The sequence below is a fragment of the Gastrolobium bilobum genome, unplaced genomic scaffold (genome assembly GCF_033153095.1).
Source record: "Gastrolobium bilobum isolate Gb01-03AN ecotype WA unplaced genomic scaffold, APGP_CSIRO_Gbil_v1 utg333, whole genome shotgun sequence".
In the NCBI taxonomy this organism is placed as follows: domain Eukaryota; kingdom Viridiplantae; phylum Streptophyta; class Magnoliopsida; order Fabales; family Fabaceae; genus Gastrolobium; species Gastrolobium bilobum.
Window position 1 is genome coordinate 319,384 of NW_026898265.1, and position 72,089 is coordinate 391,472.

General features: G+C 35.2%; 4 protein-coding genes across 11 annotated transcripts; 2 read left to right on the forward strand and 2 right to left on the reverse strand.

Moving 5' to 3' along the window:
* The first annotated feature begins 13,101 nt into the window (after nt 1–13,101).
* LOC133314351 (ubiquitin-like modifier-activating enzyme 5) lies at nt 13,102–25,734 on the forward strand. The gene is made up of 14 exons (XM_061515827.1): nt 13,102–13,243; nt 13,488–13,556; nt 13,660–13,773; nt 14,648–14,776; nt 14,989–15,057; nt 15,184–15,336; nt 15,423–15,459; nt 23,427–23,509; nt 23,761–23,835; nt 24,108–24,182; nt 24,398–24,484; nt 24,580–24,695; nt 24,914–24,960; nt 25,369–25,734. The coding sequence occupies exons 1-14, from the start codon at nt 13,154–13,156 to the stop codon at nt 25,506–25,508; spliced, it is 1,284 nt and encodes a 427-aa protein (XP_061371811.1). The 5' UTR covers nt 13,102–13,153; the 3' UTR covers nt 25,509–25,734.
* Nucleotides 25,735–30,726: 4,992 nt separating this feature from the next.
* Nucleotides 30,727–40,305, forward strand: LOC133314349 (TITAN-like protein). 8 transcript variants are annotated; one of them, XM_061515825.1, is made up of 12 exons: nt 30,727–30,982; nt 31,560–31,673; nt 32,326–32,492; nt 33,229–33,373; nt 35,942–36,010; nt 36,566–36,898; nt 37,005–37,131; nt 37,246–37,570; nt 38,184–38,254; nt 38,587–38,632; nt 38,895–39,316; nt 39,533–40,140. In XM_061515825.1, exons 6-12 carry the CDS (start codon nt 36,591–36,593, stop codon nt 39,566–39,568), a joined length of 1,335 nt encoding a protein of 444 aa, XP_061371809.1. In that variant the 5' UTR covers nt 30,727–30,982; nt 31,560–31,673; nt 32,326–32,492; nt 33,229–33,373; nt 35,942–36,010; nt 36,566–36,590; the 3' UTR covers nt 39,569–40,140. The 8 variants fall into 8 exon arrangements, 5 of the variants coding, with proteins under 5 accessions (XP_061371809.1, XP_061371806.1, XP_061371807.1 ...); XR_009751944.1 differs by lacking the exons at nt 33,229–33,373; nt 35,942–36,010 and adding an exon at nt 40,209–40,305 and having other exon boundaries at nt 39,533–39,670; XR_009751942.1 differs by lacking the exons at nt 33,229–33,373; nt 35,942–36,010 and having other exon boundaries at nt 39,533–39,670; nt 39,910–40,140.
* Nucleotides 40,306–41,521: 1,216 nt separating this feature from the next.
* On the reverse strand, nt 41,522–43,652 carry LOC133314357 (acetolactate synthase 2, chloroplastic-like). The gene has a single exon (XM_061515834.1). The coding sequence runs from the start codon at nt 43,650–43,652 to the stop codon at nt 41,700–41,702; it is 1,953 nt and encodes a 650-aa protein (XP_061371818.1). The 3' UTR covers nt 41,522–41,699.
* A 12,033-nt stretch (nt 43,653–55,685) lies between these two features.
* Nucleotides 55,686–57,614, reverse strand: LOC133314339 (acetolactate synthase 2, chloroplastic-like). Its single transcript, XM_061515808.1, has one exon. It carries the CDS (start codon nt 57,612–57,614, stop codon nt 55,686–55,688), a length of 1,929 nt encoding a protein of 642 aa, XP_061371792.1.
* Between the last annotated feature and the right edge of the window lie 14,475 nt (nt 57,615–72,089).

The window sequence follows — 72,089 nt, forward strand, 5'->3', positions numbered from 1 at the left end:
TTTGATAAGGGAATATCTATTTCCATTGGGAAAAAATGTGATTCACCTGAAGATATAAGGTCCTTTATTTCTGTCAACAAAAGGTAGAGAGAAAAAATAAAATAAATGTGAATTAAAGTGTGTTTTACATGAAATACTTGAATGTAAAGGATAGAAAGAAGCAGGAAGAATTGATAAAATTTCTTATATGCATATTAAATATTGTTTTAATTATTAGAGTAAACTGACACAAATATTGCATTTCGTACTATTTGATACAACAATCGATTGGGGAGACACCACTAGGTGAGGAAAATTGGGAGTTATACAAGTGTACTCACGAATTCACCTAAGAACCCCAAAATTGGGTAAATGATAAGGCAGTGCGAATAGTTGTGAATACAGTTTAAATCTTTAAAACACATATACTTTTGTATTTCATTATTATTTTTACTTACACTAATGTATGACATATTTGATGTATGGAAACTCTGTAGGACACCTACACAAGGCTGAGGGAAGAAAGGAACACTCAGGTCACATCAGGGGAGGAGGGTAGCGGTCCATCTTCAGACATTGACCTATTTGTGGAGGCGATCAGAGGGCTAGACAAGAAAGGACAGATTTATGGATAAGGATCTGAAGCAAGCGCTTACAGGAAATCATGGCTCTCTAGCATGACACCATACGAAGTTTTGCAGCAGGACAATCATAGGATGCGCGAGCTAGTTACACAACAATCTAACGAGAATATATCTATTAAGGATCAACTTGCACAATCCGAGAGCCGGCTTGCACGCTCCAAGACCACGATAGAAGCAATGTAGAGGCAAATGCAAGAGATGCGTGATTTCATGCACAGGATCCCATCAATCATTTATAGTCCTAGCTGCTTGGATACTCAATATTAAGTGGACAATGATGAGACACTACCACCAACCTAAGACCCTAATAATGAATATGAACATCTTGGTGATAATGGGGAGGATTGATGTCTCTTTTTCACACATAGTCCTTTTAACATTGTTCTTGATTTATATTTGTGATATTGACTTGTATACATTTAGTACGTTGAATGATGTATGGTGTTTTGGGTAATTGATGTTAGTTTGGATATGTATTATCTGTATGAAATTATCACATGTTCATACTTTTCATTATATATAATGTTTTTGGTCATTAATGATAGTTTAGATGTATATTAGATCCATGAAATTACCACATGTTTATCAGGCACACTAGTTTGTATTTGCTGAATTAATATTATTTTTTCGACGAAATTTTAGTTGAATTCCGTTGCAAACTGAGACACAATTTTTCAGCGGAGTTCTATATATATTCTGTTGCAAAATGTGAAGAATTTTCAACTAAATTATTTTTTGTCGAAATTTGTAACAGGATTACTTTCCGTTGAAATTTTCAATGGAATTCTTGGTAAATTCCGTTGCAAACTGTGACGAATCTTTTTGAAGGAAATAATTTCCATTGAAATTTCCAATGGAATTCTAATTCAATTCAGTTGTTAACTGAAACATAATTTTTTGATGGAAAAGTAAGGCTTTCGACGAAAAATATTCCACTGAAATTTTTAAGAAAAAAAAAAGTCTCATTGCAAATTTTGATAGAAAAAATATATTCCATTGGGTTTCAACAAAGAATTTTTCGACTGAAAAATTTCATCGAAAAATGTATTTTCGATGGAATTTCCATTATTTGGAACAAAATTTTTTTTATTGAAAATAAGGTTATTTCTAGTAGAAATGGTACCTGTTTGTCAATCAAATGGAAATGATTTGGAAAAAAGGCACTTATATATGAAAAATAAATAAATTTTTGTGAATCCTACTATATACTTAAATGTAATTTTATTTATTAACAAAAAAATGTAATTTTATTTAATTGTACATATTATTTTATTTTATAAAATCAAACAAAGAAAAAGAAAATTATTTTATTTTTATTAAATAATTACAAATAAGAATAGATATTACTCATTTTCTAGTCTATTCCTTTTTTATTAAATTTCTTCTTTTTTCCTTTGTGATATTAAAGAGATACTTTTTCAGACATCTTTTCTCACAAGAAATAAATGACCGCTCAAGTTTTTTTTATATCCTCCATTTCTTCTATCCCATCAACATATCCCATTGCTTTTATGACATTACTGTGCAAAACTTTTATGTACGAATAACATTTCCGATAAAACAAGGGTGACAAATGAAAAATTACGAAAGACTAAGTAACTTGTGTTTGCGTAAATATCACATCTGATTTAATAAATAACCATCCGCAGTACCATAAACAAAAACTTGAACCATTATATGATATTGGAGTATTTCACTCATCCAATTTTGAATTGGCCATAGGGATGTTTCCAATGTATCGTTTCTATGATATGGTCAAACTAAAATGTCGTTACAATTACAATGAAAATTCATTTTTAATTATATTAATTTCAACTGATTCATAATAAGAGCACAGAAAAATAAGTTTTAGACCATTTATTCAAGTACATAATTAAAATAAAACCACTGACCGCAAGATCAGAAAAGAAATGGCCAATTATTTCAGCAGATGATGCAAGCCCACTAAAAAATGTGGTTGTGGGTTGAATAAAAGGGACATAAACTCCTGGGATATTATAAGTAGAGTTGAACTTCAACACTAAAATTGAAAAAAATAAAATAATTGAGGATTGGGTAGCGTATAAAGGATCAACTCTTTTCTTCTCCGTGAAAATTGCTCGGTGGACCGTATTTGTGGCAGAGATACATATTGATTTGTGTTGTGGGCTCTTGAGTCTTGAGTCGTGTTCACCTCTACCAATTAGGATTCAGCTTTTCCAGCATATAATAGAGCAAATTAACCATCACTGATGTGGACTGCAATATAAGGGGATAAGACTGAAAGTTGTCGAGTACATATCTGTTTTTTATAAGAAGAAATTTAGATGGGAAAAAAGAATGTATGATACCAACAACCAACCAAACTAAATGGCTGATACTTGTTCTTGAGATTAGGTAGATTATATAATCTAAGAAATCATAAAATATGATCATATCAAATTAGAACATAAAAAAGGTTTAAATTTATTTGTTGAAGACATGATTTTTTTATTTTTTCAAAGATTATCTTATTCCTTGTTTGCTTTGATGTTCTTACAAGGTTTGAAAGATCAAGATTTTTTTCTCCATTTCACATCACTCGCTGATCAGAATCGTCGATGGAGCAAATTGTAGAGCTACTACTTTTTAATGTACCGTGAATACAGAGGGAATCTAGCTAAACTTATTAACCCTAGTATCATTCTAATCATGTATCTATAGGTTATGTGACTTATGTCTATACTCTTACTCATACGAATCAGTACAAATATCTAAACCCAAAATAAAAAATCACTTTAATTACATCAACTTTATATTGCACTCCATATACATCATTACTTGGTCCGCTTTTATTAAAATAAAAAAAATTATAATTGATTCAACCCCACAATAATTAAAAAAATTCTAACATATACTAGACATCCTATAACGGCCATGGCTTCCATGGGTAACTTTGCTCAATGTGTGCCACCCACTCCCTACCCTCTGTCATTGGTTTACCCTTCATTTGTGCTATGCCTACACTAGCCTTTGTCAACTTGTATCCAATTGTATGAATATTGCATTTATATGGGCACCATACTATGAAAGTTGGAAACATTTTTGACATCGATACTCTCTTGACACTGTGATATTTGTAATTAAAAAAATTATCTTTTGCCGGTTCGGACATGCGCCAAATATACTTTGGAGGTTTGGCCACTCAATCGATTTTAAAAGCTTATTTATTATTGTTTATCAACAAAAAAAAGCTTATTTATTATTAAACAAATAATTTATAGATGCCTCTTGGTATTTTTTGTGTGCGTGTGATGTGGCGTTCGAGTGTGCTTGTGTATGTGGCTGCCCGTGCACGTATGCATGCGTATGGGCGTATTTTTTTTTTTTTTTTTAAATACTTTTTTCCATACTATATTTTAGATTTTTAGTATTGTTGTGTCATGTTGAGTATTCGAATTTCGTCGGCACCATGGTAACTCTTTAAAGGAAATACATCATCTATGTGATATGAAATGATATGAGATGATCATAATCGTTTATAAATGTCATATAGAGAATTCATTTTCTCATTTGAGTGTACATGTCTGTCAGAGAAATGTAAAATGATTGATATAGCTTATTCAATAATTTTTTTTAAGTTGAATTATCATAATCTTTATAGTATTAAATTATCAGAGCCGTAATTAAGTAATCATAAATTTGATTATTATCTCTTTTAATCAATCAATAAAAAATAATTAAAATAAAATTTTCTAGCACATATAAATTGAACTTGATATATCATTTATTATTTAAGTCCAATAAATTTTCGTATAAGAGAATATGTTAAAAAAGTACAAAATAATGAATATAACATTATCTAGTAATTAAATTTTTGAGTTGCATTAATTTTTTATAATATTTAACTTGTTTTTAACTTTTTAACATTTGGTACTATTTTTTTTTTACAACCAATATTAACTACTCTGACAATAGAAAAGAACAATAGCTGGGAAAGCGGAGCGCTTTTTTGGTGTAGCTGTAGCACCATAACATCTGTCCAAAAAGAATAAAATAAAAAGGATTTAGATGGAAATAATTAAAAAAGATATGGATCAAAATGGAAGAAGATTTTATTCTTTTAAAAAAAAGATATAACCAAATGAGTACATCCGCTGCACAACATAAATTTTCGGAAAAGCAGGAATCTTTGATAAGGAAAAAAGGCTTACAAAATAAGCGTGAATAAGATTGTGTTCTGTTTTTTTGTTTTGAGTAAAGACCTAAATTGGTTCATGACAAAAAATGCGGTGGCCAAATTAGTCTCTAAGAAAAATAAACTCAAAAAAAGTCTCCAATAATGTCAAACAGGTCCCACGTTAGTCCTTCTGTCAAATGAAAATTGACGGAGTGAGTGACGGTGCTGATGTGTCACGTTAAGTGACATGCGGTTGCCCACGTGGAGTGCTTGGACGACGTCGTTTGGGTAAGCTCAGCCACGTTGGACACAAAGTTCTCTTTCATACAAGAAACGTCGTCGTTTAGGGTTTAGGGTTCAACTAAAACCAGAAAGCATGGCATCGAATCGAAGGTTGAACGCATGAATTTGGGGAAAATTGATTGACGGTTTAGGAAAAATGATTGACGGTTTAGGAAAAATGATTGACGGTTTAGGGAAGGTGGGTGTATACTGTTCGATTTAGGGTTGAACTTTGTGTTTATGCCATGATTATGTCTTCTGGAAGGGGGAGCTTAGGTAGTTCGTTTGGGTCCAGTCAGTGGCGGACCCAGGAAAAAAATTTTATGTCCGCACAATCAGTGGCGGGGGTTCAGGGGAAGCGCCCCCGAATTTTTTTTTTTATATAAAAGTTTAAATCAATGCTTGAACCCGCTCATAATCTAGTTGCTTCCACAACAAGCTGCAGACAATAGTTTGACCAATTATTTTCCCCCTAAATCTTATCAATCCTTCAAAACAAATATGAGAATATACTCCAGTACATCCATACATCATCATTCTATTTTGGGATATGTTATTTTACCTAACATTTTTCTGCCTACCTTTGCCTACCACTCTCCAATACCGTTAGATCAAAATCTCAAGAAGAGAGAAAAAGATAAATGTTAGTTAAGATTCTGATCTAACGGTGTTGGAGGGTGGTAGGTAGAGGTAGGCAAAAAAATGGTAAGTAGAATAACCTATCCCTTCTATTTTATAGTGGTGAATAAAAAAGTTAACACTACTTGTACAGAAGTAAAACAAAATCACAGTGAAGGTCTCGTCTCTAGATATTAACTTATTTGAGAATGTCAGACCTACAATCAATCATCTCTTTTTATAAAAATAAAAAAGGAAACAAAGGATGAAGAGAACGTGGAAATGAGTACGTGACAAGGGAGGAAGAATAAGTTTTCTTTCTAATCAATGTGCGTTGTTGCGTTGTTTTAATCATCTCCGTACGTTGTTACGTTGCTAACTAATATAAGAATAAATGTCCTTTTTGGTCCCTAAAAAAAATTTGGTCCTCACTTTAGTCCATTATAAAAAAAAAAAATTAGTCACCTGATCCCTATGGACCCACTTTGGTCTTTTTGTGGGACTAGTGTAGGTCTTTTTTGAATTTGTGATGGACCATGATTTTAATTAAATTGATCTACTTTAAATTTTTTAAGGACCTCAAGACTAATTTTTTTTGTAAAGGACTAAATTGAGAATCATGTTTTTTGTTAGGGACTTAAAAAATTATTTACTCCTAATATATATATTGAATCAAGAGACAAATAACAATTTACAAAAAAAAAAAAAAAAAAATATTAAAATCAAAAAGTTTATGACCGCACTTGCGGGCATTTGCCCGCAAGTGGGTCCGCCAATGGGTCCAGTAGTGGAAGAAGGAGAGCTGCTCCATTGTGTAAATGTGGGCTTAGCTGATCCATTATCATTGTCTTTGTAATATGTTTATATCTTTGTAGTAGGGTGGAGTGAAATGCACATTTTTAATCTGTAATATGTATGCTTCTCTGTAATGGAAAGACCACTGTTGGGATGTAATGAGATGTTGATTGTTCTTAAAATGGTTAATGTCCTTGAACTTGATTGTTCATAAAGCACAATTTGCTAAGTATTAAGTTATCTTGAAATGCCAAATAAAATGTTAAAAGACTGTATGAGCTTCTGTGGATTGAGGGAATGCCAGTAACAACAAGGATTGAGATAATTAAACAGAAGGGGGGGGGGGAATGAGCTTCTGTGGTAACAGCTTTTGGTGCCCCTTTGGTCTTACTGTCATGTGTCTTACTGTCATGTGTTACAGGGACTAATTTGGTTCTCGATGAATTTGTTAGGGACCTATTTGTCCAACTGAAAAAAATTACAGGGACTAAAATGGTCCTCGACCCAAATTGTGGGGGACTTATAAGGCATAAAAGGGAACCCAGAATTCAGGTATGTTTACACATGACCCCAAAATGACACAGCATACAAATATTGTAACAAGACAAGCAATGAATTAAAAAATAGTATTGTTTGACAGTATAGAAAACAATCATGACAGTGAATACAGATAGTAACCAAACTGACATAATCTTCCAATCATTTCACATCAATGACAACAATTCCAAACTAGTAATGACATAAGAGATTTAGTAATCCATAAAGCATATTCCATTGATATCATGACTGTGTACTTACAATTGGCACTGACATAATAAACCATTAAGTAGGAACACTATGTATTCCCAAAAAACAAAGTGTTCATACTTAATATGGCCATAACCAGAGGCATACAAAAAAAAGCCATTGGTGAATAATTTAAACAAGGTCAAAACCAAAGTAAACCAAAAAACTTGCCTAATTACAATTCCAAGCTAATGGCCTAATAACAAAAAAAATGCCTACTAAGACATTCGAACTGGCCTAATGTCAGTTATTACAATTCATGTTCAGTTATGTGGGGCTGGCTTAGGTGGCCTGAATCCTGGTGTAGTCATGAAGCTCATGAATCTGGCTTCATACAAATCTTGGACCAAGTTTCCAGTCCATGTTGGTGTCCAAGAATTGTTTGCAACCTTCAACTGGTACAGCCTCTTCTGCTGTGCCGGTGGTATCTTACCCCTTAAGGTTTGTAGAATCCTTTTGTGTGTTGTCATCCTTCGCATTATGTAGCACCTCAATTCCTCACACAATGTCATTATAGGTTTGTCCCTATAATTGACAATCTTTGCATTCCACACCTCAGCCATATTATTCGTGATGTTGTCACATTTAGGCCAGTGACTGTAATAGGCTTTAACCCATGCTGAAGGGTGTATATTGTCAAGATACTTCCAAGCTGGTTCGTTTAGAGTCTTCAGCCTTTGCATGACCTTCTCAAATTGGGGAACAGTGGTGCATCTAGCACATTCTCATACAATTCCTCTTGTCTCTTTATCCTTCCACTGCTTGATGAAGTTCTTCCACACATGTTGTACACAGAACCTGTGGTGTGAACTTGGCATAATTTCTTTCAAGGCTGGGACAAGTCCCTGTATGTGAATGACAGTGAATAAAAATTAAAATACAATCTCAAATCAGCATGAATAATATTAGCATGTATAAGGGAAATTTACAGTGCTGGATTTTTAGGTGACCATATTAAAAGAACTGTTGTAGGGACCAATTTGTACCCCCGATAAAATTGTTAGGGACCAAAATGGTCCCTTCTGTTAAAGAACAAGGACTAAAATGGTCCTCGATGATATTTGTGGGGGACTAGTTAAGGTTATTAAACATCATTCGACAAGGCAAACATAATACTGCATGGTCCCCTAAATCTTCCTGTAATAATGTCAGAAACCACTTCCAATTGTCCTTCGTCTCACTATCAACCACGACATATGCAATCACATAGAATTGTTTATTTGCATCTTCACCCACAGCACTCAATAATTGACCTCCATAATAGCCCTTCAAAAAGCATCCATCCAACCTAATTAAGGGCCTGCATCCAGCTTTGAATCCCTTCTTACAAGCATCAAGGCAGATGTACATTCTGTCAAATATTGGCAATGATTGTGGAATAGGTTGGGGGGTGACTTGCAATTTGCAACTGGAGCCAGGGTTGCTCCTCAATAGTTCTACCAAATATTCCCTTAATCTTCCATATTTCTCCTTTTCACAACCTTCAATGGTCCCCTTTGCTTTTTTCAAAGCCTTACTTACTTTCTTCAGATCCAAATGCACATTGTATTCCTCCTTCATGTGCTCAAATGCCTCTGTCCTTGTCATCTTGGGCTGTGTTACTATTCTCTGCTCCAATTTCTTGGCCACCCAATCTCTTGTAGCCCTTTTATTCTTGAAGACTCTGCAGCATGTATGAGTCTCTTTAAAAGTCTTAACTTGGAATGTGCTTTGCTTACTGTTCCAGGCACAATACACCATCCATTCACAGTCTTCTACACTGCATTTGGCCCTTACTCTCATCTTGTCATTCTTAACCCATACGAAGTTCCTCCCAAGACTGATATTGTAATCTTTTACTGCACCCTTAAATTGGTCCAGATTTATAAACTCCATACCAAGTTCTAAATAGACATGCCCAAAAGAAGCTTGCTCATTGAACTTTGGCATAACAGGTCTAACATTCTCATCATCATCACTTGAAGGAGGAGTCCTCAACTCCTCGGACAGATAGGTATATCCTTCTTCCTCAAATGACATCATGGCTTCCTCTTTATCAACTTCTTCAGATTCAGAGTCTTGTATTGGGGCATCCTTCTTGACTGCCTTCCTCCTTGGGGTTTGTTTTGTAGGCCTTTCTTTCTCTACAATTGGCACTGACATATCATCATCATCATCTTCTGAATCATCCTCAACACCAGGTGGGGGAAGCTTGTAAACCTCATCCTCTGCACTTTCATATGAATCTGAGTGTGAGGTAGCATGGTCATCATCTGCATTGTCTTCTTCAGACCCATAACCAACATCATCTGCACTGTCTTCATCATGGTCCGAATTGATCCCATCATCACCTTCTGCATTCAGGTCATCAGCAGCCTGTGCATGGTCTTCATCCAAATTCATCTCATCATCACCTTGTGCACTAAGGTCATCAGCAGCCTGTGCATGGTCTTCATTTTCTTTGACCCCAACATCACCTTGTGCACAACCTTCATGTGAACCGACCTCATCATCAACCTCTTCATGGTCCTCATTATGTGCTAAATTAATGATATTATCCTCTTCACTGTCATGTGTAGGTGAAGCAAACTGGGGAATTGAGATGCAGCCCTCAAAGTAGACATGTATCTCATTGTCATTCCCTAAAGCAGCCTCACACATAGCACACACATATGAATCTGTACTAAGAGGTCTCAGCCCCAGATCCAAATCGGGTACCCCAGGCTGTAGCCACATCATCCTCTTGTATTTTTCATATCCATATTGCTTAAACAGGGTGTCAAGGTCACGGATATTGCAGTAGTCAATGTCCATCTCCGGCAATGAGTCCACCCTTCCATATATATAGGTCATCACTCCATCTTCATCTCTGATAAACATACCACCATGGTGATAGACAATAACTATGTATTCGGACATCTGTCAAAACCAAAAAACCAATCCTATTATTAAATCATGAAGCCACATGCTTTGAAAGTGTTAAACAATACAAAGCAATAAAAAAAGAAACCTTTTTTTATGGATGCAGACATGTATTCCAACGATTAACATAGGGTTTTTAAATGTTTTTAAATGGGTCAACCATGGCAGGGACCACACCACCTGGTTGTTACTTTCTTTTAAAACAAAACCCTAAATGGAAACATGGACCACAATGTTCCACTTCGTGCATTAAACAAAGGGGAACAACATGGGGACCACAAACATTAAACAAAGGATGACAAACAACAATATAAAAATGTTTCAACTTATAAATACTCATACCTTTTTCAACGGAATGCTGAGCCTCACAAAGTATCCAAATATGGCCCTTCTTTCTTCCACTGGTTCCCTTTGATTATGGAAAAAGTTGGCAATATTCTAAACGCAAGCACCAGGGTTTAATGGACGGTCTTCTTCCTTCCTTCTCAACGATGAAGTGTCGATGTTAGAAGAGGGGGAAAAGGTAAAGTGTCCAACGGTTAGGTGAGGGGCAAAATTGGGTTTTAGAAAAAAGGGTTGTCCAAGTGGTTGAGTTTGTACCAAACGACGTCGTCCACGCACTCCACGTGGGCAACCGCATGTCACTTAACGTGACACATCAGCACCGTCACTTACTCCGTCAATTTTCATTTGACAGAAAGACTAATGTGGGACCTGTTTGACATCGTTAGGGACTTTTTTTTGAGTTTATTTTTCTTAGGGACTAATTTGGCCACCGCATTTTTTGTCAGGGACCAATTTGGGTCTTTACTCTTTTGTTTTTTTAAACTGATTTGTAAAATAGTTAATAAAATATGTGTTTTTTATGTTTTGAAAATTAAAAATTAAAACATAAAATAAAAAATAACTGAAATAATTATAATTTTTAAAACTATTTTTATAAAATAAGTCTTATTAAACATATTTTTTTATTTTTTATTCTAAAAATCAAAAAACTATTTTTAAAAACAGAAATTAAACAGACCTAAAGCTCGTAGCTAGTCCATGATCAGGTCTCGTTGCAGACTCAGCTCCTAATGGAGTGTGGCGCGACTCACGCAATGGGCCTTATAATTTCATGTTGAGTGAGTCTGGACCTTGTTATTACCATTTATCTTTGAACTTTTTTCCTGTCCAACAGTTAATTGCCGAATCCATATATAGCCTCTCTCTTTCTATAAAACATGTCAGCAATAGCATCAACATAGTGGTCCATAGGACAGGCTTAGGCTGATACTGGTAAAAGTAGCATAGTCCTTTATTTCTTTTCGAACATAAATTTGCGCCTAATTGTTCGGACAAATACAATTATTTTGTTTTGTTGTTGTTGTTGTTGGATAATACAATTATTTTGTTTATTTCATAGAAAAAGAAAACAAGTAAAAATGTAGTGGTCATTATTTACAGCCAACTGCATCATATATTAGTTATCAACTTTACAAAGATTAGAATAAGTTATTTCACTAATATTTAATTTAATATAATTTCAGCTAACGTATAATACTTGTTAAAAGTTTTTTTTTTTTTTTTTTTTTTTGTTATATGATACCTAAACACAATTAACTTTTATTTATATAGATTAATAAAATAAATATAGTAAACTCAAACAATATTTGAAATTAATTTATATTTGTATTTAATTCTATTTTTCAATTAGAATATACACAATTAAGTTGCCGGGTTAACAAACGATACCATAAAAAAATTTCGGATCAATTTTTGTCAACCCAAACACGATACAAATTTGAAAACAAGTCAACACAATCACGAATTTTTCATGTTGTGTTGAAAATTGTCAGTCCTATTTGAACTCAAAATCTAATTTGGTAGCTTGATTAATGATTATGGGAATAGTGATCATAGTGCCACGTTTTTTAAATTATTTTACTTAAGTGCAAGGCGTTCAAAACAATTTTTCAGAGTGTCACGCAGCCAAATGTGCTACAGCCTATAACACGTTTGGTGGGTGATTGACATACACACTATACCTGTTATGTCTTATAGCACGTTTAAGTCTACTTAAATAAAAGGGGACATGTGTCAGTCAGCCACCAAACGTGCTAGGGGGCATAACACGTATGGTCTGACGCGTAGGCAAACCAAACATTCTATGGGTTGTAGCACCTTTGGCCGCGACATTCTAAATTTCTTTTAACACATGGCAATTAGGGTAATAATTTCTGAAAACGTGACAATACGGTCACTCTCCCATGATTATGTTAGAGTTAGACAACTCATACAAATTTAGACATTATATATATTTAAATCATATTTTTTTAAGCATAAAAAAAAGTAATGAATGCTTTACAATATGTACTTTAAAATAAATTATATTAACATAAATATATTATCATGGTACGTAAGATGTGTTAATTTATGCAAAGCAAATTATTATTTACCATTAATTATAAAAAAATTATAAAATTTTAAATATTATATAAAACATTAGCTAAATCAAAATATAACCCATTGTTTTTATTTTAAAACACGAATCTGTTTCACTTAGTTCTGGGACAAAACAATAATCGAACAAGCCATGTTTTAAATATTATGAGAGTAATATTCTCATGTCACATGATTCTACATAAGGTGATCTCAATTATCCATAACTTAATCAATAGTTACGATTTTCTTGCTTTTCATCTTAATATTTATTTTCCTCACCATTAATTTGTCTGTAAAGGAGTGAAATCATATCAAATAATGCCATTGACACATAAATCATTCATACCCTTAAAAGGGGAAAGTGAAACTCGTCAACTCGTTTGGGTTAAGTGAAACAAGTCGGCCCGATCTTATTAACAACCCAATTGAGCCTGGTCCATCCCTAATTGACCCGACCCGGAATTAAGCGTGACTAGAGTGAAGGAAACTGTGCTACTACCTTCATTTCCAGTTTCAGTTTCAGTTTCAATTTCAATTTCAATTTCAATTTAGCATTTTAATTTCATTCCCAAAGAAAAACAGAGACATGGAGGTTGAGCTCAAACAGTTACTTGCCGATCTTCAATCTCTCAACCAATCGCTTCTCGATCCATCTCTCCATGCTTCGCTCCATAAGGTATTCAATGCTGCATTTCTCATTTTGCAATGGATCACTAATTTATTAATCTCTTGACGAAATTTCCTGTTAACCGATGCTGTTATGGTGCATTTTCTGAATGAATGAGGTGCGAATCAATATTAGTCTTCGCGAAACCAAAAAATTAAAATTAAATTAAATTGAGCTTATAATAGTGTCATTAATTTATAATGTATTGTGGTTAGAATTAGTTTGACTTGATTTTATATCTTTTGTTTTGAAGATTCAATCGCGCGTTGAGCATCTTGCTGATGTTGCTAAGGCTGAACCTGTTCGTCGCTCCAAAGTTAAGGTAGTTGCTTATGAGTGGGGCCTTCCTTTGTTGGTCTTTCTTTGATGCCATTTCTATTGTTTTTGAGTTTTATCGATTCCTCTTCTTATCACTGTGTTGCCAGGATATGAGTGCTGAGGTTGTAGATAGCAATCCGTACAGTAGGCTGATGGCGCTTCAGAGAATGGGTATTGTGGAGAACTATGAACGAATAAGGGATTTCTCCATTGCCATAGTTGTATGTATTAATCTCCTTTTGCACTGTTACTTGCTGCTGTAGAATGAAATTTGTGATGTGAAATGCATGTATACTGTTCACTCACTGGTGTACACATATTTATCTAGTCCTTTAATACTTGTTTCTTTTAATCTTGGAATGGATTATTAAATTTCAAAGGCAGAAGAACATTGAATTTCAAGAGAAGGAAAGATTACTTTCCGAATTCATCTCGGGGAACAACTTAAAAGTACCATCAATAGTTTTTATATTTGTGGTGGTATTTTTTATGAAATGAATTTAGGGTTATATGCCATTGAAGTTGTGGATCCATAATTTGTTATCCTTTAGTATGATATCTTCTTTCCAACTTGACATAATAGATGGGGGAGACCTTATTGGCATGTACGAGAACCAAATCCCAATTCGCTACCAGATAGTGCCCCATATAAGAGTATCTTGAGTCAAACCTGTGTTACTATGATTGGTGGATATTCCATAATCCATATGTTATTCATGCTTAGAGAATTTAGGTTTGATGTTCATTTACTTTCCACAATTGACGAAAGAGATAGAATCACTATCTAGCTCTGCATGGATTTATACTCATTAACCCACTTCATGCCCACTCTAACCCGGATTTATTATTATGAGTTAGGAAATATTAAGATAATTTGTTTGTGCAAAGAGTTTCTATGGCCTTGGCATCGTTGTTTATAAAAGGTATAAGATACTGTATTTGTCTAAAATGGACTGTTCTTTTTAAAGATAAGGCAAACAGGTGGTTCTGACTATTTTAAAATATTTGGAAAGTTTCTCTATCTTATTCTTTAGAGTTTTTCTACTTCATTTCGGTTATAAATTCTTATTTTATGTAATTTTTACTCAACCAAAGGGAATAGGTGGTGTTGGAAGTGTTGCTGCTGAGATGCTAACTAGATGTGGTATAGGTCGACTTTTGTTGTATGATTATGACAAAGTGGAGCTTGCAAACATGAATAGGTTATTCTTTCGTCCAGATCAGGTGAGTAATCTTCGATTTTTTGTATTCCTCTCATTAGTGATTTTTAAATCTATCTGTAGTTGTAGATAAAATAGAAATTTAAAAATTTGACGATGGCAGCTACCTCACAGGCTTGTGTGCAGACCAAATTATATATTTTACATATAAAAGCTTCCAGAAGTTCACGTAACCCATAGTCCCATACCATGAATTTATGTGTTTTGGCTTTCCAGGTTGGTATGACAAAGACAGATGCAGCTGTACAAACTCTTTCAGATATAAACCCTGATGTTGTGCTTGAGGTAAGTATTTTATAGTGTTCATATCCTCTGTGGCTCATTGTTATAAGATGAATTTAGTTATTTTATTTTTCTATTATAAAAAGAACTCCTTCCCTGCTGATATATTTCCTTTTCCTTTTCATTCAGAGCTATACACTGAATATCACCACAGTTGAAGGTTTTGAAACCTTTATGTCATCTTTGAAAAATAAGTCATTTTGCCCCAGTAAACAAGGTAGTGGTGTGGATCTTGTCCTAAGCTGTGTAGATAATTATGAAGCAAGAATGGCTGTTAACCAGGTATTTATAATTTAACATATTTAAAATCTCAAATTCAGTGTTGCTCAGGAATTTTCATGTGTAACCGACTTCTATACACACTGCAGGCTTGTAATGAACTGAGCCAGACATGGCTGGAGTCAGGTAAAAATTATTCTCTTGAAGGTGATAAAACCCTGGGATTTTTTTCATCTTTGACAAAAAGACAAAATGCTCAGAATTGGCTTCACCATCTTTATCAATGTGTGCAGAATAGTAATATGAAAATAATCTGTGAATCTATGTTAATCTGAGAACTAGAAATAGACATGCTTCTGTTTGACATTCCACAATGTAATAAAGTTGTCATTGATGGATTTTTCTTCAGCTATGAAAGTATCTAAACCTTGATAAGTGGATGCATACATTGTACATTTGGCTGGGTGTGTGTGCGTGTGTGTGCATGATGCATTGGCCAATTCAACATCAATATCAATATCAATATAAATATCAACAACACCTTTATCCCAAACTAATTGGAGTCGGTGGTAGATTAACCCAAATGAAAGATACTGTTAGAATATTAGATATGATATGATTAGATATGATTAGATATGATTGGATTCTGTCTTATCCGTAAATAGTCTGACTGTATTCTGACTGTATTAGGATTAGGTTTGGGCCTTACACTTAAGCCCATTAGGGTCTCTATATATTGTAACTCCCTGACACAGATCAATACACAACGTATTCTTTTACATTTAACTTGGTATCAGAGCTATTTCGTTCTGGGAACCCTCGCTTCCGCTTAGAAATCTTGTTCTTCACTTTAAAACCTAAGCCCACTGCTTAGGATTCATCTTTTCTTTGCCGTGCGTCCTTCCAGCAAGACATCAAGGACTGTAAGTCCTCTCCAGGCATCTTCTGCACGTGTCCACATCCCCAAACAGTCACCGGAGCCACCATCAGCCACCGTCAGCCACTGTTCAGGCTGCCGGAGTACTTTTCCGGCGAGTTTTCAGTCTGGAACGAACGCGAACAGAACCCTCTCCTCCCGGCGACCTGCTCTGTGGAAGTCCGGCCACCATCGGAGTTGTCACGCGCTCTCACGCGCCTCCAGTCTTCTCTGCGCGTGGGCTTCACGCGCCACTTTCTGCCGGCGCGTGAGCACTATTCCGGCGGCTTTTTCTGGCCGGTCTTGGACAGAGAAGCTCGTCTTTTCCTCCTCTTTCTGGATCTGTGGTTGGTTCTTTGTAGGTCTGACTTTTTGTGCGCACCTCTTCTTGATTGGTGATCAGGTTCGTTTGTCTTTATTCGGTTTGTATCTTTGTGATTTAATACTATGGCAGCAAACCCTCCAATTCATTCGGAGGTCAAGTCTCCATCTCTTCCTGTGAGAAATTCTCCCAATATCATCTCTACCAATATTGGGTCCATTACCTCTTCAAAATTGAAGGGATCTGTTAATTACAAGAACTGGGCCACCTATGTTCGAGTTTGGTTCTTTGGACAAGGATATGGGAACCATCTCACAACTAAGTCTACTGATGTCCCTAAGGAGGACAAGTCTGATTGGGAAAAGATTGACAACCAGCTTCTGAGTATCCTCTGGCAATCCATTGATCCGATCGTCTTGGATATCTTTTATTCCTTTCAAACTTGCACTGAAGTATGGGAGGAAGCAAAAAACCTCTACACTAATGATGTTCAGCAACTCTATTTCATCATCTCCCAGTTTATGGAATTGAGCAAATCATCCGACATTCAGATGGAGACATATATTGGCAAGAGTCGCTCTTTGATGCAGGCATATTTGGATATGCTGCCTTACCCTACTGATGCTACTGCATATCGGAAACAGGTGGAACGTCTCTTTATGGTTGCCACACTTTCTGGCCTTCCCGAAGAATATGATAATGTCCGTGATACTATCTTGACTAGTGGGGAGCCTGATCTATCCATGACGTATCAGCGTCTTCTGAATTTGAATAAGAAATCTGCTCCTGCATCGTCTTCTGCTGTTGATTCTACTGCTCTAGTTTCCCGTACTGATTTTCGCGGGAATATTGGAGGTGGACGTGGTCGTGGTAGAGGCCCAGGAGGCCGTGGTAGAGGCCCAGGAGGTCCAGTCGGACGTGGTTAGCGACCTCGTTGTCATTACTGTCAGCAACTTGGTCATTATGAGGAACACTGCTACACAAAGTGTCCTCACATGCGACCTTCTTTTGCTGCTAATATAGCTCAATCGGATACTGCTTCAAATGGTACAGTCTCTCTCTCCTCTGAAGAATATGTAGCATTCCAGGCCCTTCTCAGGAAGTCCTCTCCTCAATCTCAGGCCTCCGCTTCAGAAACTGGTAATCCTGTTGCTTGTGTTTCTCATTCTGCATCACTTGGTCCTTGGATATTTGACTCAGGTGCTACTGATCACCTCTGTGGTAATAAGGAACTCTTTTCTTCCCTTACATATTCTGAAAATTTACCCTCTTTTATTCTTGCTGATGGAACTAAGGCCCCCGTTCATGGGATTGGACAAATCTGTCCAACCTCCTCATTGACCTTGACATTTGTCTATTACATTCCTCACATCCCTTATAACTTAATATCTGTTAGTAAATTGATCAATTCTCTTAATTGTATTGTCACATTCTCAAACCAATCTGTTTCTGTGCAGGACCCGGGTACGGGGAAAATGATTGGAGTGGGCCGTGAGTCACGGGGTCTGTTCTACCTTGATGTGCCGAGTCCTTCAGTTGCTTGTTCTCTCACAGAATCTCCACAACTCATACAGTCGTCTTGGGCATCCTAGTCTTGCGAAATTGCAGAAGATGGTTCCTCTTTTATCCGGTCTTCAAACTTTAGATTGTCAGTCATGTCAGCAAGGAAAGCACATCCGCTCCTCCTTTGCTAATCGTGTCAATAAGCGAGCTGATGCTCCTTTTTCAATTATTCATTCAGATGTTTGGGGTCCTAGTCGAAGTGTGTCTGTTTTAGGGTTTCGGTATTTTGTTACCTTTATTGATGATTTCTCCCGTTGTACTTGGATTTATTTAATGAAAAACCGTTCTGAGTTGTTTTCTATTTATCAAAGGTTTTCTGCTGAAATTCATACTCAATTTGGTGCTTCTATTCGTATTTTACGTAGTGATAATGCTAAGGAATATGTTTCTGTTGACTTTTCTCATTTCCTAGCCACACAGGGTACTTTACACCAAACCACTTGTCCTCACACTCCACAACAAAATGGAGTAGCTGAACGTAAGAATAGACATCTCATTGAGATTGCCAGGACTCTTCTTATTCACATGCATGTTCCTCTTCACTTCTGGGCTGATGCAGTCCTTGCTTCTTGCTTTCTCATCAACCGCATGCCTTCATCTGTGCTTAATAATGATATTCCTCATAACTTATTGTTTCCGGATGTTGCTCTCTTTCCTCTATCCCCACATGTTTTTGGTTGTACCTGTTTTGTTCATGATCTCACTCCTGGTAAGGATAAGTTAACATCCAAAGCCTTTAAATGCATTTTTCTGGGTTATTCTCGTCTTCAAAAGGGTTATCGCTGTTACTCTCCTGATCTCAAGCGTTACTTAGTTTCCGCTGATGTCACCTTTCTTGATCAACAACCCTTTAATTCTATCCCATCTCCATTGTCACAGGTTGATCATGTTCTTCCTGTTCCTTTTCTTGACTTGTCTTTGCCAGATGCAGGTGCTTCTACTCCAGATAAGCAATCACCTATTGCTCCAGTACCTGAGAACCGTCCACTTCTCACTTATCAGCGTCGTAACACAGTACCTCCAGTCGACTCGACCCCTGCTGACTCATTGCCCCCTGCAGTTGATTCTTCCCCTCCGGATCCTTCACCAGAGGCTCTTCCCATTGCTCAAAGAAAAGGTACACGTACTACTCGTAACCCTTATCCTCTTTATACCTTCTTGAGCTATGATCGTCTTTCTCCTCCTCATTTCACCTTTGTTTCTAGTCTTTCTTCTGTTTCTATTCCTAAGACCACAGGTGAAGCACTTTGCCATCCAGGATGGCGCCAAGCGATGCTTGATGAGATGACCGCACTTCATACCAATGGCACTTGGGACCTTGTTTCTGCTCCTCCAGAGAAGTCTATAGTTGGTTGTCGCTGGGTGTTTACTGTGAAAGTTGGACCTGATGGCCATGTTGATCGTCTCAAGGCACGCCTAGTTGCCAAGGGTTTTACTCAAATATTTGGTCTTGATTATAGCGATACATTCTCTCCAGTCGCTAAGATGGCGTCCGTCCGCCTATTTCTTGCCCTTGCTGCTGTTCGTCACTGGCCACTCCTTCAACTTGACATCAAAAATGCCTTTCTTCATGGTGATTTACAAGAAGAAGTTTACATGGAGCAACCACCTGGTTTTGTTGCTCAGGGGGAGTCTGGGAAGGTATGTCGTCTTCGAAAATCCTTATATGGTCTCAAGCAGTCTCCTCGAGCATGGTTCAGTCGCTTTAGTTCTGCTGTACAGGCGTTTGGCCTAATTCGCAGTAAAGTTGACCATTCTGTATTCTATAGGATTACATCTCCTAACAAGTGCATCTATTTGTTAGTCTATGTTGATGACATCATCATCACCGGAAGTGATCAAGACGGAATCCGTCAGTTAAAACAACATTTATTCAGTGCATTTCAAACAAAGGACCTTGGGAAGCTGCGTTACTTCTTGGGAATTGAGGTGGCGCAATCTAGACAGGGCATTTCTATCTGTCAAAGGAAGTATGCCTTGGATATCCTAGAAGAGACTGGTATGTTGGGGTGTAAACCAGTTGATACACCCATGGATCCTAATGTTAAGTTATTGCCCAGACAAGGGGAGCCGTTATCTGATCCTGGACGTTATCGAAGGCTGATTGGGAAGCTCAATTATCTTACTGTGACTAGGCCAGATATTTCTTTCGCTGTCAGTACGGCTAGTCAGTTCCTTGATTCCCCTTGTGATTCACATTGGGATGCTGCTGTGAGGATCCTCCGATACATCAAAGGAGCACCAGGAAAAGGTTTGTTGTATTCGGATCAGGGAAATACAGAAATTTGTGGTTACTCAGATGCCGATTGGGCAGGATCACCCTCGGACAGACGCTCTACTTCTGGTTATTGTGTCTTCTTCGGAGGAAACTTAATCTCATGGAAAAGCAAGAAACAACCTGTTGTTTCCCGATCTAGTGCAGAAGCTGAGTATCGTGCAATGGCAAATACTACCTGTGAGTTGATCTGGTTAAAGCAGTTGATTCAGGAGCTTCATCTTTGTGAACAGAAACAACCCATGACACTCATCTGTGATAATCAAGCTGCGCTACATATATCCTCTAATCCTGTTTTTCATGAGAGGACCAAACATATAGAGATTGATTGTCACTTCATTCGGGAAAAGATTCAGTCAGGAGAAATCAAGACAGCTTTTGTCAACTCGTCTAATCAACTAGCAGATGTTTTCACTAAAGCTCTTAGAGGTCCTCGGGTTGAATACATTTGTAACAAGCTTGGTGCTCATAATATATACGCACCAGCTTGAGGGGGAGTGTTAAAATATTAGATATGATATGATTAGATATGATTAGATATGATTGGATTCTGTCTTATCCGTAAATAGTCTGAATGTATTCTGACTGTATTAGGATTAGGTTTGGGCCTTACACTTAAGCCCATTAGGGTCTCTATATATTGTAACTCCCTGACACAGATCAATACACAACGTATTCTTTTACATTTAACTGATACGAAGAGATTGAAAAAAGATAAAATGAAATTTAAGTGTATATATATATAAAGAGGCAAACAATTAAAAGGAAAAGTATATTAAGGTAAACTAAAGATAGAGATATATAGAGGGAAAAAAAAGAGAATAAGAAAGTAAGACAAAAAATAAAATAATTTATATATATATATATATATATATATATATATATATATATATATATAAACATAAAAGTAAAAATAAGTAAATAAATAAATAAGTAAGAAGGGGAAAAAAATGGGGAAGGGAAAAAGAGATAAAGGAAAAGAAGGGGAAAATAAGGAGGAGGAGATGAAGAGGAAAAGGACTAAAAAGGATAATCTAGAACATAGGAATAACAACGGGTTCTAACCCTCCACTATTCTTATAACTTTTTTTCATTCCGTCCTAAGACACACTGTCCGCCAATCTATATCTCACTCTATCAAGTCTTCTTTAACTACCTTCCCCCAAGTAAGTTTTGGTCTACTCTACCTCTCTTTGTGTCGAGCTCTTGGTAACAAACTTTTGTTCTTACGGGCGCATTCAGAGGCCTTCTCATTACGTGTCCAAACCACCTCAATCTATGTTCTCTAATCTTTTCAGCCACCGGTACTACCCCTACCTCTCATCGAATATCTTCATTTGTTATCTTATTCATTCCCGTATAACCACATATCCATCTTAACATCCTCATTTCTGCTACTCCCATTTTATGCTCATGTTGCCTATATGTTGACCAACATTCAGCTCCATATAACATTGCAGGCCATACTGTTGTTTTATAAAATTTTCCTTTTAGCTTAAAGAGAATTTTGCGGTCACACAAAACTCAGATGCACTACGCCATTTCATCCACCCTGCTCTGATTCTATGATTTACATCCTCATAAATCTCTCCATTTTTTTGTAAACTGGATCCCAGGTATCTAAAAACATCTTTCTTGAGTACCTTTTGACCAAGTAGATGCACGAGATCTTGATCTACATTTCTTACCAGAGAAAACTCACACTTCATATACTCATTTTTGCTCCGGCTTAACGTGAATCATTTAGATTCCAACGTGCTTATACACAATTCAAGTTTTCTATTAGAACTATCTTTTGTCTCATCAATAAGTACAAGATCATATGCAAAAAGCATACACCATGGAACTTCCTATTGAATATCTTTTGTTAGTTCATCCATAACTAAGGCAAAGAGATAAGGACTTAGAGTCGAACCTTGGTGTACACCTACCGTGATAGGAAAATAACTTAATGTTTCATCATAATTTCACACATGTAGTAGCCCGACCATACATATCCTTGATTGCATCTACATACTTCGATGGTACTTTTTTCTTCTCGAGAACCCACAATAAAACATTTCTTGAGCTATCGTATGTTTTCTCAAGATCTACGGACACCATATGTATGTCCTTCTTCTTTTCTCAATATCTTTCCATTAATTGTTGCTTCAAGAAAATTGCTTCCATGGTACATTATCCTGGCATAAATCCAAATTGATTTACAGAAACCTTGGTCTCTCTCCTCGAGCGATGTTCAATAGCTCTCTCTCACAACTTCATAGTATGGCTCATTAGCTTAATGTCTCTATAGTTAGAACAATTCTGAATATCTCCCTTGTTTTTGTAAATAGGCACAAACATACTTTTCCTCCATGCATCAGACATCTTATTTGTCTGAAGAATTTTATTGAAAGAATTGGTCAACCATTATATTGCCACATCCCTCAGGCCTCTCCAATTTCAATAGGGACACCATCGGGTCTTAAGGCTTTATTAATCTTCATCCTCTTTAAAGCCTCCTTAACTTCATGAGTATTGATTCTGTGCACAAATCTTCTATTCAAATTATCATAAGCATCCTCCAAGTCCACCTCGCTTTTATCACCATCCCCATTAAAAAGCTTGTTAAAGTAGTTCATCCATATTTCATTTACATCTTTCTCTCTTACTAAAAGTTTTTGATTTTCATCCTTGATGCATCTAACTTGGGTGAGGTCTTTACGTTTCTTATCCCTCATTTTTGCAAGTTTATATATACCTTTTTCACCATCCTTGCTCCCAAGATTTTTATACAAATCTGTGAAAACCTTGCCTCTAGTTTCTCGCATTGCTTTCTTTGCATTTTTCTCGCCAATCTAAACTTTTGCTAGTTCTCATCATTGGGACTTTTATGCAAAGATCTAAAGCATTCCTTCTTCTGTTTAATTGCCTCTTGCAACTCTCCATTCCACCACCATGTTTCCTTTGTATAAGATCAATTTCATTTACTTTCTCCCAGCACCCTTCTTCCAACATTTTGGATACATAATATTAAAATTCATTATGGTAATTTTGCATTGTGTGGAAACTCATACATAATATAAAAATTTGATCAGGTGTTTCTGAGGATGCTGTTTCTGGTCATATTCAGTTACTTATTCCTGGTGAAACTGCCTGTTTTGCATGTGCACCTCCTCTGGTAAGTATGTTCTTTATTTGAAATTGGGTATTATTCACAATTGGCCATAAAGTGCTTTAAAGGATTGAGTTTAATTAACCTAGTGATATGTGAAGTTCTAGAAGCTCATCCATGTGTGGACTATGTTATCGTTTTTTAAATAGCAGACTATGCAACTAAATTTGTTGATAAATACATACTACCAATCCAGCTTATGGAAAATGGGAAACTTTTATTCAGTATGTAAGGATACAATTGTGCGTTCCTCTTAGGTTGTAGCATCTGGGATAGATGAACGCACACTTAAGCGTGAAGGGGTTTGTGCTGCATCTTTACCAACCACCATGGTAAAATTCTATATCTCTTATATTGACTGCTTTTCTTTTTTATAGTTAAAATTTAAATAAATGGTTCAGAAACTTCTCATCTTATTATACTTGAATGTGGTGGTTTATAGTATTATACACATAAAAAAAAAGTTCTGTTTAAGTGAATATTTGCATGACATATCCTACTATTTTTATTATCTTATTTGTTATCATTTTATTGTTTAGTATGTGTAGCACACTTTATTTTTTGTTATTTATTTGGCATTAGAAAATCTTATTTCACTTTTCAGGGGGTTGTTGCTGGGCTTCTAGTCCAAAATACACTAAAATTCTTGTTAGGTTTTGGTCAAGTCTCTCCGTATTTGGTAAGTACTGCACTGTTGCCCCAATCTCTATTCTCTATTTCTTTGAGTTGTTGCAAACTTTCCCTTTTTTTAAAAAATAAAAATAAATAAATAGAGAAATCTATTCTTCAAAGAGGGATCTGGTCGGGCCATTATGAAGAACATTTTGTCATTCTTAAGAATACAATATAGCCTTATGCTGATATCCTATTTTTATTTTTATTTTTCGTATGTAGGGATATAACTCTCTTAAGGATTTTTTCCCAACTATGCAAATGAAGCCAAACCCTCAATGTTCAAATATAGCTTGCTTAAAAAGACAGGTAAGGAATTTTCAGTCAAGGCTTGTTGGAGAATTTGATTTTGTTAATAGTCATATATCATTCTGCCTGACTATTGAAGCATAAATGTTATGCAGGAAGAGTATATTCTTGCAAAGCCGGCAAGAGATGCTGCAGCAAAAACAAAAATGGAAGCTGAAGCACTATCAATTGATGAAGGCCCACTTCACGATGATAATGAATGGAATATAAGGTGCTTAATGATTTTTCATAGGATTCATGTTCTTTTTATTTACATGTTTATAGATAGGAGAAGATGAGAGATGCTTTATCAGTCAGAATTGATTTTTATTGTGGATGTACTGAATGTAATCATTAATGCGATGACCATGTGATATCAAAGATTTCTGATTCCTTCTTGGAATTTTATCCTTCACATTTAGTGATGATGTCCTTGTATTGAATTTTCAGTGTTGTTGATGATTGTGAGTTGGATGGTCGTGATACCAGAAGTTCAGGTATTTACTTGGTATATTCTAAAGTTCTTGTTGATAAGCTCAATGCGATTGTCCTTTCCTACAAGTGAACTGAAGTGCTGGATGTCTTTGCGGATTCATGATACTGATTATAAAGCTGCTGATGTTGGTTTCCTTGTTTGTTTTGAGCCATGTGGGAAATTCTGTTTCCAGCTTCATCACGAAAATGTTTTCATGCAAATGCGCCTTTTGTCTTGCACCTTTATTGCATGAGCAAAAAGTACTGTCAACTATGCATCTGTTTTTTTTTTTTTTTTTTTTTAAATGACAATATTGGTTGGAAAAGCATTTACTTTTCTTGCTGAAGGGTTATAGATTTGTTTCAATTCTATTGTTCGTTTGCAATTAGTATTTAAATTAGTAACCTGCTCCCCCCAAAATCTATTACAGATGTCCTGCCTGAAGGTCTTACTCATGAGCTTCCCAGTGCGGATGAATTTCAGAACCTAGCTACTCCTGAAGCTCCAATCAGTGACAATGATGACCTTGACAATCTCCGAAGGCAACTTGAAGCCATTAATTCTGCGTAGTGTAGGCTATAGTTTTTTCTAGTTTAAACCCTTTTTGGGTTTTAATTGTTCAGGCAAGCTGGTTTGACTTAAAAATTGAGATTAATCTCTTTCGCTTGACAATTTTGCTAATTTTGTTTAGTTTGTTGCTTTGAATTATATATCATGTATCATTCAGAATGCTGTTCATATACATCCCATCGGGAGAACTTTTGTAGCACGAGAGTTGCTCAATGTGTTAAAATTATTTGGGCATAAATACACTTTACAAATGTTTAAAATTATTCACTTGAAGCTTGTTGAATAGCATTTCTGCTTCTTCGATTTTCGTGAGTTGAGGATTGCAGTCAAAGCATCTACGGTGTGAGACATCCTTAACAATAATAATAAACAATCAAACTTCCTATTGTTTGTTCAAATTTTATTTTGTATCAATGAAACGTGCAATAGGATACCGATTTAGTTGATATCTATTTTGTCTTATAAGGTAGTGCCAATACGATCAAGGAAGTAATACAGTTTTGGAAAGTGGTAGAAGGGTTTGGTTGTGTATGATGCATGTGAAAGTTTGGGAGGTTGGAAATACACTAATTATTTTTCCCCGTTTTAAAGAAAAAAATTACACTTTGTTTCCTTCCTAAATTATATATTAATATGTTCCTATTTAACCAGTTGATTGATACTTACTCGAGTAAGTGAGTTTCGGAGTAAAAGATTAGAGTAAGTATCGAGCAAGGAGCTGCATTTTAAAATCCCTCGCCTCTCTTCCTCTTTGTCCCATAATCCTAAAACTAACTCCCAACCTCAGAAAAAAAAACCCCAAAATGATTGTCAATGGTGCTCTCCATCATGAATCTTTGATTTCCATATAGTTTTGTGGCTAATTTTGTTTTTTTTTTCTTCGAATTTCCGAAATCTGAAACCCTAACTCGAAATCTAAATTAGTATATTTTTTCTTTTTTGTTTGATTTTTTTTTTACTCAATTTGGTTTGTTTTTGCAACTTTCTTTTGTTATTGGTCACTGAATATTAATTTTATTATATTGTTGATAGACGTCCAAGTAAGTCACCCGCTTCAGAGAGATGTACCAAGAACCGCCATGATGTGCCTTCATCGTCTAGGTCGATTGATCCTGACCCTATAGATATGCCATACAGGTATTTGTCCCAGAATGATAAGACCAAGACAAATCGATTCGTACTAAAGTATATTCCTCAAAGTATAATGGAAACGAAATCTTTGGATTCGACATTTTTCATGACAGAGGACTTCAATATTGTTGTTGTTCTTGACCACATACACTTGAGAGTGTTTGTGGTGATATCTTGCTCGTACTTAAAGGTGAGGGTCTTAGGCCAAAATATCCGTTACTTTGATGGAGGCCTCACATCCATCGTCTGCGACATTGAGATTATGATGACTTCTGAGATGTGGACCGAGTTGCTAGGTTATGATTTTGATGTTGTTAAGAATGTTGTGCCTTATGATGGGGAGCACCATACTTCCACTGAGGGTTACAGGCAGAGGCGAAGGGAGGGGAGGCTAGGGGTTAGCGACCCCCCCCCTCGAATTTGATGAAATTTTTAACAATACATAGAATGAGTTTTTAAAACGTTCTGGTGGTGGTTATGGAGGTGAATATTCGAGAAGTGGGTATGGGAATGATGAAGATCGTTCTGGTGGAGGGTATGGTAAGGATGGACGTGATGGTCGCTCTGGAGGTGGATATGGCTATGGAGACTAGAACATTGAAGGCTTCTTCTAAAAGCACTGATTTTAGTAAATATATATTATGATAAGGGCTATGTATGTATAGTCCGTAGATACTAATAATTATGCGTAACCGTGCAGTTTTTTGTTTTGGTTGAAGACTCTGGTGGTGGCTGTGTGTGTATATGCTGTCACATTTGAGTTTTAAGCTTTTTGTATTTTGTATAATAGTTTTCTACTATCCTTTCTTTGTTTGTTGCTTCGTACTTAGCAACATTAATTCTACCATGGCAATATGCCTGTGTATTTCACCTTGTAATAAAATAAACCACAGGGTTATTGTATATCTTGTTAAGGTTGTTTTACTCTCTCTTTTTTGTCAATTATGTGGTGTGTGAGGGTGGTCATTGTGTGTGTTTTCTTTTGTCCTAGCCCTGCTACTTAACAAGAATATATAGTACTAAAAATTATATTTCTTATTTTTTTTAAAACATAATTTCAATCATTTTTTTGGATACAAGTGGAAAGTGAACACATAATCTAACCTACCAAAATCCCTCACTAGATCAATTCTAATGGCTACTATAGATTTGGTGTTTTATTCAATAAACTTTTCATTTCTTGGATGAAAAATTGAGTGGACAAAATCTAGATTTGGTGGTATTAAATTTCTGAATGTTTATTACATGTTGCTATAAAAAAAAAATTCGCCCCCCCTAATTAACAATCCTAGCTCTGCCTTTGGATATAGGCGTGCTGACATTGTGCCTAAGGTAAAGAGGCATGATGTGAAGCTTGCACAATTGATATGAATCTAAAGAGAAGTGGGTGGATTGGATCAACTAGGAATGTAATTTATGCCCAAAATTCAGTCTCCAACATGTCCTATCATTAAATGATCATATATCACGCTACACATCTCGAAATTGAGCGATTCTAAAACAAGGTGAAAGATTGCATTCTAAAATGCAAAATAGGCTCAAGAATCACCGAAAAAGGCTAGGTATATCGTGTGATATAGTCTAAGATAGTTGAGAAAAAAATTGAAGATTTAGGGGTTAAGGTTTGACTCTGATGAACTTTATGAATGAAATTAAGTAAGAAACCAGAATCGGAAGGCGCCACAATTCAAGGATTGATAAGCCTATGAACGCTATAAGGATAAGTACTGTTATGGAATATTATCCATATCCTAACTACCTACCCAAGAATCCATTAAAGGATAATGATCCAATTATCCTAACAATATAAAACAGTAAGGCTGCTTAGGATAAAGCCCTTATCCAAACAGAAAGGAAGTTGAATCCTACTACAACTGGGAGATCTATACAAGCCCAAGAGGTAATCCTTATAAATAAGAGGTTGAAGACCCCAGGTATACACTTTTGACCTATTTACTATTATTGCCAACACTGTGCACACACCCACGTCTTGGCTATAAGTCCATTGCTTGTGCGCAGTGATTGGAGTGTTGGCAATAAGCCAATCTAGATACCTATCTCTAGGGTATTTCTGAGCGAATACCATACGGTATAGCAATATGGTCTTTTAGGACCTAACATTGGTGCTGTCTGTGGGAACGATAAATTTCGATTCCTATTCCACGATGACAAACACTCGTGCAACATCTAGCAACGCTCAACCCCAACCACCGTCGCATCAGTCCGCCCTAGGGCATCTACAAGAGATGTCCAATCCGGTCTTGGTGGAGGTGCAGGTCAGAGAGGTCGGTCCTGAGCAACCACACTTCGTGACCCGAACAACCCAGCGACGGAGTTCGAACGTCAGCCACCGCAGAATGAACAACCCAGAGCTGACGATCACATAGCTAACACTGCCTTGAATGCAATCCTTCAAAGGATGCAGGAGATGGAGAATAGGTTCTTGGCTCAACAGAGGTTGGATGCTCAAAGAATGGAGGCACTGGAAGCCGAGCTACGGAACCAGAATATTGAAGGCCGAGCTGGAAGAGAAGGTCGACCTACCACTGAAGGTAGACCCGAAGCTGAGGGGCAAGAACGTCGGAATGCGACAACTGAACAGGTTCGAGGCGTTCACAATGAGAACAAGCATGAAAACAGAGGTCAGGGCAACGACTAAGGAGATAACTATCTCCATGACGAAGAGGCTAATGACAGTCTATTCACCCAGAGGCTCATAAACTTGGCTATTCCGCCAAGGTTCAAAAGTGCCAAAATACCTCCTTATGACGGAAGTCAGGACCCAGACGCCCACTTGGAGGCGTTCAAGACAGAGATGTTGTTCAATGGGATAACTGGACCTATTAAGGCCAGAATCTTTGCAACGACCTTAACAGGTTAGGCAATGGCGCGGATAACCAGGTTGCCCAGAAACTCCATTGATTCATTTGAGGATCTGGCTCGTACTTTTCGCCTGAACTTCGCCACCAGTAAAGCACATCATATGCCAGCCTATGCTCTAGGAAGAATCCGGCAAATGGAGAACGAATCATTGCAAAAATACCTTGATCGCTTCAAGGAATCCGCCCTTAAGGTACCAAATTTAACTGAACCATGTCATTTGCATATGATTATTTCTGGTCTGGATGGCGAATCTCCACTCGCCAAATCCATATACAAGAACCCGGTCAACGACCTGGAGGAGTTTCGATGGAGGTCAGATAAGTATATCGACATCTAAGACATGCAGAGAGCCTAGACGTCTAAGACATGCAGAGAGCCTATGGCAAATCTAGAGGTCAAAGCCCAAATCGCCAAAGTCCAAGCAAAAGGAACAAGGATAGAGATCGGCAGGGGTCAAAGAAGACATCCGACTCTCACAATAAGAGGTCAGATGAACGTTCCCCAAGAACTAAGTTTGACAGTTATGCTCCATTAAACATGTCCAGATCTTAGATATGGAAAGAGGTGGCTCAAATCGAGATGCGTAATGTTGAAAGGCCTCGACCCATTAGAAACAAGGGCGGGTTGGACAGGAATAAATATTGCGCATTTCATGATCAGAATGGTCATACAACGGATGACTGCTGGGATCTCCGATATGCTATTGAAAAACACATTAGAGAAGGGAAGCTTAAGCAATACCTCATCCGAACTCAGGGCAAGAAAAATAGCAAGCGAATGCAGAGGAGCCGGAGCAGAAGCCCTAGCCCGAAGAGGGATGACAGGAAAGATCGAGGACAAGACCATCCCAATAAAGGTAAGAAGGTCGAAGACAAGGATGAGGAGTACCAAGAAGCCGACTTCGAATGCAATGTCATAAGTGGAGCCTTGGGAGGTCATGTCAGTCAAAGACAGACCTGCCTTCAAAGAAAAGGCCAGTAAGCCTGGCCTCCCCAAGTTATTTTTTACAAAAAAAGATCTACAAAAGGTCATTCCTGGTCACACTGATGGCTTAGTGATTACTGGAATGCTAGTTAATTGACGGGTTAAGAAGATTTTCATTGACCCCTAAAAAATTAGATATCCATTTTTTTTTTGTCTTAAATCATTTTTATATTTTCTTTCAACCCTAACTTCAATATTCTGATTTCTGAATTATGAGCACATGAACCTGAGCTCCTAAGCTGAGTTCTCTCTCCTCTTTGATTTCCATAAACCTAGCTTTGGGATTGATCTTATTACATACTGCATTATCTCTCTCTTCTTTCATCCAAATCTCTTCTTTGATTTCGCCACCCACTCGCGACTCACGATTCCGAAGCGATTCCTCTTCTCCTGCGACCACCGCTGGCGTCCCTTTCTCCACCGGCATCCTTCCGGAACGGGTTCGTCCACTTCGATCTATATCGTCTTCCTTCAAGGTTTCTTTCTTCTTTTTATCTTCTGTCTACTATATTAACTCAGATATATGGAGTAGTGTAAGAAATTTATTACATAACTCATTGGATGTGTAAAATATAATTTGCAAAATTATGAATTTTGTTAGTATACAAATTGTCTTATCATCACTGTTCCAAGGAAATGAAAATATAGTTTCTTATCATTTTGTTAGTATTTTTTTTTTTTTTTTGGTGCTTTATTTCTTAACTGTACAAAGGTTTTTTTTTTTATTGTCGAACAAATAGTTCTACTTCAATTGTCGAATTTCTGTTGAAATACAATCTGTGTGATATCTGTCTTATTCTCATTTAGATGATTTCATTTTTCCCCCTTGCAGTATCTGTTTGATTCAATAAAATTTATTACGGTCTTACCTTGTGGGCTTACTATACATTTAGAGTGTGTTCAAGAGATGATAAAACATCATAGGTAGGACATTTATCTATCTCCAATGCAGCCTGAAAATGCATCCATAACCTTCCCTGAAAATGCAGTGCCTGTAAATAATGTACCATGGATTTCCTGATGTTATTTTATTTCTTGTTTATCTCTTTCAAGTGCATGGATTCTCATTTAAAGGGGGCGAATTGGAGCAGTGGTAAAACTATTCTTTCATGACTGAAAGGTCATGGTTTCGAATCTAGGAAACAGCTTTTTTGCAATTATGCAAAGGTAAGGCTGCGTAGAAGGATTGCCTTCACCCCACACTCTCGTTTTTTTTGGTTTTTTTTTTTTTATATATCTTTCAAGTCAAGTGCATGGATTTTCTAGCTCGTACTATAAAAAATAAAATGTTTTAAATAAAATAAAATAAAATAAGGTTAAGATCAAATATAACCAGTTTAAATGTTCGTTGCAAGTTGAAAAGTATATGAACAATTCAAACCAAATAAAGTGTTTGTCTTGCAAGTTGTTCCAATTTTAAGCCAATTGTATATTTCGAGGACATTGAGTAATTATATTCATATGAAAAATAAAATAAAATAAAATTTGAAGTGAGTTTGTATTTAAAATAAATAAATAAAGGTATATTTTATTTTATTTTGACAAAAATAAAACATCTAATTAAAACCCGTTTTGTTATAGCTATAAAATAGGTTTTGAACTTGATAACAAGTTTATGGTTCATAATCGGTTTTGGAACCGGTTTCAAACTAGTTTGAAAAAAAATAAAAAAACCGGTTCAAAAAAGAAAATTAGTTCGGTTTGAAAATCAAACCAATTAAAACCGGTTCAATTTAGTTTTTGTTAAGAATCCAACCGAACCGAACCGCTCATGCACGTCCTTACAATTAACAACTTTTCCCTATTTTCTTCGGGACAGGTGAACCCTAATACCAAATATTCCAAGATTTATCATTCACTCCGTCCCACTCCCTCGCATTCACGTGTTCACTTTGCTCGTTCAATGCCTCGCAGATTCGAAGCTTCTTGCAGTGCTCGACCTTGTTAGTGATTGATTTTCTAATTTGTCATCCACTTCATCACAAGGTAATAGTTTAGTTTTGCAGTGCTCCGTCCTCATACTTTGAATCTATCTTTTCTAGTTTTCAGTTTCGATTGGTTGTTGCTGTGTGCAGTGGCGGACGCAGGAATTTTAATAAGAGGGGGCGAAAATAAAAAATATTATATCATAAATAAAAGTACTTAAAATACAATACAAATTTAATATACAAAAAATCGAAAAAAAAAATCTATTACAGAACTTAATATCATTTCACTTGACTCTTGCTTTACGTGTTTTCATATTGTTAAACTCATCTATAATTAAATCCGTACTAAAACTCAAAACAATTTCTTTTTCAATGCATGTAATCAAAGAAATATATGGAAAGAGCGAGGTCATCTTCTGTACATTTGTAGTAGGTATATCTGTCATTTAACAGGTGACACTTGGATAAAAAAAATATTTTTCTCTCCTTTCTATACAAACATGACAATTATTTCTCATTTTTTATTGGATAGATGCACTGAGAGAATGGTACAATAGTAGTACTATAGATATTTTCGGTAAGAGCGTGAGCAGAAGCATGGAAAATTGAAGGGAAAAGCATGTACAACACAATAGTTTCATCATCACATTTTTTTACATATATTATATAAATTTTTTTTCCAAATTTAAGGGGGGCGAGGGCCCACCCTAACCCCCTACTCCGTCCGCCCCTGGCTGTGTGTTTCTCTATTTTTAACTGGATTCATTGTGTTATGTGTTTGGTTATCCTACTAGGGCGATCATTGTTTGGCTAGACATGCTGTTTTGGCGAGGATTGTGAGAGTAAGCAGAGAGCAAGAGAGCTTTTCATATCTAAGGATTAAAAAAGCATACCAAGAGGAATAAAGCGAAATATCTCTTTAATCTCCTTGGATTTGAGGTTGAACTTCTCATTCTTGTTTTCCTAAAATTTTTTAGCCATTGTGGTTTACTTACGCTGGAATCAGTTGTTAGGTTGATTTGATTTAATGTAGATACTGAATGTGTTTGATGTCATTTGGGAGAAATTAAGATTCAAAGAGCTGATTTATAAATGACCAAAAATGCTTTTATATGCAACTGTAGAATTTATCAGTTCACATATACGGAAAGAAGATTTACCTATTACTACGTAGTGTTGGCTAATCGGTAGAGTTCATAGTAATGGGAGATCTACAATCAAATGGGTTAAGCCACAATTATATATATATATATATATATATATGGGAAAATTTGTATTCTTTTAAAGGATATGAAGTTGTATCCTTTTAAGAGAGAGAAAGAGATAAATGAGTGAGTTTTTTCTCTCTCTCTCCCCATTATGATATATCTTTTTCTCTCTTAAAAGAACCATGCTTTAAAAGGATGCACACTTTTCCATGATTTATATCTAATGATTCTGATTTATTGGATATTTGAGCCGTTGGATGCAAGCAAATCAATGATCAAGATTTGATATAAGACTTCTTATTCTTACATGAGTATAATAATATCCTACCCATATATATATATATATATATATATATATATATATATATATAAGCATTGATCCTATGCATATCTAATGGCTCTGATTTATTAGATATGTGAGCCTATGCATATCTAATGGCTCTGATTTATTAGATATGTGAGCCGTTACATGTAAGTATATCAATAGTCAAGATTGAGTATAAGATCTCTAGTGCCTTTGAAGGCGTTAAAGATTGTGGCGCCTTTCATGTGATTGGTGCATGTGACATGCTGCTTAATATATATATATATATATATATATTCAAAAGAGAGGCGCCCATGGCATCAACTCCTCTCATGACACTACGTTGGTGAATTTTTCCATTTATATGCATATTAAGGATTATTTTTAAAAAACGGTTACATTGATTAATGTGTAATATACACGCATATGTGTGTATGATACATTGATCGATGTAACTGTTATTTAAAAATTTATAGGTATGCGTATAGGTGACATGGTGTTGTAAGAGATATTAATGCCATGAGCACCTCTCTTTTAAAATAATAATAAAAAATATTGGCATATCATGAGAACCAATCATGTGAGAGGCGCAACAACCAACATAGTTCCAGCATACCACATAGTTCCAGCAACAACCAAAGCTGCAAAAAAGACAGCAGCGATACGGACAAAAGACAACAACGATACAGACGGTTTCAATATTTCCCACATGCAATCCTTTGTATAGACGTTGGGGTGGGTGCACACTACTAAGATGGAAAAGGCCCGCCAATATACCAAATGTCCCAGCTGCAATATGATGAGAGGCTATTCCCCTCGAAACAAATGGATCAAAAACCTCCACACGACATGCGGGATTTATGGATTATACCCTTACGGTTAGTCTGTAAGGGTCGGACACCTATATTCAAGGACCATACAATCCTATTACATGAAATGCACTGAAACCAAAATAAGCCACCCCTGCAAGAAATAAATGAAAGATTTTGGACAAATCCAAAGAAAGTTTTTTGGTACATTCATCACAAAATATTTTTAGATCCCAATAGACCCAATGTCAGATAGCAGCCAATAAGCACAAACTTGAAAACACAATATCTGCTCCGGCCACATTATCGTAACTCCAAATACCCGAATTGGTTATAGCCCCCCTTGTGATATTCCAACCGCCCCAAGCCTGGCTGAGGAAGAATTATGAGGTGTAAAAAAAAAAAGTGGATTCAAAGAGTAGGGCGTACTGTATTTATTTTAATATATCCATCATTTAGGAAAAATTTTGTTTTCTTTTTCTTTTAAAAAAGAAAATCGTAAAGTAAGGTCATTCCATTTCGATAAAATACTCACACCCAAATTCCATAGTTTTGGGTTCGCTAACCCAATCATGATTTTCCTACCCCAAAGGGAAGGATCTTTCCCATTTTGGCCGGTTGTGGGCGAGGAGGGATTCGAACCCCCTACACCGTGGTTCACGTGCTCTAATCCTTTGAGCTATAAGCCCCACCCCATCTTCTTAGCAAACATGCTCTAATTGTTATAGCTAGTGGAGATGAGGTGGGGCCTGGAGTTCAGAGGATTAGAGCATATGGCTACGAACCACGATTTCAGGGGTTTGAATCCCTCGTCGTTCACAACCTAGTTTTGTTATTGTGGTTGTTTTAGAGTTGCTGCTTACCTTTTTTATAGTTCTATGGACCACTCTATGAATCAATGACTTGTTTTATGTCTACTAAGGATTTGCTATTTTTTTTTTGTTATGGAATCTTTCATGCTGGTTAATTGAATATTCCATTGCACTTTTTGCCCATTACATTTTGTTAGAGAGATATAAAATTATTAATGTAGCCTCACCCATTAGCTTAAGCTTTTGGGTGAGGGTCTTTTTAATAATTTATATTATTCTCTAACACACCCTCTCACGCAAGAGCCCTTTGGGCTTGAAGAGTGGATATTATACAGGCCCAATTTTTGATTTATCTGTTTATTTAATTTCACTAGAAAGCGGGGGGCGGTGAGAATCGAACTCGTGACCTCGTGGTCACTGAAGCTCTGATACCATGTAAATGAGTGAGGCTACATTAATAATTTTATATATCTCTATCACTTTTGACCCTAAACAAAGTTCTGTTGCTTGACTCTACTAGTATCAATCCTTTCAACTGATCTGTCAGTTTCTATCTGTTTCTCCCAAGTCTAAAATACGTGTGTTTGAAACATGGAAATCAATGTGATTGATTTAAAATTATTTGCTACTCGCTGCTTATAAGATTGCTGAAGTGCTATATTAAAATCTCAACCTATTTTATGAGCCTTCCTTCCCATAGAAAGTTCGGCTGTGTACAGGGTGGGCTATCGCCAGCCCATTTAAGAGGAGGGCTAAATATATTTGGATTTAGTCGGCTGGCCTTATAGGCTTTTGGCTTTGTGGGTTTTTTGGCCTTGACCCAAGTGGAGTAGGGCTGAGATGAGGGGGAGGCTGCACCGCGACCTACCCTCTATGGGATTTCTTTTGTCTTTTTATTTTCTTTTTTACCATGCATCCATGCATACCAATGAAACCACATTGTAGTTCATGTGAAAAAGTGAGTGGTAAAATTAATTCCCAATGGTATTTCATTTCAGAGAAAAGGTGATCCGCTGTGTGATAATGGGGAAGCAATCTGAGATTGAGAGTGGGAGAGCAAAACCTATAACGGGAACAAGGAAGAAGAAAACTGAGTTTGAGTTCTGCAAGGTCTGCAATATAAATCATGACCAAGGTCTCCGACACAAGTACTTCCCAAACCACAAGAAATCCCTCTCTGCCTTCCTCTCTCGCTTCCAAAACAAACTCTGCGATGCACGCTTCTTTCTGAACACCCCTAGCCCTCTCCGTTCCCAACTTTCTTCTCGCAATCGCTTGTGGTGTGTTTTCTGTGACCAAGATATCCAAGAGCTCTCTAGTTCCTTTGCCTGGTATTAAATTTTGTTTTATGAACTTCAATTTCAAATTGAAGTTAGTCAAGGTTTCCTTTACCTAAACTGTAATTTTTAATTTATATCGTGTTGGTTCTTGTGGTAGTGCTAATGTGATTCGTCACCTAGCAAGTGTTGAACACGTGAAGAATTTGAAGCACTTCTTCTGGAAATATGGTGGTGCCATGGATCAGTTGGACACGTTTAAGGTTTCTGATGATGATTTAGCTAAGGTGCAATATAAATTATAGCAATCTAATTTTGGAGCTTTATGGAAATTAAAACAAAACCTTTGACTTATAATGTAGTTGATCATTAGTTGTTATTTCTTTTCTTTGTGAGTGCAGTGGGAAAAGAGGTGCATGGCCCTAAAACCTGAACCTGTGGTGTCGAGTGGGCAATGTTGCAGAGCAGTGTTTGGAACTTCAAGTGATATCCATAATCAACTCAACAATGGAAATATTGATAGTTTTGATAATGTTTATTCTCATTCTTTAAAATCATATCCTTCAACTGGTGTTTTGCCTTTACAATGCTATACGAATGAGTATCAGGTGTCCTGTTCAGGACAATCTGGAGTCAGCAATACTGGCCTGTTAGATATTGATACCTCTTCTTTACCTTCGGAAGCATGCTCTGGTACAAATCCTTTTGCTTTGCAGGATTTTGCAGGTATGTGTATCCTGTCTATTGGAATTCTCATTTCTTATTCTTTATGTAAAGAACCGATTCAACCCAAAAACGTAAGTTTTTAGGTTGAATTGGTTCTTTATATGGTATCAGAGTCATGGTGTCACGGGTTCAATCCTCATTGCCTCCTATTTAATTAATAATTAATTAAGTCTTGTGGAGTTTCTTAGCACAGGTAGATGAGCCTGTGCATTATCCACCCTTCAAGTCCAATGGGCTCTCGTGTGACAGGGCGTGTTAGAGAATAGTATAAACCATTGATAGACCTTCACTTAAAAGCTTAAGCTAAGGGGTGAGACTATATTAATAGTTTTATATATCTCTTGACACGCCCCCTCACATGAGAGCCCATTGGGTTTGAAGGGTGGATGATGCATCAGGCCCAACCTACCTGTGCTAAGAAATTCCGCAAGAGAAAGTGAGGGGCGGTGAGAATCGAACCCGTCACCGAGGCTTTGATATCATGTAAAGAACCGATTCAACCCAAAAACATAAGCTTTTGGATTGAATTGGTTGTTTACACTTTACAATTACCATCCACATGGGGGATTTGTTAAAATTGGGTCTTATCTTCTTTGTGCTTATATTGTCTCAGTTGAAAGAAGCCATTCCCTCCCTTGTAATGAAAGACAATGGTCAGGTGATGGTTACTCTTTTAATAAAGGGGTGAGTTCGTGTATGTGTCTTTTTTTTTTCCGGTCATAGGCTATAAGTGTTTCACATACTGTTTGAGTTTCAGACTTTCAGCAGTGGTTGGTAACCTCATTGGTTTACAAGATCAATGTACATGAAGTTTCGCCCAATTTTTAAGTTATCTAATTTTCATGTCTTGATGATGAAGTATTATAGTTTGCTTCTTACAATGTATGCTAGTACTTTTTATAATTCCTTTTCTTTTTTTAACATCTTTTCTGTTTTTGCTCTCTTCCTGTGTTGTAGCTGTCTAATTTGTAATTTCAATACTAATAAAAGTATCACATTTTGTATGAATGTACTAGGTGCGTGACAATGGTAGAATGGTAAGCCAAGTGAGCAGCCATAAGGGTATTCATCTATAATTTTGTCAATTTTGTTTTGCTTCCATTCTTATAATACTAAAAAGCTGCAAAGCATATTCCAATTTTATATGTAGTACACATTTGTACATATATGTAAAATATTTAAGATATATGAATGCAGAAAAAAGAAACTAAGACTTTACTATGGTTTTATAGCTCATTCATAGATAGGTAATAGAGGAGTTTGTGACTCTGGTGGTGAACTAGCATGCGTGATGCATTTTCTACTTATGATCCTTCATTTTCAGGTCCACAGATGCTCAGCCGAATCTCTTCTCTGCCTACTGGAAATGCTGGTGGAAATGTTCATTCTGGAGCACCTCCACCATGGTTTGAAGCAACTGAGGGAGTTCAGATATATTCTGAGCCTGTCTCAGTAGACCTTGTCTCCCACTCAAACAAGTCAGAGAAGTCCAAAAAGTTGAATCCAAAACGGGTGGGAGCAGCTTGGGCGGAAAAGAGAAAGATTGAAATGGAGATGGAAACGAGGGGAGAGACTGTGAGGAATGAGTTTGATGCCAACTGGCTTCCTAATTTTGGTAGAGTCTGGCAATCTGGTAGCAGAAAAGAATCGAGAAAAGAATTTGAGAGGGAGAAACGAAAGTTAGTAAATGTTGAAACTCAATCTGAGATGCCAATCAAGATACAGCCTTATGTTAGCAAAAGAATGGTGAGTTTTATCCTATGTTGTACATTCTAAGATCACTGGACTAGTTTCCTTTGAAACTGTTAGCCAAAACTAGCCTGGTTTGGGCCTGGCTTAAGCTGACAAACTGGACTGGCTCTAGCTGCCAAACTGCAATTTACTGTAAAGCTATTATCATATTGATATTTCTGTCATCAATTTGTAAATATTCAAACGTGTTCTTTTGTTTGTTCTTTGCAGCGGATGGATAGTTGTGGTGATTATGCAAGTGGGTGAAATTTCTGGTGGCAAACATGTTCAGGGAGTCTACACTACTGTATATAACGCATTTCAGCATCGTTTATATTGGAGGCTGACGAATTAACACAATGAAACATGGTGCGTTCATGTCAATCTTTGAAAAAAATACTGCAGTCATTGTGCAGTATTGACCCACAATAATAGTTAAGTGTAATATTACATGAACTGATCAAGGAGTGATGGCTGTTACCCTACAATGATTGTGGTCATATTAATCTTACTGCATTTCATGTGCCATGTGACTTGAATCCTTATTATGGTTGGTCTGCCTAATTTTTGTGCAGTTCTGGGTGTTTGATTTTTTTTTTTCCAACCAGCTTCATTTTGAACGTAGGGTTGGCTGCGATTGACATTTAGATAGGCGTTGCTTTGCAATATGTTGGTCTCGTCCATGGGAATAGGACAACTTATTCATAGTAGTACAGAATACTTAGATTATTCGCACGAGATCTATATTCTGTATTTTGCTGATAATTTGTTTTAAATAACGTGTCAGCACGAATGTTATTTTTGTGAATATTTGAGTCTCAACTCAAAAGAAAGGTACCCGTAATCATTTAATGGCTGCATTTAATATCTGTTTTGTATGATGACTTTGATTTCTCAGACTTAATAGATATGATGGCAGGTTTAAAATAAGCTTCCCGTTGCTTCTCTTAGATTCTGCCCGTGTCTCGCTGACCAATGCGTTTCTCTGATTCACCTCCGAATTATTGACCGATGGACAGCAAAAACTAACGGTATAACAGGATATATCATACTAGTAGAAGAAAAGGAAAATACATAATATTCTTGCTAATATATATTAATGTTTGGATGCATGTATTCCTAATCATCTTGGTTGTCTGTATTTGTAATTTATAATTAATTGAGATAATAGTTTGGTTATTTCTGCCAAACCCAGTTATAACATTTAATTGGCACTTCTGACCTCAACTCGGGATAACAAATACATTTACCCCCTGCTGCCTTAGACAAAATCAATGACGGCATCTTCAATTACCGTCACGAAAATCTCTTATCATCCTGTTTTGTGCTTATTACTTAAGCCATCAAACCCTTGGGTTCGAAGAACTTGTAGTTGTCCCATTTGCAAATACCGGCCATTCATAATTTATCTAGCAAATTACAAAATACAGAGTACAAATCCAAGTGGTCATGTGAGTACAAATTTTAGTTGATTGAGTGTGCCACGTTATTCTGTGCTGGCATGCAGTTTCAGCTGCATAAGATATATACTCAGGGACGTGTAGACCAAAGACATATTATCCTTAAAGTTGTTTTAGTGAAGCATGTACAGTCATGTTAGCAAGTTAAAGGTCAAAAGGTTTGTCCTTCGTTCGTTACTGCGACCATTTGCTTTGCTCTGCGTTAGACATCAAGACATATTTCTTAAAACCAAGTTCTGAAATTCAGGTGGACACAGCGGGTATTGAAGAATGTGATGAGAGAAGAGTTATCTTGAAACATGATGCTGGTCATTGAAGAGGTCGTTTATGATATCTATTTTTGTTACCAATTTCATACGTAATTCTGACTTCAGAAAACTATCTGAATTTCGGAATCACTCGGTGAAGATGGAGCACCAGAGATGTTTTGCCAACAAAACGGTTAAAATCCTAACTTTTAACCGAGCAAATTAATCACAAGTTCCATTAATTGAAAACTAAGTTAAAAATGGAATGTGCTTATCATGATTGCTGAGTGAGTTCAAGAAAATGTTTAAAAGCTTAACGTTTACTGAATGATTAACAGGAAAAGAAATTGTTTCAATATATAACTTGGTATCTTGATCTCATTTTCGAAATGCTTCAGTATATCTGACTTCATTAATAATTATTTCCGTTAAACATTGAAACAATTAAATTCTTTTCGATTTATAAGAACAGAAATATTATTACTATCACTTCATCTCTCACAACAGCAAAAACCAATTGTACAACATGAGATATCATACTGCAGAGTAAGATGACAATAGACATTGATCGAAGAAAAGAAAAATACATGGTCTTGCTACCAAACTAGGATCTCACCACATGTCAAATCCTGCGACTATAACATTATATATTGTACAAAACAACCATCAAGGAAAATTTGGTCAAGTCAATCAGTAACTAGTTCTGCCATCACCCTCAGTTATCACATCCTTGAAGGATCCATTACTCGGAATCATTGGCAAGACATGCTCCTGATGGGGTACAATAACATCAAGAAGGTAGGGCCCAGGTGTGTCCAACATTTTCTGTATTGCTCCTCTAAGTTCTTCCTTCTTTGTCACACGAGCTGCTGGTATCCCACATGCATCTGCGAACTTCAACATGTCTGGGAAAATCTCTGTCGCATTAGATGGGTCTCCTAGATACGTGTGACCTCTATTTGATTTGTAGAATCGATCCTCCCACTGAACAACCATGCCCAAGTGTTGATTATTCAACAACAAGATCTTGATGGGGAGATTCTCCACTCTTATAGTGGCTAGCTCTTGTACATTCATAATGAAACTACCATCTCCATCAATATCAACTACAATTGCATGAGGGTTAGCAACAGCAGCACCAATAGCAGCAGGCAATCCAAAACCCATAGCTCCAAGACCCCCTGATGTTAACCACTGTCTAGGTCTCTTATACTTGTAATACTGAGCTGCCCACATCTGGTGTTGTCCAACTCCAGTACTAATTATTGCATTTCCGTCTGTGAGTTCATCAAGAACCTGAATAGCACACTGAGGGGAAATACCATCCTCAAATGTCTTGTAACTCAAGGGGAATTTCTTTTTCTGCACATTCAGCTCTTCCCTCCAAGCTTGAATATCAAGATTACTCTTGATCCCCTTGCACTCCAAAATCCGATTAATGCCTTCCAAGGCCAACTTCACATCCGCACAAACCGACACGTGGGGTTGCTTGTTCTTCCCAATCTCAGCAGAATCAATATCTATATGAACAATCTTAGCCCTACTGGCAAAAGCCTCCAGCTTCCCAGTGACACGGTCATCAAACCTGACCCCAAATGCAAGCAACAAATCACTCTTATCAACAGCATAGTTAGCATAAACAGTACCATGCATACCCAACATCTGAAGTGAATGTTGATCCGCAGAGGGGTATGCCCCAAGACCCATCAAAGTACTAGCCACAGGAATACCAGTAAGCTCCACAAACCGCGTCAACTCAACACTCGAATTCAAACAACCACCCCCAACATACAAAACAGGTTTCTTGGATTCCAATATCAACCTCACAGTCTGTTCCAAAAGGGCTTCACTGGGAATCTTGGGCAGCCTAGAAAAGTACCCAGCAAGCTTAATGGGTTGGTCCCAATTAGGAACAGCAAGCTCTTGTTGAACATCCTTAGGCACATCAATGAGAACAGGTCCAGGTCTTCCAGAAGTTGCTATTAAAAATGCCTCTTTAACAACCCTAGGAATGTCGTCTACATCAAGAACAAGATAGTTATGCTTAGTGATGGATCTAGTCACCTCAACAATAGGGGTTTCTTGGAATGCATCAGTGCCTATCATTCTGCGAGGGACTTGTCCTGTAATGGCGATGAGAGGCACACTATCCATCATTGCATCGGCTAAGCCGCTAACCAGGTTGGTGGCGCCGGGGCCGGAGGTGGCAATGCAGACGCCGGGGAGCCCGGAGGAGCGGGCGTAGCCCTCGGCGGCGAAAACCCCACCCTGTTCGTGGCGTGGGAGGGTGTTGTGGATGGTGTGTGAGCGCGTGAGGGCTTGATGGATCTCCATTGACGCGCCACCGGGATATGCGAAGACATTGGTCACTCCCTGTCGCTCTAGGGCTTCAACAAGGATGTCCGCACCCTTTCTGGGCTCGCCGGCGGGAAACCGCGAAACGAAAGACTCTACGACAGCGGCGGTGGCTGCGGCGGCGGATGGGTCGGAGAGGGAGCATGAGACTCGGAAGGGGAAGGAACGGAGACGAGTGGATTTGTTGAGAATAGGAGAAAGAGGGAGGGTGAATCTGACATTGCGTTTTGGAAGAGTGGAGTATGAAGAAGATGAAGAGAAAGGGATTTTTGAAGCGGTGGCTGCCATTATTGAACAAAAGAGGTTGTTGTGTTAACTCTGATCGTTGGAGGCTAAGGTGTTAATGAAATCATGAAGAGGAATGGGACTTGTTTTTATTTACCTTATTGCCCTTGTCTTGTTAACTTCTACATAGGTTTTTGTCGGGATTAAATAGTAAACATAGAAAAATTGAAATAAAGTTGATATTTTGGTACTTTTGCCCACCGCTTGTTATTTTGTGGCTCACGTGATCACTTCTGAATCTCTGATCTTTGATTTTTTGTGTTGCATTCATGCCCACCACGCCAACCCCACCAGTACTCACTCAAGTATCTTTGGACCGCAATGTTATTTTGCAAGTAATTATTTAGAATTTGGATTCTCTAACGTCAACAAATGTTATTGTTACGTGATCATAATTATTTATTTAAAAATTATATATATATATATATATATTATGATGGTTGTAATCAAATAATATAATTACATGATTATTTTTTTAGAGGAGGTTATAGTTACTATCTTTTTTTTATTACTTCTTACTATTAAATTTTAACCATTGAATTTCGTCAATCTAACGGTTATAATTTATTGAGTCATATATATTAAATTTTTAATTTTTAATAAATTATAACAATTTGATTGACAAAAATCAACAATTATAGTAACAAGACGTAATAAGAAAAATAGATACTCAGTATAACTTCTCTCTTTTTCATTTCAAATCTAATTTTTTATTTTTTTTTGCCGCCCATGATTTTAAAGTGTGTATTCTGCTATCAAAGTGCGACAGCAAATGAAGGTAGGGGAGTGAAGGATGGAAAACTAGAGCCAGACATAGAGAAACCAAACTCGATGTACATCTAGCTCAAGCAATAAACTTTATTGTGTCATTACATTTTTGACGATGTCAAGGCGAAACTTTAGGGTGGGTCATCTCTTAAAATTTGTAGGAAAAAAAATAGAGTAAATATCTTTTTTGATCCTCATGAAATTTTACGATATTTGCATTAGTTCCTGATAAATAAAAAGGCTATTCGTGGTTCCTAATAAATTTAAAATGGACTCATTTAATTGAAAGTGATCCTCATAAATTCAAAAAAGACTTATATTAGTCCCTCAAAAAGATTAAAATGAATTCACTTTGAATTTCTTAGGGATCACGAATAGCTTTTTTATTTGTTAGAGACTAAAACAGGCATCATAAATAGGGGTGACAAACAAGGCAGGGGCCTTTGGCTCGGCTCATGAAGGCCAGAGCTTACATGCCTAATATTGATTGTTGGAATCAGACTTGGATTTGTATAAAAGCTCGTTTAGTAAAAGACCTCAGGCTCCAATTCAAAAGTTCGGTGAGCCTCTCAGCCTGACCTAGTATATTAATTTTTATTTATTTATATTTTTTATACTATTTGTAATAGCTCTCTCTCTCTCCTCAATCCATTTCACCTTATTTTATTAGTTAAATAGACTTTTTTGAATGATTTTGTTTTATATTATGCTGTTTGGATATACATTGAATTTTTGAATATTTATGGAATGAATGATTTTGTTCTATATTATGCTGTTTGGATATACATTGAATTTTGAATATTTATGGAATTAGTAGTGTTGTTGATTTTATATTCTATTTGGATAAATTTTTGTTGTCTTATTTTTGTTAAACAGGTTAAATCATGAGGCAGGCCACAAGCCGATAATTATATTTATAATAAGTAACAGGCTTGGTAAGGCCGACATATTTAAACACATGTTTAACTTTTTAAGATCAAAGCTCACTTCGCCTCGGCTTGTTAACATCTCTAATTATAAGATTTGCTAAGGACAAAAAAAACATTTATTAAAAAAAATATTTGGCACAAGGAAAAAATTATAAAGCATCTGGATGTGACTAATCTAGTGACATGCATGAAGAGAAAGACAATTAGACAACGGCTCATCCATTAGGTAGTACCACTCGCACTCCCTCCCTACCTCTAGTTTCACTCTCTTTCCATCAGGTAGTTCTGCTCTCATTTTTCATGTTTTCATTTTTTACAGGGTGTTTGGCATGAGGATTTTTTTTAGATATTTAAGAAAATAAGGTTGAATTTTCGTGAAGACCATATTTCATATCATATTTTAGAAAATTTATATGGAAAAGTGATTTACATGGGAATCAATTTTGTCTGTAGACTATGAATAAAATTTCATCCAAAAATACCACTTAGAGGATAATATTTTTGAATTGCTGGAAAAATTAAAAAAAATAGGTTAAAAAGCTGACAAAAATCAAAAAATTTATCCAATATTTTTAATATTATTTTTTACTTACTAAATAGTTTTTTTGATAAAAAAACTCATTTTTTTTTGAAATCATGATTTTTGAATAAAATTTTTTTTTCTCTATCAAACATCGCCTGAACTCATGTTCGGCCTCTGATTTTGTCTTGATTCTCAGTGCAATCCACTTCCAAGAAAGAGAGTGGAGAAGAAAAAAGTTCAGGAAAGTAGAGGAAAGATACATAGACAAGGAGGGATGCACCAGCCACCGGGAAGAGAGAACAGGGAGGATTGGGTTGAAAAGAAGTTTATAAGACAAGGAGGTATGCACTAGGAAAAGGGAAATAATATTCTTATGCTACATAAGAGTACATCATTTTCCTACACTAATTCGTTTTTCGTGCCAACTAATTTTTCTTTTCTTTTTTAATATAAAATATGGGACCCACATTTAACTTTTCTCTACTTTTTTTATCTCCTACAATCCTACAACATAAGAAAACTTAAACCCTAGGAAAATAGGGTACACTTGAGGTAGGCTATTGCATTTTTGTTTTTGGCTTACATGGATATAGCTTCCACCAAGCTCAAGTGCGTGTAGTCTTTTTTTTCATTTTTATATTAAGAGGAGGTATTGGATTAGGATTTTATTTTGAAATTTTAAGATAATTTTTTTTTATAGATTTTAAAGATTATTTAGAATTAGAAGGACTTTAAAAAAAATTTAAAAGACTCTTTTAAGTTCAAAATTTTAAAAAATTGGATTTTAAAGTATTTAATAGAATTTATAAGATTTGAAAAGATAATATGAATTTATAAGATTTTAAAAATCATATGAGTTTTTAACAAACATTTAAAATTAACAGAGTTAATAAAAAATAACAAAGAGATGTAATAATATTAATAAAAAAGTAAAACCTAATATAATTTTCTCAATCAGTAAAATATAATATATTTTTTAACAAACATTCAAAATTATCAAGTAACAGCTATCCACATATTTAAAGCTATACTAGTCCTTTACCCATTAATATTTTCTCGTTTTTACTCTTGAGTTTGACCAATGGGTTGAAAATTATCTTCTCATTTGGTATCAGAGCTATGCATATATGATTATAAGACTCAGTTTTTTATTTTTTAAAATAATTCTAAATTTGGATATAGAACCTAAAGTTCATGATAAAATTTCGTTTGGAATTTTTTGCAATTGACTTGAAAACCTTGGGGTTTTTGTTTTACGTGATGAGAGTTTTTAAACCATATATCATATGTATGTTTTCATTAAGTATAATTTTAAGAAAATTTTGAATCTGAATTTTTAGGTTTTATTATATGAAAGTTTAGAAAATTTCTCAAATTATTTTCAATCGATACGTTAAAACCTTAAATTGCTTTGAGCTTTTGAAAAATAAATTTGTAATTATCTATTAACACAAAAATTGTTTGAAATCGTTTCCTATAGCCAAAGAAATTTGTTCGTGAATGTATTATTACGAAATATAGCATGTTATGAAAGATTCAGTCTTTCTTTAAATTGATATTGTTTCATTGATGTAAATAAAAATTGGTTTGAGGGTTTTAGTTCTCCTGTTATTTTTTCTATTTTGTGTTGTTTGTAATACAAAAATCACACATTTTTATGCCAAGAAAAATCGTGATTCATAGCTTGAAAAATTATTTTTTAAACTTCCAAAAGCTCTAAAAAGTCGCTCAAAAATATGCTATTTTTAAAATAGATTATATTAGAATTTTGTTGGGTTGTTGTTTCTAGGTTGTTTTGTGATGAAAATCACTCAAAATTCTTCTATTTTTGAGCTTTGACGAAGCTCTTATGATGGACCCCGTTTTCGAGCGAGTCAACCCGCCAAAGGAAGAAGAAGACACTGCAATAGAGAAATCTCAAGAAATCCTAGAAGTCATGGTAAGATTGTGAAAGGGCATCCTATTTATATTTCTCACTAAAAAGTCTTACGAAATTCACACCAATAAAAAATCCTAGTGTTATTAAACCCGACCCCGGCATCGTCCCAGAGTCGGGGTACTGGATCACTAATCGGATCGGTGGGTCGTTGGTCAGACTTGTTGACTCGGATATAGATAAATATATATAGTAAATATGAACATATAAATTTGATTATATTCTCCATATCTAAAATGAGTTAAACAAGGTTCATTAAATAAGCTCAAAAATTACCCAATCACACTTTTACAAGATCATGAAGCACAAATAAATGAAAATGCACGCTATTACTATGTAAATTTAAATTGCTACTAAGAATCCTCATAAGCATACCTCTCAATAATATTAAATTCATATTTTTCAAATTCATCATACTGAAATGATATATGTCACATTCTCTTAATTTATTGTTCCGCAAATTGCTTTAGTATTGGAAGCTGAAATTTGATGTCATTGTAGAAGAGTATACTAACAAATAAAAGTACAAAAAGTTTTTAAAATGAGTTCTACAATTTTTTTTTTTGACAAGATGAAACAATTTTGGTGTTTTGGTTTTTTTTTGATAAAATCCATGACCCGACCGGGTCATCGATTTGACCCGGTTTGGCCTGGTTTTGACTGGGTCTGATGTATGATCGGTCTAATGTTTAACCCAAAATGGTCCAATGACCGGTTCTCTGGATTTCGGGTCAACCCAGTTGGGTCGGGCCGGGTTTCACAATAGTGAAAAATTCATTAAAATCGTTAGATTTTTGAATACCATGAGATTATTTTTCTTTTGTTTAAAATCCTGATTGAATACCAACCGATTTGGACGGACTCTAAATTAATATTTTAAAATACTAATCGAATATCATGTGACTTTTTTTGATTTTTTTAATCTTTTAAAATCCTAATTGAATATTAATTGATTTTTTTGTTTAAAAATAATTTTTTAAGATCCTTTGAAATTTCAATCTAATACATCTCCTAAGAATAAAAATAATAATAAACGTTAGGTTAGTAGGTTTGGATGCATTTTACTACTTAAAAAAAGTTGGAGTTCTCTTTATTTATTTTATTTTTTTTAAAGTGACAAAGAATGAAAAGTTAGGTAGACTTAGAAAAGTTTGATAGGATGAGAAAGAATGGTACGTATACGATGTTTTCCAAAATATATATTTTTGTTTGTTTGTGTTTTCATCTTGAGGCGTTGTTTATATGTCAACCAAAATCATTTTTTTGTTTGTTTGTGTTTTCATCTTGAGGTGTTGTTTATATGTCAACCAAAATCACTGTTCGTTTGCTTCGTCTGGTCCACATTAATCTGTCCTTAGCTTTATTAGATAGAAACTGGTTTAAATTAATATATTATAGTTTTGATATTTCTAAAGTGAACGTAGATAAGTTATTTATATTCGCTTCCAAAACGACGTTATTTTAGATTAAAGAATTAAAAAATTATAATGAAAAAGACTATTATAACTCTGAAATAAATTATAATTATAAAAATATCTTGATTTCTGCCTCAAAATGACATTGTTTTGAATTCACTGTAGATAAGTTATCTACATTGACTGTAGAAAAAGCGAGCCATATATTATAATACCTTTAGTAAACATAAAGAAAGGGCTGTTATTTTTGTATAAATTGTTTAGATTTAACTTGTCATTATCTCATTAAAAATTGTTTAGCTTTAGAGAGTATTATGTGTTAGTAAAAAAAAAAATTAAGAGAATACCAAAAATAAAAATAAAAATTAAGATTCACTGTTAGTGTTTAGATTTAATTTGTTAGTAATATAGTCAAAATATTTTGTTTATACGGTTGTCACATGAATTTGCAAACCGGGTATTGTGCATTTTATTAGTTATATAGAGTAAAAATTAAGTGAACTGATCTAAATTTCTGTAATAAATTTCTCTTGAATTTTTTGATATTAGGTTTGTATATTATATTTTAAGTATTTTTATTTATAATATAATATTTTTTATTTTCGTCCCTCTTGTCAATAAAATTCCTGACTCTGCCATTGGATGAGGTATAATAACTTCACCCTAGTTGACACATTTGCTCATCACTTATTACTACGAGGATTAATATTTTTTATATTATAGGAGATAAAATTATCTTCTACACATATATTAAAGTGTATTAAACCTATGTGGGATCATATGAGGAGAAAAAAAAAAAAAAAAAAACCTCACATAATTTTATGTATACGTAGAAGATAAAATTATTTTCTAAAACATGAGAAACATTAATATCTTAATATAATATTTTTTTTCCTTGTTACCTACAGGACTTGAGTACATTAAAAATATACGGTAAATATGCCATATTCAAAATTCACTTCGATATCTAATAAAATATATGCTAACAATGGCCAATATGTTATATTTGATAGTTGATTATTGATGTTCTTAATGGTTGAGTTTTTACCCTAGGCCTTTGGCATGATACACTGGTCATTGATATTTACTACACCTCGTCCAGTGTCAACTAATGAGGCAAGGGTAACCGTGATGGTGAAAGAGGGAAGGAAGATTAGAGATTTCATTGTCAAATCCTATTAGATTATATACTCATATTTTGGTTCCCTCACTTTGTTTTCTTGTGCATCATAATAAAAAATGTCTCTGTATTTGTGGTCCCCTCCCCATCGTAATTTCTTAAATAAGTCTTTAATAAGAATTTGTATAAGCTCCGTTTTCTCATTATCCAGAAAGTCACGTATGCCAATTTCAATTTTTAACTTTTAGTGTGTTGGTTAATTACGTAAGTAGGTTCAACTAAGAATAGACATTTTTCTACACGTGTATGTGACATTTCGAATAAAACATGTGCTCAACACGGAAGGAAGGCTTGAAAAAAAAAAAAAAACACCAATTTCGTGACTTTTATTTTAGGGTTTATAAAAGTTACCTAATAGAAAAACTGAACTTGTCATGTTATAAAGATTCATTTTTTGTATTTTAGTTTTTTTTTTGCTTTAAAAAACATGAGTCTCACAAAATATTGTATCTGCAGGAATTTTTTTGTTTCCCGTGACGTTATGGATGCAAACCCCTTCTATGCTTTCATTTGCCCATTTTTGTTGTTCCTCTTTGCTGAATTGACGTGGGTCTGTGTTGGACTCTAAGCTCAGGAACAAGAGCTTGTGCGTGGATGTGCCGTGGTAACCTATGCTTTAAATTAGAAAGAAGTAATATCAGGCACATGATAATAGATGCTTTATACCCATTTCACCCGACTTAGTACCAATTAGGTTCATTCATTCACTAAATTTCTAAGAGCGTGAACAATTTAGTTTATATTTTTACCAATTTAGTTTAATTATAAGTAATTATGTTTAAAAAATGAAAAATAATATTTTAAAAAATTATATTTAATTTTGTCAAACCAGAAACCGCTTGATCAGAATATCATTTTAAGACAGTTTAATTCAAAACATTACCAACAGCTTGGAGGGTCTATAATGAACAATAATCGCCTCGGTATAGAAATTGGATGAGGTTATAATAATCGCCTTGGAAAACATTTCCGAGCGTTTCCTACAACCGTGTGAGAATTACTTTTGGAGGCTGTTATCAAAATCGCCGAAGAATAGCATATGTAGGCGATTTCAAAAGCTGCGTTTGACAACACAATGGAGGCCGTATAAATGATCGCCTATATATGTAAAATTGAGGCAGGTTGTGAAACTGTCTCAGGTTAAATTTTGCAGTCGGTCAAAATAACCTCCTCTGATTGAATATTTTAGGCGGTGTATATAAAAGACATTAAATGTTATCCTCAGGTGCTTAAAACAACCACCTCAGTATATAGTTTGAAGGTGGTTAAAATAACCTCCTCAAGTATTCAGTTTGAAGGCGGTTAAAGTATCTGCCTCGACTACTGCCTCAATATTCATGTTAACGGCGGTTAAAATAACCGCCTCAGTATTAATGTTGGATTTGGTGTTTATCATTCTAAATGACATAAGTTATGTCATTTTAAGAGAGAAATAGACACAAAAAATGGAAATCATGGGAGACAGAAAGTGAGTGATTTTTTTTTAATTTAATTTAAAATAAAAAATTATTTTGTGTCTATCTCTCTTAAAATGACATAATTTTATATCATTTAAAATGATAAATACTTTTCCCATAAATATTATAGGCAGTTTATATAACCGTCACTGAATGTATTTTTTAGGCGATAATTCTAGCGGTTGATATCAACCGCTTTAGATGGTCTGTCGTGGAATTAACATAGTCGGTTTAGAAACCACCTTATCAGGTTTGTAGAGGCGGTTCAAACCGCCTCTAAATGCCAAAATAACCGCTCCGGATTGCTAGTTTTCTGGTAGTGTAACATTGATGGCTAATAACCCTTCTTTTATCTCAATCATGCAAAAAACAGACTAAAGAATATAGAAAACATAAAAAACAAATTAAAGGACATGCATAGGCATCTTAATTAGCGGTTTTAGACATAGAATGTAACCAAATATATATTAAACTCGAATTTCTGAACAAATATCTGTAGATGATAATTTATATCCTTTGCTAGCTATTAAAAAAATAAAATGAATCTACAATCTAATCCTAGTAGTGTTCTTGAAATGGTTCAGTGTCAGTTGTGGGAAGAACTAAATCTGATTTATGTCCAGGAAGAGTTGATTTGGTTTCAAAGTTCTAGGTGTGAGTGGCTGGTCAATAGTGATAGAAACACCAAGTTCTATCATGCTGCCACCACGTCCCGCTCTCGCCACAATAAGATCATTGCTCTTCAGGATGAAGCGGACCAATGGATAGGTGAACCTGTGATGCTTATGGAGATGATTGTTGGTTATTTTGAGAGCTGTTTCAACATGATGGAACTATGTTAAATCCCTTTCTGCTCTCTGGCTGTTTTCCTAAGATTGCCAGCCCTCCTTTCCGAACATGATTGTTGGTTATTTTGAGAAGTTGTTTATTAGAGATATAAATAATATTTTATTTTATTTTTGTATATTTGTTAGTTTATATTAGGGTGAGTTGTACATGAGTCTCTTATGTAGAAGAGCGATCATAAGAAGAAAATAGAAAGATTTGGGATATCACAATTAAAATAAAATAAAATATTATTTATATATCTAATACTGTGTTTTCTTTCAATCTGAGTGGGAGAATGTTGGCAGATCGGTTTGCAGCTTCATAAAGGAAGTTTTTGAGAACCCATCTTGCATTAAACATATCAACAAGTCTCTAATCGGTGTGATTCCAAAAGTGGCGAAGCCTACTTCCATTAAGCAACTTCGTCCTATTAGTTTATGCATTGTATCTATTTAATAACTCTAAATAGATACAAAGCAATGCAAAGTTGCCGTTTCCAGGCACTGGCCAATTGGGGTAAAACGCTCTCTCACGCCCCTTTATCTTCTCCGCTAAATTTAGCAGCCCTCTTTCCCAAGTTGTGCAGAAAAACCCTCTCATAGACCAAAGGGGTGGGGTTGGGGTGGTTGAGAATAAAAGGAAGCACCTTTACACCTATTACAGAGTGTGAGAGTCATCCAGATGAGATATCTGAATTGAATCTCAACTGGGTCTTCAGTTCCTGTTTTTTTGATCACTTGGGTTTCTGGGTTTTGATATCAAAAGGATTGAGAATGCTAACAGCAGGCAAGTTACATTCTCCAAGAGGCGACCTGGGTTGCTGAAGAAGGCTCAAGAACTCGCCATTCTCTGCGATGCCGAAGTTGCTGTTATCAACTTCTCCAACACAGGGAAACCGTTTGAGTTTTCGAGTTCTGGGTGTGTCTCTGAATTTTCTGATGTGTTTGCATGTCAGTTTTGATTGTATGCAACTACTGTCTCTGTGAGCTTAAAGCCTGTTTCATGAGGCCTACACAATTTAATTAACTATATTTCCCTAGTTTTTTTAATTCCCATCTGTTTGATTGTTGCATGTGAAAAAAATGAATCTTTTATCTTATTTAATTAATTGAATTCTGATGCTCTGAGTGTTTTTCCATTTTTCCCAGAATTAACTTGATTTCTCCTTTTCTGGGGTATTTCAAACAAGTCTGAATTTTGCATCTATTTTTGTCTTGTGTGTGGTTAAATTTATCTCTTGTGTGAAAGTTATCTATACCCGTTCATCTCAAATAATCTTAATTATTTAAATAACCTCATTTGAATAATCTTATTCTTCCCGACCAATGCAGTTTTATTAATGGTAGACACAGCAATGACAACATTATCATAGCTCAAGAGGTTATGCACTCTATGAGATTTAAGGAAGGCCAAAAAGTTGAATGGCTATCAAGGTCGATCTCAAGAAGACTTATGATATAGTTGATTGAGATTTCCTTAAACAAACTCTATTTGAGGCTGGTTTTAACCAAAATGTGGTTAATATCATTATGGAAAGTGTTACTTCCACAACTCTCAACGTTCTTTGGGAGGTTTCCACCACCATAGAATTTAATCCAACTCGCGGAATCGTACAAGGGGATCCACTTTCCCGCATATCTTTTCGTCTTGTGCATGGAAAGGTTGGGCTATCTTATCTCTCAAGCTAAGGCAAATAAGCAGTGGAAACCGATTGTGTTACGAAAAAAAGGCCCTCCAATAAGTCATCTTTTTTTTTTTTTTTTTTTTCGAATGATTTACTGCTTTTCGCTGAACCTTCTTTGGAACAAACTACTCTTATTAGGAGAATCCTTTCCAGCTTCTGCGGGATGGATTAAACTTAACGTGGATGGGTCTAGTAGTGAAAATTTGGATAGAGAGTGACTCCCGGGTTGCTCCTCATTAAGGCTGTTTGTGGGAAGCATCGCCCTTTGGACTTGTATTTTATGTTTAACGTTGATTGCAAATAACTCTCATTTTTTTTATCAATGATGCGCAAAATGGGTTAATTAATTTAATATTCAAAAACATAAAAATAAAATTAAAGGAAATGCAGACGCATCAAAACGGTTTCATGCATAGAATCTAATCAAATATTAAACTCGAATTTCTCAGCAAATTTCTGTATATGATCATTTGTGTCCTTTTCCATTCATCAAAAGAAAAAAGAAAAACATTTATATCCTGCCCAAGATCAGAATTGAATCAATCAAAAATCTTTTAATCGTAATTTCAAAACTTATGACTTACAATTCCCATGAAGTTGGCTACTTCTCCTTTTCTGCTTGAGGATATTCAGTATTCATAATTTATCTAGCAAATTAAAAAATACAAAGTACAAATCCAAGTGGTCATGTTAGTACAAATTTTAGTTGATTGAGTGTGCCACGTTATTCTGTGCTTGCATCCTGTTTCAGCTGCGTAAGATATATACTTAGCGACGTGTAGACCAAAGACAGAACAACTCAAAATATAAAGACATATTAACCTTGCGACCGATCCAGCCGAACAACTCAAAACCGATCCGGTGAAACAACTCAAAAGATAAAGAAATATTGTCAATTTATTAATGTTCATTCCAAGTTCGAATTATCGATCAGGCGAAACAACTCAAAAAATAAAGAAATATTGTTAATTTATTAATGTTCATTCCAAGTTCGAATTACCACTTGTATAAATAAAAATCCTCTGTTCCAGGATTTCTTCTTTATATAGATAGATATAGAATCTATAGAGCAATTACTTAGAAGTACATTTTGTGAAATAGTCCTTCCTAGGTGATAAAGTTTGTCGTAGTGAAGCATGTCCAGTCATTTAGCAAGTTGGCTGCAGCGCAAAGGTCAAAAGGTTTGTCCTTCGTTCGTTACTGCAACCATTTGCTTTGCTCTGCGTTAGGCATCAACACATATTTCTTAAAACCAAATTCCGAAATTCAGGTGGACACAACGAATATTGAAGAGTGCGATGAGAGAAGAGTTGTCTTCAAACATGATGCTGGACCTCAGTTATCACATCCTTGAAGGATCCATTACTCGGAATCATTGGCAAGACATGCTCCTGATGGGGTACAATAACATCAAGAAGGTAGGGCCCAGGTGTGTCCAACATTTTCTGTATTGCTCCTCTAAGTTCTTCCTTCTTTGTCGCACGAGCTGCTGGTATCCCACATGCATCTGCAAACTTCAACATGTTTGGGAAAATGTCTGTCGCATTAGATGGGTCTCCTAGATAAGTGTGAGCTCTATTCGATTTGTAGAATCGATCCTCCAACTGAACAACCATGCCCAAATGTTGATTATTCAACAACAAGATCTTGATGGGGAGATTCTCCACTCTTATAGTGGCTAGCTCTTGGACATTCATAATGAAACTACCATCTCCATCAATATCAACTACAATTGCATGAGGGTTAGCAACAGCAGCACCAATGGCAGCAGGCAATCCAAAACCCATAGCTCCAAGACCCCCTGATGTTAACCACTGTCTAGGTCTCTTATACTTGTAATATTGAGCAGCCCACATCTGGTGTTGTCCAACTCCAGTACTAATTATTGCATTTCCATCTGTAAGTTCATCAAGAACCTCAATGGCACACTGAGGGGAAATACCATCCTCAAATGTCTTGTAACTCATGGGGAATTTCTTTTTCTGCACATTCAGCTCTTCCCTCCAAGCTTGAATATCAATATTACCCTTGATCCCCTTGCTCTCCAAAATCCGATTAATGTCTTCCAAGGCCAACTTCAAATCCGCACAAACCGACACGTGGGGTTGCTTGTTCTTCCCAATCTCAGCAGAATCAATATCTATATGAACAATCTTAGCCCTACTGGCAAAAGCCTCCAGCTTCCCGGTGACACGGTCATCAAACCTGACCCCAAATGCAAGCAACAAATCACTCTTATCAATAGCATAATTAGCATAGACAGTACCATGCATACCCAACATTTGAAGTGAATGTTGATCCGCAGAGGGGTATGTCCCAAGACCCATCAAAGTACTAGCCACAGGAATACCAGTAAGCTCCACAAACCGCCTCAACTCAACACTCGAATTCAAACAACCACCCCCAACATACAAAACAGGTTTCTTGGATTCCAATATCAACCTCACAGTCTGTTCCAAAAGGGCTTCACTGGGAATCTTGGGCAGCCTAGAAAAGTACCCAGCAAGCTTAATGGGTTGGTCCCAATTAGGAACAGCAAGCTCTTGTTGAACATCCTTAGGCACATCAATGAGAACAGGTCCAGGTCTTCCAGAAGTTGCTATTAAAAATGCCTCTTTAACAACCCTAGGAATGTCGTCTACATCAAGAACAAGATAGTTATGCTTAGTGATGGATCTAGTCACCTCAACAATAGGGGTTTCTTGGAATGCGTCAGTGCCTATCATTCTGCGAGGGACTTGTCCTGTAATGGCGATGAGAGGCACACTATCCATCATTGCATCGGCTAAGCCGCTAACCAGGTTAGTAGCGCCGGGGCCGGAGGTGGCAATGCAGACGCCGGGGAGACCGGAGGAGCGGGCGTAGCCCTCGGCGGCGAAAACCCCACCCTGCTCGTGGCGTGGGAGGGTGTTGTGGATGGTGTGTGAGCGCGTGAGGGCTTGATGGATCTCCGTTGACGCGCCGCCGGGATATGCGAAGACATTGGTCACTCCCTGTCGCTCTAGGGCTTCAACAAGGATGTGCGCACCCTTTCTGGGCTCGCCGGCGGGAAACCGCGAAACGAAAGACTCTACGACAGCGGCGGCGGATGGGTCGGAGAGGGAGCATGAGACTCGGAAGGAACGGAGACGAGTGGATTTGTTGAGAATAGGAGAAAGAGGGAGGGTGAATCTGACATTGCGTTTTGGAAGAGTGGAGTATGAAGAAGATGAAGAGAAAGGGGTTTTTGAAGCGGTGGCCGCCATTGTGGAACAAAAGAGGTTGTTGTGTTAACTCTCTGTGTTGGGAGCATATATGTAGTGGACCGGACCATTGCATCCCCATAGAGAAAGAGAGAGGAGAGAGAGAGGAAGGAGGAGAGAGAGAGAGGCACCATAGAATTATTTTTCCTGTGTTGGAGGCTAAGGTGTTAAGGCAAAAAATCCGTAGTAATGTTATTTTTCAAATGTATTTCCATCTTAAAAGACATTTGAAAAGAATGGCCATAGTAGAGCAGTCAAACACGTAGGTTTGGCTGACGAGATAAGTCCCGCCAGTGAGAAAGACGAGATCAGAAGCCACGTAGGAAGCCCAACCAATCGCGTTAGTCCATGTCACGTGTTTTCCACGTATCCCGCCACCTGCTGTGACATGTACCAGTCCCGCCATGTCAGTTGGCAGGACTAAGCCACGTGTGTGACACATCCGCAGTTCTTGTGACGCGTTCCCCAAACACTAATAAAAACATGAATTACTATTAAATCATGCCAATTACATTAATTATATTGTCCTAAAGCATTTTTGCAACATTGTAATGTTAATAAATTATTTTGTATAAAGGATTTAATAGCATGAATAATATTTAACTAATTCAATAAATGGTAATGGCTATTTATTTACTTTTTTGATAGTTATTAAATCAACTTAATATGTTTTTTCTTAGGTTTTATTCATTAACATGAGATCTGCAATTATATAATTATTAAAACAATTATTACGATTTCAATAATTAATAATTGTAATTATTATAAATATATTCAATCTAAATTACTATTTCAGATTAATGTTTATAATTTTCAATATTAACAACTTAGTTTTCTAACATGGTTTTTAAAGCATTGTAAATTTCAATATGATTACTATTAATCAGGTCACTAATTAAAATTACAACATAATTATGACATTAATCACTGTTTACCAAAAGCCAAAATTACATTGATTAGTAATTATCTTAGAAATAATTTTTTGATGCCTACTAAGGATTCCAAAATTATTTTTCTTAATTAATGCAGAATATTTGAAAAGGGCTTTAATGACATGATTATTATTTAATTATTAAACTAATGATGACTAAGTTAACATATGCAGGTTTGTTATAATTATTATATTTGATTAATATTAATATTTATTTTATTTATTAATTACGCAAACAAATAGGCCATTATTTACTAATTAAAAAAAATTTACTAATTAAAATTGCATTTACTAATAATTATTAAAAGAACCATTTCATTTTACTAATAATTATTAAAACAAATTTACTAATAATTATTAAAACAAATTTACTAATTAACATATGCATTTACTAAAAAAAACAAATTTATTAATATTTTGCCGACCAAACACGGTGGCATGAAAGGAACTGATAACAAATAAAATGAAATGGTTCTTTTAATAATTATTAGTAAATGCAATTTAATTAGTAAATTTGTTTTTTGTAATTAGTAAATAGTGGCCCATTTGTTTGTGTAATTAATAAATAAAATAAATATTAATATTAATCAAATATAATAATTATAACAAACCTGCATATGTTAACTTAGTCATCATTAGTTTAATAATTAAATAATAATCATGTCATTAAAGCCCTTTTCAAATATTCTGCATTAATTAAGAAAAATAATTTTGGAATCCTTAGTAGGCATCAAAAAATTATTCCTAAGATAATTATTAATCAATGTAATTTTGGCTTTTGGTAAACAGTGATTAATGTCATAATTATGTTATAATTTTAATTAGTGACCTGATTAATAGTAATCATATTGAAATTTACAATGCTTTAAAAACCATGTTAGAAAACTAAGTTGTTAATATTAAAAATTATAAACATTAATCTGAAATAGTAATTTAGATTGAATATATTTATAATAATTACAATTATTAATTATTGAAATCGTAATAATTGTTTTAATAATTATATAATTGCAGATCTCATGTTAATGAATAAAACCTAAGAAAAACATATTAAGTTGATTTAATAACTATTAAAAAAGTAAATAAATAGCCATTACCATTTATTGAATTAGTTAAATATTATTCATGCTATTAAATCTTTTATACAAAATAATTTATTAACATTACAATGTTGCAAAAAATACTTTAGGACAATATAATTAATGTAATTGGCATGATTTAATAGTAATTCATGTTTTTATTAGTGTTTGGGGAACGCGTCACAAGAACTGCGGATGTGTCACACACGTGGCTTAGTCCCGCCAACTGACATGGCGGGACTGGTACATGTCACAGCAGGTGGGGATACGTGGAAAACACGTGACATGGACTGACGCGATTGGTTGGGCTTCCTACGTGGCTTCTGATCTCGTCTTTCTCACTGGCGGGACTTATCTCGTCAGTCAAACCTACGTGTTTGACTGCTCTAGTATGGCCATTCTTTTCAAATGTGTTTTAGGATGGAGATACATTTGAAAAATAACATTAGTACGGATTTTTTGCCAAGGTGTTAATGAAATCATGAAGAGGAATGGGACTTGTTTTTATTTACCTTATTGCCCTTTACTTGTTAACTTCTACATAGGTTCTTGTCGTGATTAAATAGTAAACATAGAAAAATTGAAATAAAAGTTGATATTTTGCTACTTTTGCTCAGTTCTTGTTATTTTGTGGCTCACGTGATCACTTCTGATCTTTGATTTTATTTTTTATTTTTTTTGTATTATGATCTTTGATTTTTTTGTGCTGCGTGCATTCCCACCACGCCAACCCTACTAGTACTCTGGTATCTTTGTACCGAGCTCATTTGATGTGATTTGGGATTTCATAGTCCTTGGTTTAAAATGGAAAGAAAAAAAAAGGATGAATAGAGAATTTAAAAGAAGAGAGAGATTTAAATAGATTTTTTTTTTTCATTTTTGGAGAAGGTGCACCTAAAAGATTATGCACCATGTGTATATTAAAAAATCTTTTTGAACCGCAATGTTATTTTGCAAGTAAGGATTTTTTGATATGAAAAAATAGTCATGTGATTATAATTATTTATTTAAAAATTATATATTTTTTCTTTTTTATCTCATCATTAATGTAAGATTATGATCAAATAATATCATCACGTAACTATTTTTTTACTCCAAATCCAACTATTTATTATTTTTTGCTGCCCATGATTTTATAGTGTGTGTTATGCGATCAAAGTGCGACAAAAAAAAGGCAAATGAAGGTAAGAGTGAAAGATGGAAAATTAGAGCCAGACATAGAAACCAAGCTCGATGTACATCTAGCTCAAGCAATAAACTTTATTATGTCATTACATATTTGACGAAGTCAACGCGAAACTAGGGGTCTAGGCTAGGGTGGGTCATCTCTTAAAATTTGAAGGAAAAAATAAATTGGCACCAGGAAAAAATTATAAAGCGTGTGGATGTGACTAATCTAGTGACATGCATGAAGAGGAAGACAAGTAGACAACGGCTCATCCATTAAGTAGTACCACTCTCACTCCTTCTCTACCTGTAGTTTCACGCTCTTTCCATCAAGTAGTTCCGCTCTCATTTTTCATGTTTTCATTTTTTGGACTTCTTGTGGCTTGGTAGAACAGGGGTGTTTGGTTGGCATGGAGATTTTTTTTGGATATCTAAAAAAATAAGGGTGAGTTTTCATGAAGATTATATTGGAATAATGATCAAAATGTTACTGTTCATCAAGTTTTTATCTAAATGTCATGCGAAAAGTATTATTTTTTAATATGCCATGTAAGCAAGTTCGTTGGACACTGTAACAAACTTGTTTGCTGACGTGTCACGCTTTTAGTGAATACCAAGTTCGCTACACGGGGTAGCAAATTTGGTTGAAATATATATTCTGACCAAGTTCGCTACCCAATGTAGCAAATTCGGTATTTTTTTTTTAACTTGGTACTTGTTATCCACTAGAATCGTGACACATCAGCAAACTGAGTTCGCTACAGTGTCTAGCAAACTTGCCCACGTGGCATATTAAGAAATAACTATTTGTGTGACATTTAAGTAAAAAACTTAATAAATAGTGACATTTTGGTCGGTGTTCCGATTATATTTGATATCATATTTTAGAAAATTTATATGAAAAAGTGACTTATATAGGAATTAGTTTTGCGTGTAGACTATGAATAAAAATTGCATGCAAGAATATCATCTAGAGAATGGTATTCTTAAGTTATTGAAAAAATAAAAAAAATAGATAAAAAAAATGACAAAAATAAAAAAAATTATTCAATATTTATGGTATTATTTTTTACCTATCAGATAATTTTTTGATAAGAAAACTCACTTTTCCCATAATCATATTTTTGAATAAAAAAAAAAATTCTCGACCAAACGCCCCTAACTCATGTTCGGCGTCTAATTTTGTTTTGATTCTCAGTGCAATCTACTTCCAAGAAAGAGAGTGGAGAAGAAAAAAGTTCATGAAAATAGAGGAAAGATACATAGACAAGGAGGGATGCACCAGCCACCGGGAAGAGACAACAGGGAGGATTGGTTTGAAAAGAAGTTTATAAGACAAGGGGGGGACGCACTAGGAAAATAGGGTACACTTGAGGTAGGCTATTGCATTTTTGTTTTTGGCTTACATGGATATAGCTTCCACCAAGCTCAAGCCCATGTAGTCTTTTTTTTTTTTTTTTTTTTTTCATTTTTATAATAAGGGAATGTATTGAATTAGGTTTTTTTTTAAAAAAAAATTAAGATAAATTATTTTATAGATTTTAAAAGATTATTTAGAATTAGAAGGACTTTAAAAAAATTTAAAAGACATTTTTTACATTCAAAATTTCATAAGATTAAATTTTAACGTATTTTAATAGAATTTATAAGATTTGAAAAGACAATATGAATTTATAAGATTTTAAAAAACCATATGAATTTTTAACAAACATTCAAAATTACAAGATTCAATAAAAAAATAACAAAGAAATGTAATAATATTAATAAAAAAAGTAAAACCTAATATAATTTTCTCAATCAGTAAAATATAATATAATTTTTAACACACATTCAAAATTACTAAGTAACAACTCTCCACGTATTTAAAGTTATACTACTAGCATTTTCTTGTTTCTGCTCTTGGGTTTGACCAATGGGTTAAAAATTATCTTCTCATTTGGTATCAGAGCTATACATATATGATTATAAGACCCAATTTTTTATTTATTAAAATAATTCTAAATTTGGATATAGAACCTAAAGTTAATGATAAAATTTCGTTTGGAATTTTTTATAATTGATCTTGAAAACCTTGAGATTTTTGTTTTACATGATGAAAGTTTTTTAACCATATATCATATGTATGTTTTCATTGAGTATAATTCTAAGAAAATTTCGAATCTGATTTTTGAGTTTTACTACATGAAAATTTAAAAAAAATTTCAAATTATTTTCAATCGTTACATTTAAAAGTGTAGGATATGAAGATCCCGAGGGAACTAAAATATGTGTTTCTTTCATACTACTGCAGTATCTCAAGTGTTGGGTGCCAAATTTCATTATTTTTTATATATACATATCACTTATTAATGATTTTAGAGTGACATTCATGAAAAGCCTTGAGCACACATTAAGTACATACATGTGAATAGAACGAAAATTTCGTCCAGCCTTCAAAATTAAGGAGGGGGACAAGAGCGAAACACAATCTGGATATCTTAAAGTAAATCATATATAGATTCATTCGACTGCACAAAACAAACAAAAATGAGAAGTGGAAGGTGGGCATGGCGGTATCTGCTTATTCTCTACAATACACTTCAACATGGGCAATTGTCATCTACGATGAACGGATATTGATACGGGACACGAGACACGAGACACGACACGACACACCGACACATTAATTCTAAAAAATATCATATTTTAACACGTTAAGACACATTTTGATATTAAATAATATTTTTAATAAATATAATACAATTTATATTTAATACATATAGCAACTCATAATAAATTAATTACTTTGTATTTAGAAATTGTTTTACATATAAATTAAGCTAAGTTAGTTATATATTAAAAAAAATTTAAACTATAAAATAAATGAAAAATTGAACTGTACGAAAAATATACCAAAAAAAATCAGAATTAAAAAAATCCCAAAAGAAGAATAAGGAAAGCAATAAATAAGGGAGATAAAAAGTTGAAATTAAAAAGAAAAAATAAAATAAAATAAAAGTAGAAAACACACTGTTCGATGTTGTCTTGTTTGCAGAGTCGGTTCAGATGCACTTCGCTTTCACCTTGGTATCCAACTCACTTTCAGCAGAACTGTTCTTGTTGGTCAAGCTAACCTTCAAACGTGTCTCTGGTGCTTGCTCCTTGCTCAAAATCTGAGCTTTCAATAGCCTTGTGTTCTTCTTCTCATGCTTGAAGGATGGTATGGTCCCATCGTCGATGTCTACCTCACCGGAGAGTATGAAAATGGAGGTGAGTTGTTGGTACACGAAGAAACGTCGTGGTATCTGCTCTATTCTCCCCCGGAGCCGCAAGCAAGACCGTCGTCAAGTTGGTTCCCAATTTTTTTATTTTAAATTTATTTTAATTTTATAAAAAGTTTAAAATTTTTACATTTTTACTCTTTGACCGTGTCGGATACGGTCAAAATCGCGTGTCAGAATAGTTAACGTGTCCTAAAATATTGACCACGTGCACATTTTTTAAAAAAAGTGCCGTGTCCGTGCTTCGTTGATTGCCATTGTTTGTTTCATTCTTATGTCCAACTCTATAATCTTTGAGAATATCATTCATGTTATAACCACAGTTAGAACATTCATGTTCTTTACTTATCTTTGCTTCGTTACATTAATCTGATTTCTTTACGTAGTTATAGCTGATTATATATATATATATATATATATATATATATATATATATATATATATATTTTGAGAAAAGTATTTCTACCGCTACTTTAGATAAGATTATCTACAGTCACCATTTTTAACTATGTTCTCTCGAGAAAACATAGTTATAACATTAAAGTTGCTTTTTTTTCTCTCTCCACGTCAGCAAACGGGTTCTTATCTAAAGTGGCTGCAGAAATGTTTTCCCCATATATATTTATTTATTTCCCCTCGCCACATTTTTTGCTCTAATGGGTGGTGCAGAATTAATTTTTGAACCCCATGGACAACCCCTCGTCCTTGAATCCTCTCTTTGAATCCCTTTGGCAAAGCTGTTTCATCTGATTTAAATCCAACAGGTGTCTTAACTAATGCCAGAAATGGAAAACCTGTTAGCTCAAGTCCTGACAACAATTCTAGGAATGGATCTTGCTGTATAGTCCATTCACTTCCAAGTGCATTTACACATTATTGAACTAGCCTTAAATGCTACAAGTCATTCAACTCATTTTTGCTCCTAAATAGAGGTGAGTGGCTCTATTAGTACAGGCTCTGAAAGCACAAAAAGGCCTTTCCATACATGGTCCCTCAAATTCACTAAAACCTCAAGTATTTTTCTATAAAATAAAATGCTTCTCTTTTAAAGTTTTATTGCCTTGGGGAAATACAAGAAATCATGGAAAAGAAAAGCAAAAAGAAATGATAGTGAAAAACCTATAGTTTATCATGTTTGTAGGGATAATATTGCATGAATAATATAGTCAAGAGGATGAATACTTAGGTTTTATATTGAAAATCATGGAAATTGGATCTTTATCTAACATATCTTGCTCTTATTGGTTTTGAAGGCAAATTAATACAAATTTGAGCAAGAATAGATTTAAAGATTGAAGTTGGAATTGGAAGATCATTGTTCATCCAAAAAGTTAAATCTACAGTGATGAAGCACATTCAAATGTTATTTAGCACGTTTAAATTTGCTAACTATTGAGTAAATATGAAGGAAGTTTCTAGATGAGAACATTCAAATGTTATAGATCAACATTCAAATGCTCAAACATGAAGAAAAACCTCTGTTGGAGCGCGTTCTAATGTTACTGTCAACATTCAAACATGTTGGCAGTTGCAAAAATCCTTCTCGCATGAGAGCATTCCAATGTCCTTTGAACATTCAAATGTGCTAGTTGTGAAAAAATCTTTTGTTGGATCGCGTTTTAATGTTGAGAAAGGCGTTCAAATGTGAAGGCAAATAAAGGACACACATTTGAATGTTGAGAAGAGTGTTCAAATGTGAAAAAAAAGAAAGGACGCACATTTGAATGTTGATTTCAACATTTGAACGCCCAATTACGATACAATTCAAGATATAGTATATAAAATCATCTAGTTTGAGATATGATTGAAGATTTTAGTGAAGATTCCATAGGATCTTCTAGGAAATTAAAAGATATGGTTTCTTCACTATAAAAAAGGGTTTTTGACGAATCAAAGGGGAATTATCAATTGGGAGATTTACTCAAGAGGGAGAGAGAGAAATACGTTTTCATGCTTTGGAGAGCATTGGAAGCGGGTGGAACTCATAAGGCGCTGGGAACTCCAAAGATTCGACAAGCTATCATCAATGGAGTTTGGGAATTCTTATTTGTTTTCCATTGTTATTGATTTCAATATACTAGGCTAGATTTTTATGTAGTTAGGGGAAGATGGACCCCATTTGATTCTTATTATTATGAGTTATATTGTCTCTAAATTCTTCTCTTTCTATAATTGAATGAAGTTATCTGTTTTTAATGCTTTCTATGAGTTTGTTCCTTATAGAATGATTTAGGGGAATTGCATGACAATAGGAATGTTGGTGTACGAATCCTGATTTGAGAATTTCATCATAATCCCTGTGATCTAGGAATAGACATAGGGTAATTATGCGATCTTTAAATTCGTGCTCTTAAAGCATGTTTTCTTGGGGAATAATCGGGGTACTAGGGTTCCTTCAAGATCTCATAGAATTAGGATAACTAGGAATTGAGCCCTAATTAACTTAAAATTACTCATAATAATAAGAGGATAATGGGGGAAATCGAAACCGAACTACGCGTATTCTTTATGATCAAAAATCATCTTTTTAATTACTTTCTTTAATTCTGAATTTGTATGATATTGTTTGTTTTTTATTTCAAATTTTCTCATCTCAATCTTTGTTGTCCAAATAAACCGTGATCAGTGAACTATTGCTTGAAAATCAATCCTCGTGGGAACGATCTCGTACTCTGGTACACTTTTATTACTTTTACGACCGGTGCACTTGTCGAAGTCGCAACAGATAGCCTTGGGGAAATGTAGTGCTCCTAGTCACTCCCAAACACCAAAGGTATCCCTGTAACTAAATAACCCAAGATACCCCTCCCCCTAACAGATTCTCCCATCTTATAGTATGAATTTCCCTCTCCACTCCTAACTACCTCCATCCCTCACATTTTCTCCATTTGTTGAGCCAACAATTGGTTGCACTTGATGCACCCTCACGAGATCCAAGGTTCTTCTATATCGCTGCCTACTGTACACCTTAAGTTGTGGTGGGTTCCTATCATTGTCCAATCCCTCAACATATCCACTAGAGAAACCCCACTAAAAGGCCATGTGCTTGACACCAGATTAAAATGAAATGCCTAATTTTATCCCAAATCAAGTGTTGTGCCATTGAAACCTCCTTAAAAATACGAGAGTGACATTCCAACCAAAGGCTCTAAATTATAAAAAGTTTATGTTATCAATTACACTACAAAAGTCTTCTATATTGGATAGTAAACAAAATATATGAATTGCTGAATTTCCCCCCTCTTTGGCTTGTAAGAAAAGGCAGAAACATTTTCTGTAGAAATAGGATGGCCCAGGCTCTGCATTCCCTACCAATTAATATATTAATGTTTGAACTTGGGGGCATTTATATTTTTTAAACAAATTCTAAAGTACTTTTGGAGGATTTCTAATACCAAACCTCATTATTGTTTGTATGCATTTTGAGAATCCAGCTTTATATTAGAATTGCTTCATTCTAAGAACTGAATACATATTAATGAATTTTGTGTTTTCATGATCGTAATGTCTTTATATAATTAATATATATGTCATCTTTATGACAATAAATGTATTTAGTGTGTAAGCAATGATTTATGTTTATAGCAATGTGCTCAAAATATATTTTCAGTATACTTGTTGTTTTGTGAACATCTGTAAGCTATGTGATTATTGTGTAAGTATTTTAGTTTCTCTATTTCTTTGAGCTATATATTTACCTTTTCCTTAAAATTTGTACTTTTAGGCAATTGTTGGTATGGAAACTGACTACAGAATTCTTCGTATTAAAGTAAGTATTTTTCTGCATGTCCACTATTGTATACATTCATTGCACTCTTTTACCTTGGTTATTTTGTATCCAATATGTTGAACGTGTCTTGCATTTTATCATATTTTCTATTGTCTATTCCTCAATGTTTAATCTAGCAAATGAGGCATGTCCAATGTGTTGCAAAACTCGATTAAAAACATACAATTGTTAGCAGATTGCTTATTTGCCTCTTTATATATTTCTGCATGTATGTGTGTAAAGGAGAAGGACAGATGCCTTGATAATGAAGGACTTTTCTCAGCTTTATTTAATACTTTTCTTTGGTTAATCAACTTTGTTTTCTCAATGTGCTATTGTGTAGTCATTTTACAGATGGATCATGGGAATTTCAATTCACAATCCGTAGAAGGACCCTATTGATACATTAGTATATCTATATATGTGCCTGGAGAGAAAGAGAACAAAGATTTTTATACTTTGTTTAAAATTCTTGTTATTACACCCATTTATACTTTGTTCTAGTGCATTGTCAAATTACCTTTTTTCATGATGATTATTTTGCAGCTTGAATCATTCATCTATTACCTAATTCTTATTCTGATTATTTGGTAAATTTTTAAAAAGTTGCATCTTATAGAAGGTTTGGAAAGTAGCAATCGAAGATAACTTGTTGGATAGAAGATCACTTTGAGAAGTTATATACGTCTATGACTTTTGTGAGGGATTTCAGTTCAAAAATGTCTGTAAGGGTAGTTGTTTTGTTACATACAAGCTTGGAATCTAGGATTATGAAGTTGCAAGGAAAGAGACTTCTTACTGGGGTTGATACAAAGTGCAATTTGTCAACCAAAATTTGGGACAAGTTCAATATTAGACATGCAAGTTTCAATAGACAAGAAGTGACCGAGGGTTGTGTTGGTGGTAACTATACCAAGTAGTAGTGATAGCTTGAAGATATTGCATATATCTTCATCTTGTCCTTATACTTTCATTTAGTTTGAGAGTGTGGCTGTGTGTGAGGGAGAGGGTGTTTAGATTTGAACTCTGCCTCTTGTTTTGCCCTTGTGGGATAAGGATTCTGTCTTGTCTAAGTATTAATCGGATTTTGTCTTCTCTATTTTTTAATTATGCTGTTAATGCGACTTGCAATGTTATGTCATGACCAATATCTGGATATAATTGCTTGAATGCTTGCTGATATATGATTTCTGATAATGATAATCTAATGTTCATCTAGTTTGAAAGGAGGAAACAAAAATAAAGGGTTCTCACCATCATTTAGCAAGAACTAGTTAAATTTTAACTTTAGTTTTTCATTTCCATCATGTTTCCATTCCATCTACCTTTGAATTCGGCACTTAAGTAGTTTTTCATCTATTTTTCTAGAGTCTAACATGAATGTAATATCTTTATGAACTTTCATTGCTACAGCTTTTGCCTGACTGTGCTCCATAATCTGTTGCCTACATTCTTGAGCTGTTGGCATTGCCTCATTGTGTTGGTTGCCAGATTTATCGTGCCGAAAGTTGAGGAAGATTTTGGGATTCCAAAGGAAACCACATAAAAAGGTAAGGTTCATTATGTGAATAATTATACAATATTGTCGTGAACTTAGTGAAAGAACCTGGATCTATCTTACGTGAAAATGCCTGGAAGATGCTCATATTTCTAACCTGCTGCCTTCTAGACTTTTAGTGCGAGCTTATTTTAGGGATTAAAGTTAATCCAGTTTAAATAACACTTGGGTTTTAGTTTAATATAAAAACATAATGAAAACAGACGATAATGCATACACTTGGTTCCAAATCTATTGCAAAAACAAAACACGTTGGTATTTACATTAATTACACTTTTTTTATTATCTATATCTGCTGCACTTTGAATTTAACTAACATTTGGCATGTTCACATTGCTTTAGGAAAAACAATATGGATGCAAAATTAGTAAGGGGAGATATTTTCCATTGCGCATAGGAAAAAAGATGACAACTTTGTTAGTGAGGAAGCTAGATTTAAGAATGTAAGTATTTTCTTTGTGAATTAAGAACCTATACATGCTATTGGGCATAATGTTTGATTTTATGCTGTAGGACAGATTACTGGAAGATTTGGTGAATGTATCTGCTGAAGATGAGCCCTATTAACTTACGTTTGGGAAGGAGCACCCGGGATGCATAAGAGGAATGGGGTTTGGGGTAGTTCCATCTCAAATACGTAAGCGCTCTCGTGGTTCAGGATCATCTTCTAACAATTCTGGTCCTACACAAGCTAAGTATAATTCCCTTCAAGAAGAACTTGACACCTTAAAGACACAGATGGCAGCAATAATGCAACATATTGGTGCTCCACTACCCCCTAATTTGACATTAAATCAGGTAAATGTTGGATCATAAGTACGAATGAATTTATGTCTATTATTCCTTATTGCTGCCATTTCCTTATTGATGTGATACGTCGGTTGCTTTTTTGGACTCAATAGGAAGGTCATATATGAAATATGAGATCAATTAGGTTGTGACTTAATGTTGTATATTACAAATATTGCATTAGGAACACACCTTGGATATGTTGGTCAAATGATATATTTGAACCTTTGTCTTCTTATATTCCTCCCAAATGCATTGCTTACTCACAATGGGCACTGTTCCTTAGCATAATCAACACTTCCTTTTCTTCTTGGCCAATGGAATTTGTCACGCGCTTCTAATCTTCACAGATCCCTTCTTGGACCACTATAACACACATCACCCCTTCATGAGCACTATTCTCTCTTTGTCCTTGTTTCTTGTAATGCTTGGGCTCTGATATTCTTTTTGTTTATTTTTGAGAAAATGGGTTAAACAATGAAATGGGTTTAGTAGGTTTTTGATACAAAAGTGTTTGGTAAGATTGTGGTGTGTTGTGGGAAGATAGTTGCGATGGGCTAAGGTTTGGAATGGGTGGTACGGTGAAAAGAAAAGAGAAGAACAAAGAGAATATGGCTAAGGTTTGGTGTGGGTTCTGTGGCCTGAGGAAGTGCAATACCAACTAAGGCTTTTTTTTTCTATTCTTATCTTCTCGCGTATTTCATGTTTTGACCTTTGGTTATGGATGTTGCCTCTGTACTATAACACATTTGGGCCAGAGCTTTTGTTGTTGGAACTTAGGCTTTGGGCCCATACTTTTTCTGAACATGATTGCAACCTTAATCTTTTTCAACATGAAATACAAAATTAACCAATCAGTTATTTTTACTCAAAGTGTACCTGCAATAAAAGTGATTGGGCAATAAAAAATTTAGTCCATGTATAAATAAGTGAATCCAATCCCTTTTAGAGTCTCTTTTCGGAATCTCAAACATTTAGCAATTTTCTATATAGTTTCTTTGTACGTGTGTATTCCAGTCGATTTAATTTTTGAATATTTCAATTTAGTAAATGTTGTATATGCAATTGGGGTATATTATGTCTCGCATTTTATATATTTGGGCATGTTTATAAAATATATTTTTATACCCTGGTTAATGCTGATATCTTTTGTTTTCATATTTGGTTGTTAACTTCATATTTAACCCTACAATTTTTCCATAATCGCAAAATGTTCCCATGTTAATTTCATCATGATGACCTTGTATCCAATATGCTTAATCTGACTGAGAGTTTTTGCAACCAAATTTTATTGGCTGAATGGATTTGTTGATGAGTGGATTTGTTGGCCTGAATGGGGAAAACCCTCCGCAAGTCCCATTCTTTCCCTCACTAATTGCCATTTGACGAGCAGCTTGGACAACACTATATATAGCTAGGGTGTAAGAACCCGCACTGTTAATTAAGGAAGTTAATTAATTAATTATGTGAAATTAAGAAATAATTCCATAATTGACCCTAATAATTACTATGAGGCTCTTATAATTATAGTAAGTGAGTAATAATGCTGAAAGTCGCTTTTCTGACGAAAAGTGCAGATACCGGTTCTGCTAGTCGGTATAAAAGCGTACCGATAAAATATCCCAGAAAATTATAATAAGTGCATGAATATTCATAGAATAATATATAGGACTTGTAAAACAAGTTTCAAGTTAAAATAATGAGAACTGGTGCCAGAACTGATACTGACTATGGAAAAGCGCATACCGGAAAGGTGCTGCGAAAAATATAAGAAAAATATGATAAATCTTGTAAAATTTAGTAGGTTCAGAATTCTGAGTTTGGGATTAAAATGCTAAGCGTAGCAATTAATGTTAATACTGTGTGTTTTATTGTTAAGTGGCTATAAATACAATTGTTGGCACAAAACCATAGAGATTTCTTAG

What these genes read in the sequence shown, in the direction of transcription:
- LOC133314351 (XM_061515827.1), top strand. Translation starts at nt 13,154, where the DNA reads ATGGAGGTTGAGCTCAAACAGTTACTTGCCGATCTTCAATCTCTCAAC. An exon ending in TATTCTTTCGTCCAGATCAG is followed by an intron (nt 14,777 to 14,988) that starts GTGAGTAATCTT and finishes TTGGCTTTCCAG; the next exon opens with GTTGGTATGACAAAGACAGA. An exon ending in GTCAAGTCTCTCCGTATTTG is followed by an intron (nt 24,183 to 24,397) that starts GTAAGTACTGCA and finishes TTTCGTATGTAG; the next exon opens with GGATATAACTCTCTTAAGGA.
- LOC133314349 (XM_061515825.1), top strand. Translation starts at nt 36,591, where the DNA reads ATGGGGAAGCAATCTGAGATTGAGAGTGGGAGAGCAAAACCTATAACG. An exon ending in CTCTCTAGTTCCTTTGCCTG is followed by an intron (nt 36,899 to 37,004) that starts GTATTAAATTTT and finishes TTCTTGTGGTAG; the next exon opens with TGCTAATGTGATTCGTCACC. An exon ending in CCAAGTGAGCAGCCATAAGG is followed by an intron (nt 38,633 to 38,894) that starts GTATTCATCTAT and finishes CTTCATTTTCAG; the next exon opens with GTCCACAGATGCTCAGCCGA.
- LOC133314357 (XM_061515834.1), bottom strand. Translation starts at nt 43,652, where the DNA reads ATGGCAGCCACCGCTTCAAAAATCCCTTTCTCTTCATCTTCTTCATAC.
- LOC133314339 (XM_061515808.1), bottom strand. Translation starts at nt 57,614, where the DNA reads ATGGCGGCCACCGCTTCAAAAACCCCTTTCTCTTCATCTTCTTCATAC.